The sequence below is a fragment of the Antechinus flavipes genome, chromosome 2, assembly GCF_016432865.1.
Source record: "Antechinus flavipes isolate AdamAnt ecotype Samford, QLD, Australia chromosome 2, AdamAnt_v2, whole genome shotgun sequence".
NCBI lineage: Eukaryota > Metazoa > Chordata > Mammalia > Dasyuromorphia > Dasyuridae > Antechinus > Antechinus flavipes.
The window spans coordinates 535,893,757-535,965,845 of NC_067399.1; the positions used below are offsets into that span (position 1 = coordinate 535,893,757).

General features: G+C 40.3%; 1 long non-coding RNA gene across 1 annotated transcript; it reads right to left on the reverse strand.

Moving 5' to 3' along the window:
* Window positions 1–26,246: 26,246 nt before the first annotated feature.
* Window positions 26,247–52,888, reverse strand: LOC127551214 (uncharacterized). Its single transcript, XR_007951031.1, has 5 exons — window positions 52,736–52,888; window positions 52,505–52,595; window positions 30,691–30,800; window positions 28,777–28,860; window positions 26,247–27,071 (listed from the first exon to the last, which is right to left on the reverse strand). It is a non-coding gene; the product is annotated as an uncharacterized LOC127551214 (long non-coding RNA).
* Window positions 52,889–72,089: the final 19,201 nt, after the last annotated feature.

A 72,089-nucleotide genomic window follows, 5' to 3' on the forward strand; every position in this document is an offset into this window, starting at 1 on the left:
TTCTCTTTATACCAGAGAAGAAGTCTGAATTATTTTAGTATTAAAAGATAAAATATGTTGATATTATATGACACTATGCATATATTTTATGTGTTTCTGAGTTTCCAAACGGTTTCTGTGTCATCTGCTGACACTGTCATCTTTGGCTTCCATAAACTGCTTTTAAAAATACACTTAATTTCTCATGTGGACCTGAGACATATTGAAACCACAATGGGGAAAGTTGCAATTTTGTGGAAGGAATAACTATATGTAGAAAGGCAGATGTAGTTATGGATATAGGTATAGATATAGATATGGTTATGGCTATAGATATGGAGAGAACATAATAACATGATATAGATAGAGCAGTGCTTCTTAAACTTTTTCCACTCATGACCCCTTTTCACCAGGGAAATTTTTGCATGACCCTGGGTATATGAGTACATAAAATAGGTATGCAAATCAAACATTTAGTTACAAGTCATAATTTTGTTTTTTTTAAGTCATAATTTTATAATCCCCACATTCATTTATAAGATCCCATATGGGGTCACGACTCATATAGTTTAAGAAGCTGGGGGTTAATTGAACTTTAGGATTCCTTCCTAGTCTAATATTTTAAGGCTTTCTTATTTTCAAATGGAAGTTCCACAGACAGAGGAGGCTGCCAGCAGACTGGAAAACTCCCTGGTGAAGAGGTCAGGGTAAAAACCCAGTTAACTCATATCCAATGGAAGAATATGAATGGAATGCTATATTCCTTTTCTTTGGATGGGCTGAGATGGAAGCGATACTCACTGTGACTACATCACAGATCTATCAAAGCCTCCAAAGATGAGTTGGAAAAAGGTACAGAATGAGAAGGCTAGGAGTGAAGATTTTGTCTGGGACACTAACCAAGAGAAAGAATGAGGAGCCTGAGATGGGAACTGAGACTTGTAGATTGGTGGATTTAGGGATGCAGGAATGTGTTGGTAAATGTTTAATAATTGGCTCTCAAAAAATGTATCCACAACTCACTTAATTTTAATCTGTATTACTAACATTTTCATCATCCCTTTTTAAAGTCTAAATAATCAATAAAACAATAAATCAAGCCTTGATTTGTTGCCTTTTTCCAAGGTGCAAATGTTCACACTGAAAATTTAACAATTGGGAGCTGGTTTTAGCACACTATTGGAGGATGAAGAGTATTACTGAAAAAGTAAGGGTTATTAAGTTAAACATGTCCTACTCTACAATTCAGCTCTGGAGGGGAGAGGGAGAGGAGAGGGAAGGGAAAGAAGAGAGAGAAGGAGCGAGGGAGGGAAGAAAAGGAGAGAAAGAAGGAAGAAAGGAAGGATAGGAGGAAGAAAAGGAGGGAGAGAATAACAAAAGAAAGGAAGGAGGGAAGAAGGGAAGGAGGAAGGGAGGAAAAATTTTTTATTAAGTATCTACCATGTGCCAAGTATTAGAATAAGAACTTTACAGACATTCTCCTTTAAATTTCACATTAACTCTGAGAGTTAAGTTCTATTATTATCCTCATTTTACAGTTGAGAAGACAGACTGGTAGAGGTTAATTGTCTAAGGCTGGATTTGAACTCAGAACTTCCCGACTCCAGGTTCAGTGCTCCATTCTCTGCACCTCTGATACCAAACTTCTAACCTCAGAACTCATGCAGATCTTGGACAACCATTCACTTATTCATTTAACAAAGCTCTTCACAGAATCTTAGAGATAACCAGAGTCTGGGTCTTATCTACTCCTTCCAGTTCCTGAGAGTGGCTCTCCAAACACTTTCACTCCTCGCACCTGCTTCAGACTAGGAAGCAGAGAATCCTCATTGATGGACTGAGTCCTACAATTTTAGATCCTGGGGACAAACCCAAGCTTACTCATAGACAGGGGTCTGTATATATGGCACGGTTCAGAAGGGCCACCACTGAATCCCGGACCTGGAAGGGACTCCAGGAGCCATGACTTCCTTTTATAGATAAGATCATAAGGGTAAATCAACCAGCTCCAGAGGGGAGCTCACACCAGTAATATCAGGGAACCAATTGAAACCAGGTCCTCTGACTCAAGACCAGTTCAATTTTCATTCTCTGGTGTTGTCTCCACCATTCCTAAAAACATCTGCATTATCACAAGAATCCTGCCATTGGAGTTGGCTCTCTTTGGTTATTGATTTGTCCTCTTTTTAAAAAATAAATCCTCCCTTTAGGAAGAGTTAGCAGCCATTAGCAGTCCATGGTGAATTAGCTTGTTACATTTACCAAAGTTCCTCAGGGAGATCCAAAAGAAAAGCAGACAGGGTAGGATGAGGACAAATGGTTGTCAGGGAAGCCATGTCCCAAGGTGGGGATGGGGGGACCTCACTAGAATGTGCAGGGCGGAGCAGAGAACCTGTGAGTGGGAGGGTGAGAGAGAAGAAGGCAGAGGGTCCTGAAGCCAAATTGACTCCATCCTTTGAGTTCCCTGAAGGTAAGTCTTCCCTACAGGAGCACTCCCCAATTACCTCCCAGCTCACCCATCATCTTGTCTGGCACCAAAAAAACATGTTCAAGAGCCATTCGGGGCTAATAAATAATATGAAAGCAAGACGAGGAAGAAAGTAACATTCATGTTCCGTCTTCGCCTGCCTCCTCGGGCTATTGAGTGAGAGAGGCTGATGAGAGAGTTGTGGACCGCTGGACTGAAATACTCGTCAGACAGCTGCCTATGCATGTTCAAAGACCACAGACAGAGCGCCCTGGCTCCAAACACAACAGTCATTGCTTTCAGCAGGTGGAAGGAGTGGGGGCTGGAGCAGGGGGGCAGGATGAGCCCCGGGCCGGGACAAGTGAACCACTATCTTCCCTCTTCTTCTCCCGGCTCTCTCCCCAGTCCCTGAGGAGTGAGGGCTTCAGTCAGTTGCATAATTTGAAAGGCATCCAGGCTCAGATCTGCTATAATGGAAAATACAAAGGTAGACAGAGCTCTCTCGATCAATCAATCAATCCATCCAGGAGGCTTGTGACAGGTCCCGTCCTGAGCTAGACACCACAGCGAGGATACAGAAGCCACAGTTTGTCTCTTTAGAGACCTTATAGTCTGCTTGGAATGAAGGCTAATATTCATGAAAAAGAGAGAGAGAGCATAGTAACTTACATATAGTTGTTAGAATTTGTGGAATGAATGAATAGATGGGTAGATTCGTGAATGGATGGATGACTGGGGAATGAATAAATGAAAGAATGATATGACAGTATATATGTCAAAGCTTGAAAAGATTGGTGAATTCATCAGTAAAGCTTCTCCCTTGACCAATATGGATGCCTTAGATACCTTAGATCACCATCTCAGGAAACCCCAACCTTTCCACTTTCTTCTCCTGGCTCCACTCCTGACTCTCTGAACCTTTGCGCTTTGTCATTCCTCATCCCTGAGCTTCTGGAGGTATCCTTCCTCCCCTCCCCTCTCAGCTCCTTTTTATTTGTTATCTTTCCCCATTATGGGAAAATATTGAGAAAAGGATACTGACACTCACACTGACTGACTTTTGAATTTGGATTGGTGTCCCCAGCACTTAACTCTTAGCCCATATTAAGTACTTAATAAATGTTTTACCTTTCTTTCATGCTCTAGTGGACAGTTTCATTAAAAATGGCAGCACTGGGTGACCAGCTTCTAGAGATGAACTTCTCTGAACTTGGACAAATTGCCTGTGGACAATGGGCACACAGTCTGCTACCGGGCCTGGACTTGAACCCTGGAATCCTTTCAAGTTTGGCAGGACGGACAGAACTCATTTTCTGCCAGCATGACCTTCAGGAGTCTGCATGAGATGAGCCATCACAGGAAAACTGCAAGTGATGGAGTTCCACAGTGCCTACGAGATGGAGTCTCAAATCCTTGGCCTGCTCACCTAAACTTTCCCCCTGTGTCCAATCTTACTGGCCTCTAAATGTTTCAGGTAAGCTGTCTGTTCCCTCTAGATTGGTCTCCTTGTGGTCCCCACCTGCTCCCTCCTGAAACTCTCACCTCTTTTGGGCCATTTATTCACTCATTCAACAAACATTTACATAAATACCCACCTACTCAGTGAAATGCGTTGTGCTGAGTGCTTAGGGAAATAGAAAGACAAATAATTTGTGATCCCTAGCTTCTAGTCCAGTAGGGAGGAGTAAGATGTATATATAGACAAACAGATTACAAATTAGAGAATGTGTGTTACAATAATATAATTCTATAGAATCAGAGGGAGAAGTCAGCTCCTACAGAGCTGAGGTAAGAACACCTAGTTTGGTATGAGGAAAGATCACTGGAATCATAGAGTGAGGAAGACTTGTCTTCCTGAGTTCAAATCCGGCCTCAGACACTTCCTAGCTGTTGTAACCCTGGGCAAGTCACTTAACCCTGCTTGCCTCAGTTTCCCCATCTATCAAATGAGCTGGTGAAGGAAATGGCAAACTAGTGCAGCATCTTTGCAAAGAAAAGCCCAAATGGGGTCATGAAGAATTGGAAGTGACTGAACAACAATTTCTTCCCTCCAGTTTCCCACTTTATCCACTTGCCACCCAGATGCCTGTATATGACATTGTCTATGTTCTATGTATTTTATTTATTTTGTTAAATATTTCCCAATCACATGTTCATCTGGTTTGGGCTGCTTGAGACCGCTGCTGACTGCCATGCAGACTCCCAGCTTCTGTTTGGTCTCCCGGGTCTAGCCTATCTCAGCTGACGCCCCCTGGTCCCCTGGTCCCTAAGCGGAGGTAGAAGTGAGGAGGCAGCAGATACACAAAGGGAAATGGCGGTTGTTTCTCTTATCTGAGAAATACAGCAAGAACATAACGATGCCCAGGCAATGGCGCAGTGGCAATCATGTCACGGCACAATACGAGTGGAGAGCTGGTGGGTGAGAGGGCCGTGACAGGATCCACTCCCAGGAGCCCAGTTACCCGCCCAATTCATGCAGTGCTTCTTTGGTGGAAAGAGTCCGAGGGCTGGCCAAGCCCCCCACATTCACTCTGGGGCAAAGCCTTAGTCGCCCCATCCTGGTTAAGGTCCTGGAGATAAAGGTGAAAGCAGAATATACACACAGAAGCATACCAGCAACAGCTGAAGACTTAAAGCAGATTATCAGCCCAGGCAGAGGAAGAGAGAATAAAGTAAACTCATGAGAGATGCAGGGAAAAGGCTGAAGCGGTGGAATTAATCAGGGAAGATTTTCTGAAGGAAGGCAGAGGCAAGTGAGAAGGGACCTGTGATGTTCCTGTGCACGTGAGCTGCTCGGAGACCAAGACTGGCAAATGATTAAGTCAGCAGCTGGTCTTCAGTGGATGTTGTGCCTTCCCTGCCCTCCTCTCATCTAAATCTGCTCTCAAGAAAGGATCTGATCAATTTGTTCACAATGAGGTGGAAATGATTGGGAGGCTTAAGGTATGATCCTTTCCTTGGGGTATGTGCATCTTAACAGCTGGAACAAAAAATCTTAAACCAAAGGAAGGAAGCTCAGAAAAGCAGAATTTCAAACATCTCTGGGGGAGTAAAAGGCAAATGCAATACTCAGAAATCACCCCATGTAGGTGACAGCCTACTCTGACTACCGGGAAGGTCAGCCAGGTCCTCTCTGCCAGAGACGTCCTCTGACGAGTGGGAGTGGGAGGCTCCGGAGCAACACAAGACTCAGAGGTCTGGGCTTCAGCCAACAATTCCCTAACGAGAGCCTTTTAAACATTTTAACAGGCTTTCTGTACTTGAGGCACTGGTTATTCACAAAGCCCCTTGGACTCAAGTGACTCGTGAACTCCTGATCAAAAAATCCCAGCATCCCCTAAATATTGCCAAATCCTACATTCTCACACCCCTGCTCAAATAACTTTTTTTAAAGAAGGAAAGCAAGCTTTCTCTTGCTTGCTTGCTTGCTTCATTAATTTTCTTGCCTGCCTTTCCTCCTTCTTCCTCTTGATTTTCTTCTTCTTCTCACCGATCTGTACTCTCCTTCTCTCCATCTCTCCAGCACAGGGCAAAGAATGCTGGATTGAAAACCAGAGGGCCTGGGTTCAAATCTTGATTCAGCCACTTTTAGCATCATGCACTTGCCTTCCTGCTCTGTCCCCATCACCTACCTTCCCATACCATTTTTCTGCATCTATAAAATGGAGAAAAGAAAGAAGGGGCTGAGCAGCCTTGATTAAGGCTTTACCTCTGAGGTCCTCCTGGCTCCAGATTTATGGCCTTTCAGATTTAGGTCTATGATCCCATGACTTGTGAGATCTCTGAGTCTCACTTACAAAGTTGTAAAATGAAGAGTTTGGACTAGATAATCTTTCCAATCCCTCTCCAAAACTTAATGTGTCATCCTCCCTTTCTGCTTGTCTTTCCCTCCTTTTTGCTTTTTCAGTCTACTTATTTGCTCTTTTTAATTTCATTCTCTTATCCTTTCTTCCTTCATTTTGTCTTCCTTCCTTTCCCTTTCTTTATCTATTTTCCTGCTTCCTTTTCTTTTCTTTTTTCTTCCTTCCCCTTTTTATTTGTTTCCTTTTTCTTCTTTCCCTTCCTCTCTCCCTCCTTTCCTTCATTCTTCCTTTTATTCTTATCTTTTTCCTTCCTTTTCCTCATCCTTCCTTCTTTCCCTCTCTCCTTCCCTCTATGCTTCCTTAACTTCATTCATCCCTTCTTTCTTTCCTCTTTTTCTTTTTCCTGCCTTTTCCTTTCTTTCTTCCTTCCCTCTTTCCTTCCTTCCTTCCTTCTTCTTTGCTTTCTTGCTTTCTTACTCTCTCCCTTCTTTCAGGAAACACATTTACCCCACTTCTCTCCCCTAGCTATGTAGCCATTTGTTAGCATCTGCCTAGAGCTGTAAGCCCATGCCCACAAAAAGAAAAGATTAGAGATTTAACAACCCAAAACTCCCATTGTACCTGGGTTGGGAAGAAAAATCTTTCAATTCAATGGGAACCTCGAGAGGAATTGGACAAAATGGATTATGTGAACAAAAGATCTTGGAATTGGAAAGAACTACCAGCTGCCCATCCATCTCTCTCTGTCTCGGTCTTTCTGTCTCTCCCTCCTCTTTCTCTCCCTGGATCTCTACTTTCTTCTTTCTCTCTGTCTCTGTCTCTGTCTGTCTGTCTCTCTCTCTCTCTGTCTCTGTATGTGTGTGTCTCTGTCTCTCTGTCTCTCTGTCTCTGTATGTGTGTGTCTCTGTCTCTGTCTCTCTGTCTCTCCTCCTCCTCCTTTTCCTCCTCCTCCTCTTTGTCTTTGTCTCTTCCCTCTATATTCATCTTCCTTTCTGTCTTCCTCTCTATTTATATGAGTAGGAAAACTAATTTCTAATAGTCCTAATAAGGCTTACCGGAAGAGAAAGTTGAAACTGGAGAAGGCCATCATGGGGCGCCAACTCTTTGAGTTCTTGTTTTGTATTAAAGTAAAATTTTTCAATAGAAATTGAGGCCAGAACTGCCAATGATATTATATTCTGGTTTATCAAGATAATCAACTAAATCATAAGGTCTTGAAGTAATCATAGGCACAGTCCCTTCCTACTCCCTAAAATATACCTTTGAGACAGCTAGTGACACAGCAGTTAGAACAGACAGAGCAGACAGAGCAGCAGCTCTGGAGTCAGGAGCTCCTGAATACACATCCAGCCTCAGACATTTACCAGCTGTGTGACCCTGGATAAGTCATTAACCCCAATTGCTTCAAAGAGAGAGACAGATAGAAAAACAGGGAGGGAGAGAGGGAGGGAGAGAGAGAGAGAGAATAAATAAGATATGCTCTAATGAGACAAGCATTCCCCACATGTGCATGCCTTATACAATCCTGCCCCTGGATATTTATCTTAAACTTTTTAACCCAACCTGCCCTCCTCTGTACTATCCATCTAAATCCGAGTCATCCCTAGGCTAGGATTTCATTCAAAGTCCAATTCAAATCCCACCTTCTCAGAGTAAAATACTCAAGTAATATTTGCTAAATGAATAAAAATAATAGCCATAGCAATGACTAATGTGACACTAAAAGGTTAGCAGAAGTTTATTCTCACAATCCTGAGAACAGTTATTGCTTATTTTATAGTCATCTTGCAGGATTTGCTAGAGAGCTGATCTTGGTCAGGAAGAGCTGAGTTCAAGGCTCCCTTCTGATCCAGACTGGCCATGTGACATCAGGAAGTCACTTCTTAGTGCTCTTGAGAATCAAGTAAATGCACTGCAGAGAATGTACAGCAGCAAAATCACAAGCCTAGTCCCTATCTCTGTTTTAGATGAGAAAACTAAATCTTAGAAAAGTTATGACTTGCTCAAGAGCACAGAGATAAATAGGTGTCAGAGGTGGGATTTGAAGCCAGGGGTCTTAACTCTAAAAACAGCTCTCTTTCCACCCCACCAGGCTGACTGCCAATAAACAATTGATTAATCTGTTGGTTTACTTCCAGGGTTTGATTCGGCAACCTCCAGCAATAGTCCTGGGTTTCTTTTTCACACTAGAATGGACACTTAGAAATGGCCAGAGACTGATTTTGTAGGACCAGTATAGGGATGGCTCTGCAACTGAGTGTGACGTCTGTTCTCTGTGTCTCCTTTATCCTGAGAAAGTCAGGGGGGAGTGGGAATGATGTCTAGTTATGGACTAGAAGTTTAGTATTCTAAACCCCCAGAGGTATTATTTTGATCAAGAGAAAAGCTTCAACACCCACCAGAGCCACACTCAGTTTTTCCCCCTTTGTAGCCCATTTTGAACTCTAGGAAATTGTGCCACATGCTATCTCCTAAAACTAGCTTTCTTATCTGTTTCTCCTAATTGTACCACTTCTTGCTCTTCCTGTTTCTATCTCTCCATTTCGGTCTCTTCTTGTATCTCTGTCTCTCTCTCAAAGATTTCATTGCACAGGAATATGGACATCTTTTAACCCTGATTCATACTGACTATGACTTCTTCACAACACTTTCTACCTCTTAAGGTGAGATTCCACCTTAAAAAGTCAGCCTGAGAACAGTTTCTTCAGTTCAGGGACTCGGCTGAATTCAGTCACGTAATTATGACAGTGGGAAAAGGATCTGATTTGGATCTGGCTTCAAAGGCCAGATCTGGGATTTACAACTCAGTGACTGAGGGAACCACTTATCCTTTCAACTTCAATTTCTTTCTGTGTACAAAGAGAACTAGATCATCCTTCTCGGACTAGATGGCTTCCGAGCTCGCTTCTAGCATTGAAGATATTATCCTATGGTTCCATTAATAGATTATTCCTAAGGTCCCTTTTAGGTCTCAATCTCTGTCAAAGATTTCAAATTCAGAGTGAATCCTGTATACAGCTTGTCACTGTCAACACTGAAATTTCCAAGTGAGAACTACACCTGTATTGCCATAAGACATATTAGCTATGTGATGCTGAGCAAATCCCATGGCATCTCTGAGCTCCAATGGCCACTCTATAGAATGAGGATGATATACATATAAAATAAGGATTACATGTGTGTGTATCTGTATATATCTATATGTATATGGTGATTATTATGAAAGTTATGAAAGATATACAAAAAAAATTGCATCACAAATCATAAAGAACAATAAATTTGTCAATTATTGTTCCCTGTCTCTTTTATCCTTCCAAGCACTAAGCACAAGGCTGAGTACACAGTAGATGTGGATGTAATTCAATTTCCCCATCTTTCCCTAACTACTGCTTCCACTGTGCCTGGTTCCAATTGAATGCTGAATTTTAACCAGCCATGCACACCATAGAATCATAGAGTACTGGAGAAGGAAGGAATTTTAATGTGCAGCCTTCCATTTGTAGAGAATAAAATCAAACCAAAGAATGGGTAACGGCTTGCCCAAAATCATGCAGCTAATTAGGGATAAAACCGGGGTGCAGCGAGGTCTACAGTAGTGTCATTGCCATGGTCACCCACAGGCCTTCAAGTCATAATCAAATCATAATCAATGGGGGCAGAAAGTTACCCAGACCTAGCAAAGAGCCCAACAAAAAAGTTGAGATCAAAGGGCCTCTGCCCTATAATCAGAGCTCTTCATCCTATTTGACGGTATCTCTGTGGCTACCCTTCCTGATTTTGCTGAGCTCCCTGAACCTTGGATCTCTCCCTGATCACACTCTCTGGGCTGAGGGTCTCCCTATGCTTCCATGGCCCAAGCCCTCCACCTGGAGCCCTGACCTTTTGCTTCTCAGGCTGCTGGATAGAAATCATGACCTTTACCTTGGCTGGCCTTGGGGTCCCTCCCTGCTCCTCCTAGTCATACATGAGCTTCCTGAATTTGGCCATCGGCAAGCTTAGCAATAACTGCCAGTCCCCTTTCTGCCTAGCTGGGTTCTCTAGTGATTCATCTACCATTTAGCAGGTTGTGACCCTGTATACGTCACACGTCACTCTGGCCATGAGTTTCCTCATTTGTAAAATGAAGGAGTTAGACTAAATGGCCCACCTCCCAGGTCCCTCTCAGTTCTGAATCTGTGATCCCATGAATGAGACATAAATACAGATAAAGTTAAATACAAAAGCTAAAGATTAATCCTACATAAAAATACAAGGGAGGGAGGGAAGGAAGCAGGGAAGAAGGGATTAGGGAAGGAGGAAAGCAGGGAGGGAGGGAGAGAAGGAGGGAGAGGGAGGAAGGAAGAAGGGAAGGGAGGAAAGGAAGAAAAGGGGGAGGGAGGGAGGGAAGGAAGCAGGGAAGAAGAGATTAGGGAAGGAGGAAAACAGGGAGGGAGAGAGAGAAGGAGGAGAAGGAGGAAGGGAAGGAAGGAAGGAAAGGAAGAGAAGGGGAGGGAGGGAAGAAAAAAAAAGGAAGGAGGGAGGGAAGGAAGGAGGGAATGAGGAAGAAAAGAAAAGAAAGCTAAAGTTTGCCCATAATATCTCACACACGCGCACACACACACACACACACACACACACACACACACACACACAGTTTGGACTAAGGAAGATTTTATGGAGAAGGAGGGGCGATAGTTGGATCTTGAAGAACAGGTAGGATTTATATTGGATTTATATTGGTGGAAAGCAGAGGGAGCATTCCAGGAGCTGGTTAGGGAAGCCATGTGAGCTTAAAGCACGAAGACAGCCCCAGACAAGTTCAGGGAGTCTGTGAGATGGAGGGAAGGATGGAGAGCATCCCAGTACTTTTCTAAAATGGGAAGGTGGGACTGGAGGAACAGCAAGAACCCTTCTAGCTCCCAATCCCAAAGTCTGAAAAGGGAAGCAAACAGGTTAAAAACACAGTTTGTGAGAGGCCTTGAATGCCAAACTACCACCATTCAAACAGCAGCCCTGAGCAAATGAAAGGAGCCGCTATCAGCTCCGACTCTGAGCATAATTACAGGAGGCAAAGGGGCACCTTCTTAAAGATAGGGAGCCAAGGTCTGGCTCCAGCGACATGACAGGAGGAGAAGTTTTTGCTTTGTCAGATAACCTCCTGAGCTACAATTAAGCCTCTAGCTCTGACAGTTAAGCAAAACCCTTAATGAAAACAGCCAGAGGAAAACAAATATAAGACTTGGCACTCCTGAAGAAATTTAAACCTAAACATACAAATTAAAAGCACCTAGAGAGGCAGGGTGGGATTTCATAACATAATGTCTTCCATTCACTTGAAAGTAATTCGCACACACACACACACACACACACACACTCTCACACTCACAATTCTGCAGCTCTTCTGACTGGGAAACTGTCCCGGTGGTTGTGTAAATTAAATCCTTTTCCTGTCAGATTGGGGGGGGGATGTGGGGGAGCTGGAGAATGTTGAGTTATATTGTTATTGCTTTTGCAATGACCCGACAGAAAAGGGCCCCAAAGAAAATGGCAGGCTCTGAGTAATGTTAACAGGCGAGCGCCCCAGCCAGGTGAACCCACGCAGAGAGTTGAGCAAGAGCAGCCTGTCTCAGAGCAAGAAGGAACACTCCCTGCTATGAAAATACTCAAAGGAGGAGAGGAAGGGGGGGGCCGGGCTAGTGCACTGGGAAAGGGGCTGAAGTTGGCACCCATGCCACCTTGAAACAACATTGGGATGCAGAAAGGCAAGGGCTTCGGCACAGAGATGGCAAAGAAATATTAGTATTTGCTGGAATGGGGCCCTCTGGCTGGAGAGTTATGTGAACCGGGCCTAAACTCACCTGGGGTAACAAGAAATTATGAAAAATGGGGACTCCAAAGCAGGTGGCTGCTCAGCTTGTTGGGAGAGGGCAGGGTTTGATGCTTTCCCCTCGGTTCCTTATCTCTGCAAGCAGGAGACTAGAAGAGGGCCTGCAGGGAGTGATTGATTGCAGGCACACTTTGTCCCAGCTAAAGCTATCTTTTACCCCGGTGCATTAGCCTGAACAGAGCTTCATCCTTCTAGGTAAATGCTTTGTCTCCTATTAAACTGCAACCATCCTTCTGTCCCCTCCTTCCCTCTCCCTTATCCCATCCCACCTACCACCACCAGAGCTGCGAGGATCAAACATTTTGCAGCTACGATCCTTACCTTAAAAGGCAGTTTGAGCCAGGAAAGAAATAAGGGCCATGAGAATCTGGAGGCCTATACAGAAGGACCACCTAGGATGGCAGCTCATGCTCTGTGATTACCTGAAAGTCCCTTGGAAACTCCTGAGGGTGAGGAGCCAAAGGTACCCAAGGTGGGGACGTCGGAGAGGAAGCCCAGAGGGCAGCCTGGAGAGGAACGCTAAATGGCAGACCACTGGAGACCTTCCAGGAAAGGCTTCTCAGCTAGGAAGTAAGGGATTCTTCTTCAGGTAGGGGCTGAACCAGATGGTTTCCAAGGTACCATTGAGAGTCTGTGATTCTGAGGGCACAGGAAAGAATGGCGAAGGGCCAAGTGGGAAGCCTAAGGTACTCAAGACAATATAAAAGTATGTGACTTCCCAAGGGCCTGCTTTACAGGCCAAGCCCAAGCTTTTCTCAGTGATTTTTCTCAGAGGTTTCCCGCTCCATCTGGGATTTCCCTCTCCATCCGGGATCGGACGAAACCAAATCTGGGCTCCAACAAGCTAAAGACAACAGGGATGTCCAGTGTCATCTGGGTAGCTGATAATCGAGAACATTTGCTAGGTGGTGAACCAAGCGGAGGCAGATTGGCAGCAGGGACCGGAGATTTCCTGTTGGTTCTGAGTTGTGTCTGACTTTTATGTCCCCATTTGGGGATTTCTTGGCAGAGGTAACTGAATAATTTGCATTTCCTTCTAGAACTCATCTGACAGATGAGAAACTGAGGCAAAAAGGGTTAAGTAATTTGCCCAGAGGCATACAGCTAATTAGTATCTGAGGCCAAATTTGAATTCACTAAAATGAGTCTTCCTGACTCTAGCCCAGGCACTAACACTCTATCCACTGCACTACCCAGACAGGTGGTAGAGGGAGATAAATCAGAATACTTTCCTAGAATGAGATCTAAGGAAAAGCTTGTTCTCCCACTTAAATCCAGATCTACTAGTGAAGAAAATTATGAGAATAATCAGTAAGTCCCCCTCCTTAACTGGACATCCAGATCATGATGCTCTCTTCAGGCCTGAAACTCATACAATTGTGAGTAGCTTCCTTCCCCCAGACAGGGAGGCAGTACAGTGGTTAGAGAGCCTGGCCCTGGAGTCAGAAAACACTGAATTCAGATACTTTCAGGAAGTTACGATCTCATGGTTGTAGGTATTCCTGGCAATGCTGTGGGTTGTAGCCCATCCGTGCTGTCTCACTATATGAGGCATGGCTTTTACCTATGTCTTCCCCTAAATTCTGCAAATGGAGTTCTCCTGATTTCCTAGAAGATTGCCTCTAAGTCACTGATCATGGGTGTACTGGTTGTACACCCCTCATTCCCACTTTTTCAGCCACATACCTCTTATAAGTGCCTATTTATTTACATGCTGTTTCCCCATTAGAATCTAAGCTCTTGGAGAGTAGGAACTATTTTTGCTTTTCTTTACATCCTTTGCATTAAGCACAGGGCCTAGGACCTTATAAGTTTTTAATAAATAATATTTATTGATAAGTCTATTGACACTGTATGCCTTTCCATTCACCCCCTTTTTTTCTGAAGCATTGGGGGTAAGTGACTTGCCCAGGGTCACACAGCCAGGAAGAGTTAAGTGTCTCAGGTCCTCCTGACTTCAGGCCCGTGCTCCATCCATTGCGCCACCTAGCTGCCCCCTTTCCATTCCCTTTTGAGTGATCTACAATTTTTATTCTTCAGAGATTATATTTCACGAGCTGCTAAACCCATTTTATGGATTTTCTCTTTTAATGAGACCTATGATTTTCATCCTTAGGCTATGAGCCTAGGGCCTATGAGGTGACACAGTGGATAGAATGCCAGATCTGGAGTCAGAAGACTCATTTCCATGAGTTCAAAATTAGCGTTAGACACTTACGAACTGTGTAACCCTGAACAAATTACTTACCCCTGTTTGCCTCAGTTCCCTCATTTATAAAATGGGCTGGAGGGAAAAAAAGAAAAACCACTCCAGGATCTCTGCCAAGAAAACCCCAAACGAGCTCACAATGAGTGAAATGCAACTGAAAAACAACTGAACCACGACATGATTTTCATCAGTATAGCAGAAATTCAAATCAAATCAAGTCAGAAACTGCAATTTCTAGGATTATCTGGGGCACCGAGAGGAGGAACGACTTGTTTCATAGTCAGTATTTGTCAGAGAAGGGACCTGAATCCAAGTCTCCATGACTCCATGACCAGCCCTCTCCCACCAGAGCATGCTGCTTCTCCTTATGACTAATAGCAATAGTCACTCACATTCACTGAGCGCCAAGATTAACAAAGTTCTTTCCTTGGAAAAACCTATAATGGAGATGGAGGGAGTGACATAGTATGGCAGGTTTTCAGCCACATGTGCATAACAAAGGCAGAAATCTGAAAGAAAGGACTTAAGTGTCTCCAGCGGCTCCATTGAGGGATTTCTGCTCTTCCTTTTTCTCCCACCTCCTCCTTTCCATAGAGAAGACCAAAAGAGAGTCCAGGATTTAAAAAACAAACTGGAGAACCTTAGACTTAGGTTTTAGATATTTGTTTAAAGCCTCCTAAAATGATTCTGAAGGGCTGCCCTTGGACAGTCACAAGTTAAGCAGACATAGCAAGGACTTTCTGACCCTAAGTTGGATGAAGGCCTGAAACAGAGACCTTGCATTTGATGAGCAGCACAGAAAGACTCTAAAGACAGGCTTAATGCTGCAGGTACTACTCAGTAATCAGTCCAGATTATGAGGAGAAAAGCATTAAGGAGTTCTTCCCTAAAAAGCCTAAATCTCCTTTGGATGATGTGTAAGCTAAAAGAAATGTGTTTGAACCAATTTATTCTGATGTGGGGAAAAGACAGCTCCTGATTTGAGGACTCCAGGTAAAGCTAGAAGGAGAGGTCAGAGGGGAGCTGCACGACCTCATGACCAGGGGAGAAAATGCTTGCTAGTAAAAAGCAGGAACAAATGACCAAGACCAAATGTGAAGTCCCCTTCACATATCCAATAGAGAGTGCATGTCACCGGAGACCAGAATAATCAGGCCCAGTGGGTATAACATCATCAGAAAATACCAAAGCTCTGCAGTACTGGAGGAATGAATTGCCTTTTTACTAGTGTCCCCAAACTTCATGAACCCCAATGTACATGTAGCCCTCCGTAAGCATCACTTAGCAGTATTCACTCTTCCCACTGATGGTATACTTCTTTGTGGGAAAGTATCTCTCAGTTTATAAGAGAAATGTTTAACTATTACTTTTCTCATTATGATATCTCATTAAATATCCTTGCTTTGAAAGAATTGTGTCCTCTGGCAGACTAGTGAAAGCAAATACAACTATATTTTTGAGTAGATGCAAACAACAGAGTAACTTGAACTTGAGGTATCTTTTTTGGACTGGAAAGTCCATGTGGAAGATAAGGGTGTCTTGTGTGCTAGAAAACACCACCAATCCTCATAATAAATAACAGTAGTCATAGCAGCTCACTTTTCTATAACATTTTAAAGTTCACAAAGCACTTTCCCTGTGATATTCCTATAAAGTAATGAAAATACTTTGTGGCTACAATAATAGTCACTGGTTTTTTTTGAGAAACCAGTGCTCAAAAAGAAATGGCTTGTGTAAGGTCTCCCAGTTGAGTTCCCATTCAACCGGGTCAGCTCCATCAACAAGCACAGATCTAGAGTTGGAAGAGATGGAGGCCATTTAATTATTTTACAAACAAAGAAACCCAGATCAGAGGAAGTCCTTGACTAAGAACATACAAGTAGTACTTAACAGAGACATGATTTGAACCTTGGCCCCTGTCTACAAAATCAATATTTTTTCCACTGTGTCAAATTGCCTCAGAGTTAGGTCCATTGAGATCTATTTGTCCAACACAGAACTGGGCTCTGTGGGAGATGCCAAAAAAAAAAAGGGGGAGGGTGGAAAATCGGGGGGCTGTAAACATCCCAGCTCTGAGCAAAGATTTTTAAGTTCTTTCCTAGCTCTAAATGTCTGTATTCTAAGTTCTCTTAATAACCCTTTGGGGATTTGATATTCAGGCATTTACCTGCACCCTTCTGAAATCTGTTTGTAGTTTGCCTGAAGCACCTCTTGGATTAATGAGTTCCATACATTTTCTTCCAGCTGGGAAGAATAGGACTGTTTTTTATTTGTCCTAAAACTATTGCCTGTGAGTTTCAAAAGGGCCTCTTGGTCTCTGAACAATCATCTCTATTATCTGCAGAGCCTCTTTATCCTTTTGGAGATTTCCCATCCATTATCTCATTTGATCCTCAAAACAACCTGATGAGGTAGTTGGGGAAGATGCTATCATGCTCATTTTACAGATAAGAAAACTGAGGCCCAGAGAGGAGAAGTGATTTTCCCAGGTCATTTCAGATAATTAACAACAGACCCAAAACTGGAACTTAGGTCTCCAGACTTTTAAGCCAGCACTCTTTTCCCCACTCATACTGCTAATCAGATTTCTGGAAACATAAAAGTGTCTACTGCTGCCGGTCAGACACCTTTCTCCCAGGGAACAAAAACATCACCCTCTCCAAGACCTTGTCACTTGGACTCATTCCTAGCTCTGTTCTGTTTGGCTTCAATACCAATCCATAGACTCAGGGAACAGCAAGATGTTAGCGCTGGAAGAGTAGGACTCATTGAGTCTAAATTTCCTCTGTAACAGATGAGAGCCCAAATTCAGAAGTTTCTTACTGTCTCCCAGCTGGCTGTGCCTTCTGACACCAAGTCCAGTCCCACCGTATCACATTTCCACTCTCGGTAATTCAGTAGTTCATTCCCTTCCCCAGTTAGTTTCCACAGCCCCCAGAAAATTTATAATACTTCTGGATCTAAAAACGCTATAAATACTCTGAGGATTATGACTTTAGAGCTGAAAAGGATCTTAGAAGCTGTAGCTTTTTAACAAACAGAGCTGACTCAGTTTCTCCCATTCTCTCCAGTTTACAAATGAGGCAGCTGAGTTTCAGAGAAATTACCTAGAACTTAGTACAGTGCCTAGCACATAATAGGTGCTTAATAAATGTTTATTGGATCATCTATACTGCTTCTGGATCTAAAATCCATCCTTTTAAGATTATAACTTTAGAATTGAAAAGGATCTCAGAATTCTTCTACAACTTACAGATGATGCAGCTAAGGTTCATAGAAATTAGCCAGAACTTAGTCCCATGCTTGGCACATAGAAAGTACTTAATAATGTTTGTTAGATTAAGTGATTAGTCCAAGGTCACACATTCTCCCTCAGCAGTAACGCTGCTTCTATATAACCTACCTAAAATCTGGTCTCTATTGCTTAGGAGTTAATACTATTAGACCTGACCAAAGCAGGCTCACTAAAATATTTAAGTTCATTTTTAGAAACCCTACCTCTTCTTTTTGACTTTTTTTCTTTACTATTTAGCATATTCTCTTTCTCCCAGTTACTCATTAATTTCAAGCTATCTAAGTCTCTGCATTTAACCAAAAAATGGCTGGTAAATTCATTCAATCTCTAATGATCGTTTTTCAGTCATTTTAGATACGTCCAACTCTTCATAACCCCATTTGGAGTTTTCTTGGCAAAGATACTGCAGTGATCTGCCATTTCCTTCTCCATTTCATTTTACAGATGAGAAAACAGATAAATGGAGTCAAGGGACTTGTCCAGGGTCACTCAGCTAGATAATATCTGAGACCAGATTTGAACTCAGGAAGATGAAGTTTCCTGACTCCATTGTACCACTTAGCTGCTAGAGACTTAATGTATCTTCCTATATTTTCATTTGAAAGGAATTAGTCATTAATGGAGAATATTCAGGTTTACGGCTGACCTACTGGGAAGATAGATGGGGAAGATGGGGAAGAGGGAAGAACTTCCCTCAAAGCAGATTATATAGATGACTTTTTCTTTCACTTTACTCAGTTTAGGAAACACTGTCAGCCTTGGTGTGGTGGAAGTTATCTTGTTGGGTCTGGAGACAGATGGTCTGCCACTTCTTATGTAACTTTGGACAAGACACTCGACACTTTTCACCAATTATAAGTGTGGGATTTGGACCAGATGCCCTCTAAATTCCCTTTTAGCTTTCATTCTATGATTCCCTGACAACATCAAAGACCCTGTTTCAGACTACAGGAAAAATCTGTCCCATGTGAATAAGAAGTACTGGTGATTTGGCTCAGGAGATGAGGAAAGGGATATTTGAAGGCAAGCAGTGGAGTTCAACTTCAGCTGTAGCTTTTTAACAAACACAGAGCTTACTCAGTTTCCCCCCAGGAAGCCCCAGACCTAATGAAAGGCATCCGACGGTGAAAATAAATTTATTTAGGGAGCTTCTACTACCGCAAATTGAATTGTAGACACAATACCAAATTCATAGGCCTTCCTGTCCCCAGCCATCAACCCTCCCTCTTCCCGCCACCCTGCACCAAACCCACCTCCTGTAATGAGATTTTCTCAAAATAATGTATTTCAAAAGGCAGGATGAGAGATGGGGAAATGTCTTTTATGGACAGCTCGACTAAAGTCATCCTCCCTTTTTCTTTCCTTTCTTTTGTGTTTCATCTTTCCCAGATTTGGAATGCTTTTATCCCCTGCTGCAGAGTCAGTAAGAGGCGTGAACCCTGGAGGTACACACTTCCAGCTAAGGCTCTTCAGCTAGTAATTTCCAGGGGCTGCTATGATTTATGGCACGGTCTCTCGTTGGCCATTTCTGATGGTAAATTGTACCCAGATCTCTGGAGATGGATGGATCCCTTGGCCAGAGGCCACAGCCCTCCTGCTTGGTTAGACCAGGTGTCCAGAATTAACTGAGAGAGAGCTAGGGGAAAGAGATGAGAAAGATGACTATAGAGGATAAGTTTCCCATCTGTGCAGGAGCAGGTAATAAACAATGACAATAGCAACCAAGATTTGTAAAGCGCCTTTAGACTTTCTCTTATTTGATAGGGGGTAGGGAGGAGAGGTAGGGAGATTGTGGATATAATGGTATTAATATCCCCATTTTATGGATTTAAAAATATAGATTTATAGAGACTACGAAGTTAATTGGCCCCAGATCATAGAATTAAGTGTCTGAGGCAGGTTTTGAACGTGGGTTTCTTCTGACTTGATTCTCTTATCCAGCACCCTTTTCATTCACAGACCTCCCTAGAAATTGCTAACTAGAGACTGTTGATCTGGAATCAGGTAACCCTTAGGCTTTGCTCCTTATGTTGACTATCTGGCAAGGGATAAAAGCCTTCTAAATCTTGGAAGAATGAAAAACCAAAGAAAGATACATAGCTGAGGTTCAGCAGCAGACTGATCGCTTCCTGGACTCGGCTGAAGCCAGCTGAGTCTCATTTGTATGTCCCTGGCATTCTAAACCCCTGATCCTACCAAGTTAAGACAGATATTTGGTTTCTAGGAGCAGTGAGGCTCCAACATAGATGTCTATCAACATGGGATTACTGAGCATCTACTAAGTTCCCTAAACTATACTAGGCCCCCTGGGGAAAACAAAACTATCAGCTACAATTACCGATCCTCAAGGGCCTGAGAGTCGAGGTGAGGAAATAAGACTAAACCCAAAAGAAACATTCAAAGGCTGAACTGTGCATTCCAAACATAAATGTTTGGGGAGTTTAGAGAAAGAAGAAATCAATCTGAATGAGAATGAGCACGGAAGGCTTCGTGGAGGATTTGATCTAGGACTTGAATAAGAGATAGCATCTGGAAAAGGGGGTAGAAAAAAAAGAGGGCATTCCAGGTTAGAGTCAGTATGGAAATGATCAGGAGACAATGAGAAGACCCGCCCGAGTGGAACATGTTATATATTGAGCAGGAATGAGATGCAGTTATATTTGTATCCATCTGATTAGAATCAATCCCACCCATCCCACTCCAGACATCCTCCCACCTCCACTTCACAAACCCTGAAAACCACATCAGGACAAGGTGAGGGATATGTCAGAGCTAATGTAAACACCAGCTCAATAATAACAGCTTTCATTTCTGGATAGTAGTGTGGTGGTGCTGTGTAAAGGGTGCTAGATGTGGAAATAGAAATATTGGGTTCAAATCCCAAGTCTGACAGTTACATAGGCAATATGATTTTCTTCCCTCAGACCTTGTATTTCAACTCTATAAAAGGAGGGCTTCAAAAGTCCCTTTCCCCTCAAAAACATAGCACTTTACAGGTTCTAGAGAGCTTTCTTCGGAATAACACTGTGCTGTAAGTAGGATAAATATTATTATCCCTATTTTAAAGATAAGAATACTGAGGTTCAGAGAGCTGAAGTGATTTGACCACACAATCCCCAGAGTTCTCCTATAAACGTGGCTGAAGTCTGATGAGCAGATTGTAGACCTTATAAATAAAATGCTCCCAACCCAACACAAGGGTACTTACCAAAGAGGGAAAATATTAAACTCCATGATCTAAACTTATCTAAACACATGCATCAGTAAGATAGTTGGGTTTTTTCCCCAAAAATCCAAGTATTTTGTCACTGCTAGTTCTAAGGAACATCATTTCTGGATTTTAAGACATTGTAACTTGATTGTCATAAATACTGTATGATTCAGATGATAGGCACTAAAGTTAAAAGAAAGGAGGGAGCAATGTGTTCCTGTTCAGTCGTGTCCAACTCTTTGTGACTCCATTTTGTGGCTTTCTTGGCAAAGATACTGGAGTGATCTCCATTTCCTTCTCTAGCTCATTTTACAGATAGGGATAACTGAGGTTATCTTATCCAGAGTCACACAGCTGGTAAGTGACTGAGATCACTTCTGAACTCAGGTCTTCTTGACTCCAAGTCTGGCACTCTATCCACTTTGCCAAAGATCAATGTGCCCTGGAATAATCAAGAAAGGTTCTGTGAAGGAGAACTTGAGTATCTACTTGACTCCAGTGAATTTGCTGTATAAAGTGAGGAAAGTCAGCTCAGGTCCATATTTGCAGATAAAAAATTTATTTACATATATATATATTTTTCCCCCCCAGTAAAAAGAAAGCTGAATCTGGAGTCAGGGGATCCAAGTTCCAAATTCTGGCTCTGCCATTTAATACTTGTGTGACTTTGTACAAATCACTTAAACTCCTAAGCTTCAGTTTCCTCATCTTGAAGAAAAGGGTGGGGGTGAACTTCATGGTCACTAAAGCTCCCTTCCTCCTCTAAATCTAAGATCCCATGGCAAATCTCTGACCTAACTCAGTATCTTCTCATTCCCTCCAAACCCACAAGAGACTCAGAGATTTGATACAGACTCACAGAATTGGAAGTCATCTTTGAGATCATGAATCCAGTCTTATTTTTCAGATGAAGAAAATGAAGACAGGAGAAGTAGCTTAGCAAATAATCTACGTGGCAAGTCAAGGCAACATGTGCTGAGCAGTTAAGGTCTACAGACATGAAGGAAGGATTTATGGAGGATGCGGGGCCTAAATTGGAACTTGAAAGTTGAGTAGGGTTTAAAAAGATAAAGGAGGTAGAAAATGTCACTCCTGAGGAAGGCAGGGAATGGGAATATGCAAACAATAATATTTTTACTAATCCCCCCACTATGCACACTGACCTCAAGGTGCTTCCTATCTAATTGGAGAAATATGACTTATGTGTAAGAAAGCAATAGCAGACCATTTTATTATCATCCTCCAATTATTCAAAGATCCCAGCCATCACTGGTGTGACTGCCCTGCCTAATTCTAATATTCCTTAATAGAATGTCTTCGCCATTGCAGAAGCCAGATAAAGTACTCCTCTCATGACCAGTTACTTGGGGCTGAGCCTCTCAAAATTTGGCAGGTCTCAGTAAGATCTACCCAAACTTGAACTTCCCTAATGTGACCTTCAAGAATGCAGAATCACACACAATCCTCCCTCATACCACCATAAGACATGTGAAGTTTAATAGAAAAGAAAAAAAATCTGTAATTCAAGCTAAAAGTTTTGGTCCTCTTACCATACTGGGAATATATGATCAATTCCTGCCCTAGATCAGGGCAGGAATTAGCATTTTTTGTGTCATGGGCCCCTTAGGCAGTCTGGTGAAGTCTGAGAACCCTTTCTCAGAATAATGTTTTTACATTCATAAAAAATATAGAGAGAATTACAAAGGAAATCAACTATATTGAAATAGTTATCAAAATTAGGGGGAAAAGCAAGTTTATGGATGCCAGTTAAGAACCCTTACCCCTAGGTGTTTTGAGAAGTAGTGCTGAACTATGTTCAGCTTTTAACTCTCTTTTCTCTTTCCTGTCTCTGTGTGTCTCTGTCTTTCTCTGGTATCTCTGTCTCTGTGTATTTTTGTCTCTATCTGTCGGCCTTTCTTTCTCATTCTTCATTCTCTTTTCTTTCTCTTTTTCTTCTTTCCCTCTCCCTCATTCTCTATTCTCTCCTTCTCTTCCCTGGATCCCTCTTCCCTCTTCCTTTATCCCTAAAATCAGATCTTCTCTCTCCCGAGGATTGGGAGCACTGCTCCTAGATGTTCCCCCTACACATGTGCTACCCTTGAGAGCTTTGACAGCCAGCCCCAGGGAAGCGGGAGCGAGCCCTTCAGTGCCCCACGGACAAATTCAGTGACTGTTTCTTTCTTGCATCCAGTGGGTTGTTTACAGATCATATATAAAAGTTTACAAGCAACACAAGTCACTGAGCAATTTTTCCCTTGAACCAATTAGATACTGACATCTGCTTACTGTTTAATTACGTTTTGACTGAGGAAATGGAAAAGTTGACAAACAGTTTAACCCATCAAGAGTCCGCCTTTTGCGAGCATGTTTATAAAATGCTTACATGCCAACATCTCTTAATCTCTCTGGGGCTCTGGCAAAGAAATAGACAAATATTTATATTCCTCGCACACAAGATGGTTCTCATATTGTTTTCATGTTTAACTGATTTCAACTGAACTAAGATGGCTCTTAATGTGGTTACAAGAATTTGCCATTAATTTTCACTTAAAATTGGATCCAGCTCACTACGCGTCTGCGACGTATTAAAGTTAATAACGATTTGTTTAAAGAATGTGGTGCTGACTGCCGGCTGATTGGCACACATTCACTTGGTGGGACATCAGACTCCTATTATATTTAAACGATAATTAAGCTCAGGATATTACTCCTATTTTGGAGTACTTCAAGCACACCATTCCAGCCCATCAGCCAGGAAAGAGTAGGCAGGCCCCCGAGCAGCAGCCGCTGGGGACTCCATCAGCCTTTTCCACTGGCTTGCCCCGGCCTTAGATATTATTTTAATGGGCTGAGCCAATGATAAAGTAGGCACAAGGCAGCCAGCCCTTCAAGGGTTTTAATCTTTCAGTATTTCCCAACTGCAGCATCCTGACTCTTTGATGTGTCGGGAAGATGTCGCGTGCCCTGCTGTGTTTTCTCAGTCATAGAATCCCATGGTCTCTTTGCCAGGCTGGGGAGAAAAAACACTGGATTTGGACTCGGGAATCTGGGGCTGAGTTTCAGACTTGTCACTAGCGTGGTGTGTCAACAAGAGCAATGTATTTAACATCCGAGGACTTGATCTGCCTGTGTCTGCTTAAATGAGCCATCTCTACTCCTCCCAGCCTCAGCTTCCTCAGGCTGTGTCAGACCACCTGAAGGGTCCTGTGACCTTAATTATGACACTCAAGTGGGGCTTAGCTTGTGATTCTGGAGAAATTTCCTTCCCCTTTCTAGGTCTCAAGGACAATTTTGGCCCATATTACCTCTAAGGTCCTTCTCACCTCTGATATTCTGGGATCCCATGTTGTTTTTTCTAATAAGCAGTGAATCCAGGATTCAAACCAAACCTACCGTGCCAAATTCAGTAAACTTTCTCCTACACTACAACTGCTTAGCCCACGAAATCTCTTTTGCCAGAGGAATAAAAAAAAAAATTTTAATGGAGAACTGGATCTAATATTCCTACCAAAGTCCTACACTTGCCCTTTCCTAAAATCCTTCCTCCACTAATGAATCAGCAGTTGTCAGCAGACATTTAAGGCAATAAAAATGACATGTGCATGTTATCACTTTAGCAAAGAAGTTTTTAACCCTTTTTTTGTTTATCATGATAGGATGGTGAAAAACATTTTCCAGATTGATATTTTAAATGTATAAAATACATAAAAGGAAACCAATTATAATGAAATACAATTACCAAAATATTATTTTCACACAAGTTCATGAATCTCAGGTTAAACATCCCCTTCTCTAGTGACTCAATTAGATTGCTTTCCAAGTGAGGACATTTAAGTACCTGTTATAAACAGAAATCTTCTCGTAGGGGACACATACCCAGTGATTTATCCTAGGTTTGGAATGGCTCACCTAATCCAAAATCTTCCTGCCCAAGGGCATCTGAATCCCACTGAGCAAAATCCTGAGGCTCCTCTTGTTTCTGGTCTCATTCCTTCTTATAAGGCAAGGCAGGTAAGTGTCACTTTAAGAAAATTCAATTTGCAAAGTCTGAATTTTCCAGACATATAAATTCAAGGTTGAAAGTCCATATTCTAGAGGGAATACTTTTGAAAATAGCCATAGGGCTTCTTTAAATAGCTGGCTCCCAAGAGGCCTTCCAATGCTTCTTTACAGATTAAGAGAAGCTAATATAAGGAAAGGGCTGGGAGGAAAGGATGGGTGGAGAAGCATAATGTTAGAAGTAGTTGGGAGCCACTCTCATTGAAAACCCATCAGCAGTGAAGAGAAAGCACTTTGGAGGATTATAAGGGAAGTCACCAGGAAAATCATATTCCATCTACCAAAGTTTAACCCACAGCTTTTTAGGAATCAAGAGGAAAAAAGAGTGCTCACTATTGTTGGAGAGAGAGATGACCCGAGTCTTTAAACTCATCATGTCCCAAGCTGAACTCATGATCTTTTCCCTCAGACCTTTCCCTTTTAATAGCTCTTTATTACTGCTGAAAGCAGCACCAGGACTCTTCCTGACTCCCAGGCTACCTGTCTATTATAGGTCACCCTGGACTCTTCACTCTCTCTCACCTCCATATTCAATCAAGTGCCAAGTCCTATCATTTCTACCTTTGTAATCCCTCTCATATATTCCCTTTTCTTCTCTGACACTGCTTCTATGCTGGTACTCATGCTCTTCACCTGATGTCTAGACTATGGCGATCGCCTGCTGTTTGGTCTCCCTGACATAAATCTCTCTCTTACTTTCAAGTTCATCCTTCACTCATCTGTCAAAGGGTCTTCCTAAAGCCCAGATCTGACCATGGTCTCCCCCCCCCAAAAAAAAAAAACTCTAGTGCCTTGTTGTCACCTCCAGGATCAAATATAAAACCCTCTGTTTCTTATACCTTTTATACACACACACACACACACACACACACACACACTCTCATTGATTCAGTGATATTGATCCCTTGCTCTTCTTCAAACTAGGCACTCCATCTCTCAGCTTCAAGCATTTCCACAGGTTGTCCCCCAGTTTCCTTGACTATCTTCAAGTCCCAGTTAAAATGCATCCTTCTACAGGAAGCCCTCCCTGATTCCTCCTGAATATTAATTAAGAATTTCCAATTTATCATATAGAGTTTGCTTATACATAATTGTTTACTTGTTGTCTTCCCCATTAGACTTACGGGTCCTCAAGATCAAGTACTGTTTTTGCCTTTCTTTTCTTTGCATCCCTAGTGTTTTATATCTTCCGTGTTTGCTTTTCTCTTCCACTATGCTGTAGCGAATAGTACCTGGCATATAATAGGCACTTAATAAATGTTTATTGACTGACAGAGTGGCTGAAATGATTGTTAGAATTCATTCTTTTAGTTCTAGAAGACCTTTCAGTTTTTAGGCATCTCTTAGAAACATTTCGTATGGCACCTTTTTTTGTAGTGGCAAGAGACTGGAAACTGAGTGGATGCCCATCAGTTGGAGAATGGCTGAATAAGTTATGGTGTATGAATGTTTATGGAATATTATTGTTCTGCAGCAGGATGATTTCAGAGAGACCTGGGGAGACTTACAGGAACTGATGCTGAGTGAAAGGAGCAGAACCCAGAGATCATTGTATATGGCAACAGCAAAATTATATGATGATCAATTCTGATGGTCTCAATAATGAGACGATTCAGGCCAGTTCTAATGATCTTTTGGTGAAGAGAGCCATCTACACCCAGAAAAAGGCCTGTGGGGACTGAGTGTAGATCACAACATAGCATTTTCACTCTTTTTGTTGTATGCTTTCATTTTATTTTGTTTCTCTTTTTTTTCTGGTTTGATTTGATTTTTCTTGTGCAATAAGATAATTGTATAAATATGTATGCATATTTCTTAACATATTTCTACCAAGTTTAACATATATTGGACTACTTGCCATCTAGGAGAAGGAGTGGGGAAAGAGGGAAAAATTGGAACACAAGGTTTTGTAAGGGCTAATGTTGAAGAATTGTTCATGCATATGTTTAGAAAAATAAAAAGCTTTAAATAAGGGGGAAAAAAAAGAAAGCTCAGAAGAAAAACCTGGATAATTTTGAGGGGGAAAAAAAAGAATAGAAACATTTCTAAGATGGATCTATAATGAAATGCTTTCTTGTACATTTGGATGGTGGAGTTATAGAATTTAGGGTTTGTTTGTTTTTTAAGCCCATGTTCAAACTTTTCCTGAAGAAAGAATTCCCTTTCTTCAACTGCCTCGGATCTGTAAAAATGAGTTGGAAAAGGAAATGGTAAGCCACTTCAGTGCCTTTGCCAAGAATAGGGGTCACAAAGAGTTGGACATGACTGAAACCATCCAACAATAACAACAATAACAACCCATATCCCTGAAAAGGGTCAGCTTCTGTTAAAATATTTCTATTGATAGGGAACTCACCATTTAACAATTCCACCTTCAGATAATGTACACATGTCATTTTTATTGCTTTGAATATGCCCATTGACAACTGCTGATTCATTAATGGAAGAAGAATTTAGAAAAGGGCAAGTGTGGTAACCATCAGTGGCTTTGCCAGCAAAGAATTATGCTAACACTAATGTTGGGGAGATTTGGCCAGTGGGTCCATGTAGAAGGAGACCTGGCAGGAATCCAAGAACAAGAGAGAGACAAGCTTGAAGCTCCTAGAGACCAGTTCTACTCCAGACAAAAATCAGAATGAGAAGAGTTTAATTTAGGGAAAAATTAGTTATTGGGGTGGTCAGATAACTGGCCTAATTTTCAATAATGTTTTTCATTTGGCAGTAAATGTTATCTTTTCCCTTATAATTAACAGTTCACTTGACAAATTCATTATTTCTTAAATCTGAGACAGGGAAAGGAATTGAATATACAAAAAGAAAGACATCCTAAAGCTATTTTGGGGTCATACACACCTTTGGTAATTTGGCAAAGCCTATGGTCTTCTTATCAGAATAATATTTGTAAACTCATAAAATAAAATTCAATTTTTTGGGTTATTTTAGCTGTGTCCAACTCTCTGTGACCCCATTTGTGTTTTGTTTTGGTTTTTGGCAAAGATACTTAAGTGGTCTGTCATTTCTTTCTCTAGCTCATTTGACAAATGAGGAAACTGAGGCAAAAGTGACTTGTCCAGGGTCACATAGCCAGTAAAGTTCTGGGGTCATATTGAACTCAGGGTCTTCCTGACTCCAGGCACAATATCCTACCCACTGAGCCATATAACTGCCTTAAGGAAGTTAATTATATAAGAATGTAATGTTCAAAAAAAATTGTTTTTTATCAAGTTCACAGATCCCAGGTTGAGAATCCTTTGCTAGAAATTGACACAGTCTAGGGATACAGAGAGGGAAAGGGGAAGAGTTTGGGGGGACTTGAAGCTACCAGAGTTGAATTTAGGATAAGCTACAGATTTTGGTTCCTAAGGGTTATCAAAAGATCATCAAAAACCACTGGGAGCTATGAATTTGGGAGTCGTTTGCTCCTGAACATGTTCCCACTTGTCATGGTCTCGAGCTACCAACATTTAAGGTCCCTTCAAGTTCTAAATCCAATAATCAAGGGAGTAACCTTTTACTGGGTAGGTAGGTGACACAGTAAATAGAATGAGGGATCTGGAGTCCCCAAAACTCTTCTTCCTAAGTTCAAATCCAAACTCAGACACTTACTATGTGATCCTGGGCAAATCACTTAACCCCATTTGCCTCCGTTTCCTCATCTGTCAAATGAGCTGGAGAAGGAAATGGCAGATCACTCCAGTATCTTTGCCAAAATACAAAAAAAAATTTTAAAAAAATGAATGAGGTCATGCATAGTTGGACACATCTGGGAAAAATGACTCAATGACAACAAAAACTCCATTGGGCACTTAGTATTTGCCACAGCGCTAGGCACTGGACACACACACACACACACACACACACACACACACACACACTCCATCTACTACCTGGGTAGGGTTATAGTAGTTAACAGCCAGCTGAAGTCCACAGTTGAAAACTAAAATGGACATGAGATATGCCCTTAAAGGAACCTGGGTAGAGGAAGAGGGAAAGTGGGACACGAGTAAAGGCAAATTATAACAATTTAAAATTTGTGTTGGACCAGCTTCCTGGTCTCTTCTACTCAATTACAATGTTCACCAATGCCCCATAACACTCCCCTGATCAGGGTCTCCATGTACGTTCAGCTTGAACCTGTTCCCTATGGTTCAAATATATTTTTTAACTAAAATATCCCTCCCTGAGTTGTTCAGGCTATTTTATGATTTTCATGAAGAAAAAGACTCTATTCAGAAAATAGGGACAAGAAATCATTTATTCATCAGTCGGCTTAGCTAGAAATATACCAAACCAGTGACAGCCTGTCCTTTAAGGAGCTGTCAAATAGTAGGAGTTTCAGTAATAGAGGCTTTCTCTAACTTACAAACATCTGTCTAATCAATCAATCAACAGCGATTTATGAAAAAATATAGCAATTTACTACATTCCAGGAATGTATTAATACTTGCTATTAAAAAAAAAGTAAAAATAATCCCTGCCCTCCAGAAGCTTTCATTCTAATGGGGAACATGTACATTTATGAGTGCATAATACGTATATGTTACATAGGAAGAGAGAAGATAACTCTAGAGGGGAAGGCATTTTATAGCTGCTTGGGGGGAGGATGGATTGGAGGGAGGATTAAAGATTCCTAGAAATGAGAGCATTTGAGTTGAGTCTTGAAGGAAGCTGAGAAATCTCAGAGACAGGGGAGAAGGGAGAATAAATCATCCAAGCATGGGAGACAGGCAACAGAAAGACATGGAGATAGGATGGAGCAATGAGTATAAAGAACGGCTAGTAGGCCAGTATGGCTAAACTCTAGAATTCATGGAAGAGAATATCATATAAGGAGACTGGCAAGGTAAGAAAAAGACAGGTTGTGAAGGATTACATGTCAAATAGAAGAGTTCATATTGATCCTAGAGGTTGATAGGAAGCTAGCTAGTGGTCTTTACTAAATTAGGAAGTGGATTTCCTAAATCAGAGGAAATCACTTTACCGGTTCTGGGGAGGATGAGTTAAAAAGAGACAATTAAGGCTGAAAGATCAGGGGATTCCTTTAGTCCAGGTGAGAAGTGATAATGGTCTAAACCAGGGTGGTGGGAGTAGAAAGAAAGCATAGTACATGAAAGATACCGTGGAGAGAGAAATGACAAAATTTAGAAACTGATTGGCAGCATAGAATGAGTGAGAATAAGCAGTGGAAGATGACATCAAGGTTGTAAATCTTAATTAAAAGAATGAGAGTGAGTTGGACAGTAATTTTAGGGAATTTTAAAAGAGATAAGTTTTGAGGAAAAGATACTAAGTTCTCTTTCGGAGATGCTGAGTTTGAGATACTGAATGGAGCTCTGAAATGTCCAATAGGTAGTTGGAACTGGTCAAGAATGAGATTAGAAATAGATAGACAGATCTGAGAATCATGGGGCTAAAAGGTTGAAGTGATCCCCATCAGTGCCCTTACTGGCTTGCCTCAGAGAGAAATTTTATCAGTAATTCAATACTTCTCTGCCAGCCCCACCTAGTGACCCAGGACCTCATCACTAAGACTTTGGGAGCAACCTATATTTATATTTATGCCCACAGTGTCTTGTTCGGGATAGAAAATTAAGAAAGGATGGTGAATTGATTGAGCGACTGATTGGTAGTTACACTGTTACTCTGAAGAAATACAAAACTTCCTTGGAAGGACCAAACTCTACACTGTTCAGAGTCTCCTAAGCCTTACTGGGAGTTTGGGGGTAGTTCTTAATATCACATTTTGATAGGGATGGCAAGAAGAAACTGAGCAATTAATGCAAAGTTAAGGGGACACAAACCTGAATGGGAGGGAAGCATCATCCTTCAGCAGAGTTCATAGTGTCCCGACTTCTCTCACACTCCAGGAAAGGCCGAAGGGTGGGTGACCTCGAAGTTCTTGGATCTCCTCCTAAAGAGATGCAATCTCCTCTAGTTATTCAGCTACAGTTTAGATTAAATCAGTTTTAGGGGTAAATCTGGGAAAGTAACTGATATTTGGGAGAATGTGCTGATATCGAGAGTACGAGTTATTTTATTATTTTGCCTTTTTATCTTCAGGGCCTGGCACAGGACCTGGTACATAGTAGGAAGTGGGGAAAGCAATAGAATAAGAGAACATACTGTGTGCCATGCATTGTGCTAAGTGTTTTTTTATAAATATTATCTCATTTGATCCTCACAATGATGTTTATTATCTCCATTTTGCTGTCAAAATGTTAAAATAAGTCAGTTGTCCAAAGATCACAACAAAAAATTGCCTGAAATTAGATTTGAACTCAGATCTTTCTGGCTACAGACCCTGTGCTCTAGTCAGTTCACTACCAGCTGCCTGTAAAGCATTTTGTAAATATTTATTGCCTGAGGGATTGATTAGAACCGAAGTGAATGATCTTGTACAACCCCCCTCATTTTACAGAAGAAACTAATGTTTAAATAAATGAAGTCATTCACCTAAGGTCACACAGATAACAGAAACCATGCTTTTTGACTGCAAACCCTGTGTATTTTCCACTACATTAAAGCTGCCTCAGCAACATGCCTTATTACTTTCTAGGATCCTGCCCCTCTTCCTCTATCAAGCTAAAAGCAGGAAAAGGAGATAAAAATGAAATTGGAAGCACACACTCAAAAATTCATTTAATAGATATTTATTGAACACTCACTATGCAACTGGCTCAGAGCTAAAAAAAAAAAAGAGGAGAAGAGAAAAGGGCATGTTTGGTTTGATGGTACAAAAAGACTGGGAAGGTCAGTTGGGGCCTAGTTGTGGGAAGCCTTAAATACTCTGCTAAGAATTTGAACCATAATGAACTTTATGGACTTATAGAGTCACTCTTTGAATGTATTTGAAGACAAACTGAACATGATCAGAGTTTGAGAGAGATGAATCAGGCATATATGTAGAAATTACGACTCCCATGATGGAATGGGAAAGAACAACAACAAAAAACACCAAACAACAATAAAAACCCCGACAGTTTATAAAGAAGGAGGAGGAGGAAAAGGAAGAGGAAGAAAGAAAGGAAGGCAGAAAGGCAGGAAGTAAAAAGAACTAGATACTAGGGAACTAGATACTAGGGAACTTTGTCATTTCCCTGACCTTAAAAAAGACAGTATAGACCTGTAGTTTCCTAAAAATATGAGGGAAAATGGATTTCTGGGAAACACCTAAACATATAATTGCCTACTGCTGATCTCTGGAGAGAAGGCAATCTGGGGAGTCCCAGAACAATTTAACTAGCTTGCCTTTCCTAAGGGAAGAAATGTTAAGACCTTTGTTTGGGAAAGCAGCTCTGCCTGAGGTTCTCTCTTAGAGTAAGTTTTATATGTTGGCAAAGTTACCTGTAAAAAGGCATCTGAGCCATGCAGTGGCTAGAAGGCTGGGTCTAGAGTAAGAAAGATACATCTTCAAAGTTTGAATCTCATCTCAAACACAATCTAGCTGCGTTTCCCAAGGCAAGTCACTTTACCTGATGGGAACTCTGGACCAGTTCATTCTCAGAAGTGCTAAAAAACAAGCTCATCTGATTCTATACATAATTCATCCATCCTGTCTCCAACCTTCAAGACAACATTCATGGCTTTCCTAGATTGTCTACAGAATCTTTAAAGACAGACACAACAACCTTTGAGACAAACTTGATGGGGGAAATTACTTTTCCCAGACTGTCTTTAAGACAATCTCAACATCTCAATACACATCTTATTGGTAATAAAAGTACCAGCAGTGGTAATATGGAATAGAAATATGGAATAGATTTGGGAGAGCATAATAGTTCAATTGACACAAAGAATTTTTATGTCATAGGCATTCATAGACATCTATCACAGGTAACAGAGATTTTGTCATTTTATTATGTGAAATCGCACATGAGCTCAAACAAATACAACTAGGCAGTGAAGAGTCATAGATGAATGAGCAATTTGCTTTTGGAGGAACACAATTTTTTATAGCTCAGGGGAAACAGAGGAGTGGGGTCAGGAGTGGGGAATAGGATCTAGGGAGTAAGAGGAGGGAATTTGATATCTCAGAGAGAAGAGGGGGGAAAAAAAGCAGGATCTAGGGAGTAACAAGGATGTGTATTGAGATGCTGAGACTATCTTAAAGTAAGTTCCCATCAAGTTAGTCTCAAAGGTTGTTGTAACCATCTTTAAAGATACTAAATAGACAGTCATAGAAAACCTGAGTTCCCTTCAAGATTGCCCCAAAGGTTGGAGAATGACTTAAGTATAGAACGGGATAGCTCGTTTTTATTTGTTTTTGCAATTCTTAAAAATAAGCTGTTCCAGAATTCTCTTCTCTCACCTATTATCCTTTATGGTATCTCTCCTTTCAACCCCACCCCATCCCTCATCTCTTTCTCCTTCCTAAAACTAACTTAAGGTGCTAAATCGCTTAGCTAGCCTGCCGCTAAGGGCATACTCTAATCTCAAGAAGTGTTCCCTTTCTCCTGGCTAATTGTGAATTCCACTAGGGAACTTGTCTTTTCCATCATTAATTGTTAAAACCCTTTCCTTGCTAATTACATGCTCTCCTAACTCTATTTCATACTTACCATTCCTGGTGTCTATTTTATCTCTTCATTTTGTCTGTAACCTCTTCTCCTAAATAAACCTCCCTTTTGCCAAAGAGGATGGCCATTGTGAATCCTTCACATGACCGAGCCCCAACATTTGGTGTCTACATCATTCTCAATATTTGGTGCTCTCCTAAATCACATCTGGGAAGAGCCGGGTTGTGAAATTAGCCATTGGGGTTTACTGAGAAGGGATGTTAACATGGTTGGACATGTGCTTTAGGAAGATCAGTTTGACCACAGATAAAAGGATGGACTAGAGTGGAGGCAACTTGAGGCAAGATTGGTGCAGTGATGAGAGCCCGTACCAAGATGGCAGAGGAGAGAAGGTAAAATGTTTGTGATAAAGTGGTGCAGTGATGGTGAAGTGATCAAGGTAATTAAGAAATAAATGCAGTCCCAAGAATGAAATCCGGAACAGCGGGGTGAACACTGGCCTCCTTGCCCCATGAAATTACTTGAACTTGCTCTGAATGTTGCCATCTCCTGGAGCCCAAAGAGTATCATGGACATAAACTGTACTCGCTACCCCTTATAATGCCTTCGACAAGATTAATAGGGATTTTAAAAGCCCACCAGTTTTTTGCAGTGACTCTTCATCCTTTTATTCAATGATAGTAGATATGACAATATGGTAGTGGGATAGGATGGTGGTTGAGAATCAGAAAAAAACAAAGAAATAGATGGAAGACCTAATGTTTCTAGGAGATGCTATAGAAACTTTTCTCTTAGAAATCTTTCTCCCATGAAAGAAAAATGGGTGTGGAATATTAGATGTATTGTTAGACAAGGTTGACATGTTAGTTTTGCTAAAAGGCAAAACCTTTTAAACTTTTGTTACAAGACAAGGCTCCCTGGGAATTAGGGCAGGGTATATATGAATATATCATATATAAATATACCATTCAAGAATGAATATGGTTTTAAAAATAAAAGGCATCAATACAAAAAGAAAAAGAAAATAACAAATAAAAAGACATCTCTCTCCTTTCTCAGTCAGCATTTGCTCTCGGGAAGTATGAGAAGGGAGCTGATGAAGCAAGCCTGGAGCCCTCAGGAACGTCAATTTAGAAGATTATGCTTGTCTAAGGATGCCAGAGATTCTCATTCTATACACAAAATAGTATTGTGAAAAATTTGAAGGTGGTTAAAAGAATAATCCTACTTGGGGGGAGGAGCAGAATGGGTTCTTCCTCTCCCTGACTGAGTGTGGCTTCCTACACCTATCTTATCACACTTTCCCATTCTTCCTTGTATTTTAGTTATCCAGGGTCATGTCCTATCTCCCATGTGAGGAATCCTAGATGATAAACAACTTGTTGTTAAGTTTTTTTTTCTAGGTTTTCTTCTACATCACCCTCATCCCAAAGAAAAAGAGAAATAGAAAGTAAGCAATTTCAAGGGATTCCTGTGAATGGAGATAAAAAAAAAAAAAGGTCATCATATTCTACTATAATGGGGCCTTTAAAAAACAAAAACAGTCAACTGGTTCACAGAAAAATACTTCAGAAAAGGCCTAGAGGACAAGAGACACAAAGTGGGCATTGAGACTGCAGTGTGATGCAAATGCTTGAGGGGTCCCGAGTCTGGGGTAGGGGCCACACAGCACAGGGTAATGTCACCCTCCAGTGACCACCAGATTCTAAGTATCAACTTACAATTGACCAGGAAGTAATAGATGGGTGACAGTGGATAGAAGCTGATCTAGAGTCAGAAAAACCTGAATTCAAATCTTACTAATTATGTGACCCTGCACAGACTCAGTTTCCTCATCTATAAAACCAGGATCACAATAACACCCAATTCCCAGGAGTATTGAGAGGATTGAATAAGGTAACACAGATAAATCAATTTGCAAACCTTAAAGCATCATATAGACATGAGCTATGATATGAGAGGAGTTGGATCAGGGATTACCATAAACCTTGCGATCAAAGTGTCCTCCTGCTGCTCTTTGAGTTTGGAAATGGGGAGATGGGAGTAGGGGACGCTTGCTAGGCTGCCTCTGCCAAGGATTTCTGAGTACAGCTATTCCCTTAACAAAGTGAAGCAGAGAATTTAGACATAAAACAGGAGCAACTCCCACTCCTGATGTTGCTGGGAAATAGAGATTTCAGGCCTCTCCTAGAGCCACTCAAGTATTCTAATATTATATCTTATTTTTACCCCTTCTGGTAAATGTAATCTAATCTGTAATATGAAGGGAAGAGAAAACAATAAACACATATTAAGTGCCTACTATGTGCAGGGCACTGTGCTAAGTACTTTGCAAATATCTCAATCATGCTTCACAACAACTTTGGGAGGTAGATGCCATTATTTCCCTTACTTTGCAGTGGAGGAACTTTTGAGGAAACTGAGATAAATTGAGGTTAGGTGACCTGCTCAGGGATAACAGCTGGTACATATCTGAAGCCAGTTTTGAATTCAGGTCTGTCTTCCTGACTCCAAGCCCAGCACTCTATCCACCAAGCCATCAAGCTGCCTGAAAACGGTTCCAATTTTATGCTGATTTGGTATTACTGTGAATATAGTCAAGACAGGGGAAGCTATGTGGTGCAGTAGATAGAGCACTGGTCCTAGAATCAGACTCATCTTCCTGAATTTAAATCTGACCTCGGAGACTTGCTAGCTATGCGATCCTAAGCAAATCACTTCACCCTGTTTGCCTCAATTTCCTCATCTGTAAAATAAGCTGAAAAAGGAAATGCAAAACATCCCAGTATCTTTGCCAAGCAGATCCTAAATGAGGTCACAAAGAGTTGGACAAGCCTAAAACAACTCAACAACAATAGTCAAGACAGATTACATCAAGCCAAAAAAGTTACTAAATTGATTATTCTATATTATATCCAAAAAGTCCATATGTATGCAGATATAGTATAATATAAAAATACAAATACACACATACATAATGAGATTGCAGTGTGGTCTATAAACACACACACAAGTATGAGTTCAAGTATAAAGCTCAAAATTCCCCCCTCTACTACTGCTTTTGTACTTATTGTTTAGTTATGTGCAACTCTTTGGGACCTTACGCGGGATTTTCTTGGCGGAGATACTGGAGGGGGTTGCCATTTCCTTCTCTAGCTCATTTTACAGGTGAGGAAACTGAGGCACTCAGGGTTAAGTGATTTGTCCAGGGTCACACAGTTAGTAACCGTCTGGGGCCACGTTTGAATTCATGAAGATGTCTCCCAACTCCGCTCCACCATCTAGCAATGACACACCTTATACTAGATCACTTCAAAATACTTGTGGATATTTCCTAAAATGCTACAACCTCCCAATTACTCAATCTGCTTATTTCTCATGACTTCACTCCTCCTACCTCACCTACATATATCTGCAGCTAGAGGTCCACAGCATCATACCCTTCCCTTATGGAGGTCATTCTCCATAAATTTACTACTTTCTGAACTCCGAAATCCCATCGTCCAGTCAAAATCTCTCTTTCCTTTCCTATGCTTTGCCCCTCCAAAACCTATTCTTTTTCTTAGCTGTGATCTCCAATCTTTCTCCCCCTCTGTATTTTCCCAGTATGTCAGGTCATCCTCCCTGCTCTGGCTAGACTCTCCTCCTCTATCCCTTAATAAATTGGGATCGTTCCATATCATTATCCTAGACTCTCCAATCTCTTACACCCTTGTCCTATCACTGCTCAATCACCCTTGCCAAACCCAACCTGGATGACTTCCACCATCTCCCTACTCCATTCTTAGTCCTGTACAATTGAATTGAGCCAGAGGAAATCATACAACTCTGCTACCTGGGTCCACTACCAATCTATATTATCTAACTTCATCCAGGCCTGCATTGCAGAAAGCAGTCAAGGCCATCCCGACTTTTATCCTGTCACTGCACTTCTATGATTGAAGGAAGGACAGAGACGAATGACTGCAGTTCTATCTTACTTAAATCCAACTCAAGCATAAATTAAGACATGACACTAATGATGGCATTGGTCCTTTTTGATAAGGAAGGATGGAAAAACTGCTACAATAACAACAACTGATTATCTATTTACTCTCCAAATCTTCCCTTCTCCAAAACCTTCATCAATTGTTTAGACCTTAATTGACTCAGAGTAAAAATAACTAGCAATTGTTTTGGTTTTGGCTAGAAATCCCAAGGGTCCCAGATTGGATTGTTTTAGGGGGTTTGTGGCTAGTTAAAAGGCCAAGGTCTCCCACTACATGCAGGCCCATCTCCAGTGATCCTGGTCCATATCTGATCCAGATGGCTCCAGAGGGTAAAGTAATCCAGGTGACCTTGCACATCCCTCCCTCACTTAAATCCTCGTCATGGCACCCCCTCCCTGATGTCATGGCCCTCTATGAGAATGAGGGGCAAACAATCACAATCTCATCCCTTCACACTGGACCAAGATAGCCTAGGACATTCATTCAAAGCAGCCTCCAGATTCTGGATCCACCTTGCTGACTTTACATCACCTTTCCCTAATCCCTCCTTCACTTCACTCTTGTAGGAAGAGTGAACCAACTCTACTACAAGCCCCTTCCACCTCGGCCTTTCCCTCTGCTCAGGATCATACCAGAGGAAAAGGGGCTGTCATCTTTCCAACTTAGACCCTCTGACTCCAGACTCAACTAACTTTTCATTGTACTCCCCTAACCTATCAAAATAGAAATCTCCCCTGTCAAGGCAACCTATTAAGTCATAATCATTTTAATGTGACTCAATAAATCAACAGGTGTTTACTCTGAGCCTACTCATTGCTTAGGGCTGTGGGGGTGATAAAGGACTAAGAACAGTTTCTTCAGGGGCATAAACCTATTTGGATGAATTTGTCAGACTATTTTCCTTTTTGGCCAGAGGGAATCATGTCAGAAAGATAGAGGGAAAGCACTGACTAAAATGGGGAAAAAGAGCATGGAAAAGGAGATTCATAAATTAAATTAAAGAATCCACCTTAGGGGTGATATTTAAAAATAACAGTTGACATTTAAACAATACTTTACATAGATTATCTCACCCAAGCCTCCCAACAAACCTGTGAGGTAGCTACCACAAGACATTCTTATCTCCATTTGTTTTTTATTGCTTTTTCCAAAGGCTCAGAGTAGTAGCTAAGTAGTATAATGGATAGATTCATGAACTTGGGTTTGGGAAGACCTGAATTTGACTCCTACTTCAGACACTTACTAGATATAAGAATCTGGGCAAATCAAACTCAGTCTCAGTTTTTCTCATCTTTACAATGGGATAGTACTTACCTCTCACAAGCTTATAAGAATCAGAAAACATGTGTTATCAGAATTTGAAGTTTAAAACCATTTTGATAATGATATTTTCTCTCTGTAATCCTATGTGTTTTGTTTTGTGTATTTAAAAACATTATTCTGAAAAAGGGGTTCATAGGGTTTTTCCAGAAGGGGTCACAACAATAACAGCAAAGATTAAAAAAAAAAGATTTCCAAATCTTGAAGTACCATATTAATATGAGTTCCTATAATTAAGTGATTTACCCAGGGTGGCACAGGTCACAGTGGCAGAGGAAGGATTTGAACTGAGGTTCTCCTGGCTTGATCCATTAGCTGTGATGCTGGTGGTGTTATTTGCCTCCCAGTTCAGACATTTCTCTTAATGAAAGAAATCAAATAGTTACATGAGCAGTGGATCAGACGAGGCACTGCTGCCAAGGCACAGGACCCTGGCTAAGGCCCTCTTTGGTGTGAGTGATGCCCTTTCCATTTAAACAGTGCAGTGAATTCAGGGTCAGCAGGGAGGAAGTCCAGGACCCAGGCAGATTGTTTATTCAAAGGGGTCCACCTACTGGGAAAATTTAGGTAACTCAAACAAGCCTGTTTATTCTTCTCCCATAGCAAACAAAAAACAGGCCTAATTTCCCTTCAAAGCCTCGGGCTGGGATTGGAGAGGAATGATTAAAGTAATGGGAAGACAAATATTTTCCCTGAGAAAATGATAAAACTTGAGGCAGCAAAAGCAAATAGTAACTTCCAAAGGGCGTTGGTGCCTGGAGCTAGACTGTGTCTGTGAGAACTTGCTTTATCCAGGATTGGAGGAGGAGGAGAAGGAAGAGAAGGAGAAAGAGGAGCAGAGACAGAAACAGAGAGAGAATGTGTGAGAGACAGAGAGAATGTATGTGCGTGAAAAAGAGAGAGGTGGGGGGAGGAGGGAGGAAGGAAGGGAGAAGGGGAGAGAAGAAGTGAGAGAGGGAGAGAAGAAGTGAGAGGAAAAAGAGAGAAGAAGGGAGGAAAGAAGGGAGGAAGGGAAAGAAGAAAAGAGGGAAGGAAAGAGAGGGGGGAAGAAGAGGAGAAGAGGAGGAAGAAAGAGAGAGAGAGAGAGAGAGAGAGAGAGAGAGAGAGAGAGAGAGAGAGAGAGAGAGAGAGAGAAAGCAGAGGCAGGGGGAGATGGAGACAGAGACAGAAAGAGATTCAGAGAGAGAAAGAGACAGAGAAACACAGAAAGAGAAAGAATGAGACAGAAAGAGAAAGAGATACAGAGAGAGAGAGAGAGAAGGAGGGAAAGAGGAAGAAAGAGAGAGAGAGAAGAGAGAGAGGAGAGAGACGGGGAGGGGGGAGGCGGCACAGAGCCAGAGACACACATACAAAGAATGAGAGAAAGAGAGTGAATGAGAGAAAAAGAGAGGGAGAAAATAGGGTACAATTGAAGATAGGGAAGGAAGTGGGATTGATACGGAGGTCATCAACAACCATATTGGAAGGCTGGAAGGGAGCCAGAAAAATGAGAACTTGTTTATGGAGACAGTGCCAAATATGACCCAGGGAATTGGGACATCTCATCTTCTCAATGCTATCATCTTTATTATTATGGTGAGCAGAGGAGATTGTCATTCTCTAGGTGTAATTACAAAACCTACCACCTAACCCCAATCTGCCTTTTATGTCCTATCTCCTGGTGCTCTCCATACAGGTACCATCTGGTTTACACAGACTACTTTCCTCCTATAGATCTTTGAGAATAGAAACTCCCTCCTCCCCTTATTTCTTCCTTCCTTTCTCTCCCCTTCTCCCTTTTCTCCCTCTCCTACTTTTCTTTCTCTCTTCCTCCTTTATCCTTCTCCATTCCTTCCTTCCTTCCTTCTTTCCTTCCTTCTACCTTTCTGTCCTTCCTTTTACAGTTCCTGTAGCTTAAAAAAAAAAAAAAAAACTGCTTTAGAATCAATAAAAGCAGAACTCATTCCCCGTCCCTGACATACATACACTGGCTGTGTGACTCCCAGGTAAGTCCCTTTATGTCTCAATACCAGAATAACCAAACATTCAGGTAACAGCCTGACAAGCCATATCACTCCCAAGTGTGGCCCAAACTAGATTTAGATGTAGTTCCTGTGTGGTTTTAATTTTTATGTGTTGATATATTAATTAAAAAAGAAATCTATGAACATGTGTGGATTTCTAAGGCAACATGTGGCCCACAGGGATCCTATGTATGATATAGTGACTTCCATTTCTGTTTGAGTTTGACACCGATACTCCAGGCAACTCTAAGCTAATAAGGAAGATAATGAATGACCTGAATGGGTAGCAGGAATTTCCCTTTTTGCAATTCCCTCCACCAATGAAATCAGGTCCACTCAGAATCCCTATGCCAGTGACATTTCTTAGTGTAACACATGGCAAGTGCTAGATAAATTTTTGATTGTTTACCTCACTCTTAATTGTTCTTTGTCCTTTATTCTCAAAGAGGATCAATGAAATCATGAAGGTGATGACTTGACTTGTCTGTGGATAGGATTTAAGTGAGAGAGAGAGATAGTCAAACTCATCCATCTCACACTCTCCTCCAAACATTGAAGACCTAACCCTCTCGCAGACATATTTCATTCCAACCCCTGTGCCCTTCTTTATACTTTTCTGTCCATTGCTCCAGCCTTAACTTAAATCCCACAGGCTTGATGAAGGCTTTCCTGACCATCCCAGCCTATAGTGAGTTCTCACTTGATCAGAATTCCTAAGATTCCTCCATGTCTGTTTTGCTGGAAGAATCTAAGCATCCCAGAGTCTTAGAACTGGGAGAAACCTTAGAGACTTCCTATTAAAGGCAGGATTCTTCTCTTCAGAATACCTCACAGGTTTCCTTCTCTTGAATACTCCCAATGGTGAGCAGCTGGCTGGTTGAGTTTTTAAGAAAGTCCAGTGGTTAGAAAGTACTTCCTACTTTCTGTAGGAACTGTAACTACTCCCCCCCTACACACACACCTTGTAATTTCAATCTATTAGGCCTAATTCTGCTTTCCAACACAATTGAAAATCATGCATATTCTTTAGCGTTCTGTCTCAGTCTTGACCTGCGGTTTTGAGCTTATTGGTCAATTAAAACCTTCAGTTGCTTTACATATGAATTACTGTGAGGTCAAATGTCCTCTGGTTTCTTACTTGCCTATTGATTTTTGAACCAAAATGTAGGCTTTTGCATGGTTTAGTTGGGCCCCTTACTTTTAAGAAGGAGAGATTTTATAGGGCCAGTTTCCTCATTTGGCAATTTACCTAATATTTTCTGACACTGTTCCCATCTATGTTTGTCTTCTCTTTCCAACTACTTTCTTCTTTGTATGTCTCTTCATCCAATATCCCTTCTCCAAGTCTTAGAAAAATGGCCTCACCTATAAAATGGTGGTATACTGGCACAGAATCAGAAAGATTGGGTTCCAACTGCATCTCCAACACTTACCAATCTGACAATAAGCAAATCACTTCATGTCTCTGAGTCGCAAAGTCTTCATTTGTAACATAAGACCACAAAAGAGTACTTTGGGTAGGTGATATATAACTTCTCTGTTCCACAAATTGGGGATCTCTAAAATAGGGATGACACTTACCCCAAAGGGCGACATTCTTACCTTTTCATGCGTGAGAAAGCTGCATTCTGAGAAGATGAGACACGAGAAACAGAAATTCTAACCAAAATTAAATGGCTATAATCTACAAAGTTCTGTACTAGGATCTAGTGACATAGATTGCTAGAGGTTTTGAGTGAATATTGCTCAAATATTGCTACTATATTTGTTACTATAAAGGAGCATGACAACATACTGTCCTTTGACTTCAGGGAGGCTGAGTTTTAAGTTTCCTAAGCCAAAGCTTCTTTCCTATATTTCTGCTCTTCAATGCCAATCCCTCCTGTAGCCTTAATTCCACTCTCCTTGACCCTTCCATAGTACCTTATGAGACCTCTGAACTATTGTTAATAAACTACCCTTGATCTTATTTATTTTATTTTTAATTTTTACATTTTAAAAAATTCTGATATTAACAAATAGCCCCTAAAGTAGGCAGGCGAACAGGAAAAGGGCGGTGGGGGGAGGAGGTGGAGGGAAGATGTGGGGGAAGATTCTCCATGATACTACCAAATTTCTAGTATGTACAGTTTGACTTTATTTTTAAAAATGTAATAAAATTCAAAATGAAATTTTTAAAGCTGACATGCTTATTTGTGAGTCTTCCTGGCCTATCATCTTTCCCTTATCTATACATTAAAAAAAAATACTTCAATAATCATCTTTCCTATTGTAACAGCAGGAGACAGGAGATATAACCTTAGCTCTAGCCCTCTTTTTTTTCCCCACTTCCTTTTTCCTTAAACCTGCATCCTTCTGAAAATTACTATATATATATATTCAATACAGCCAGATCCCTATTAGCCCAAATTGTGAATTTTGGAAAATGGTCCCATTATTTTCATTCATGCTGCATATTTCCTTTTGACTGGAACCAATTACCATATTTTACATATAATTATACTGTCAATAGTACAAACTCGTTGTGGTATTCATTATTTGTACTAATTGGAATCTAGCTGCATTTTGGATAATTCATATATCTTGTTTTCCTTAAAAGAATATAAACCATTGAAGGGTAAAGATTTGTTTCCTCTTCTCTTTTATTTATTTTTGGCTGAGCTAATTGGGGTTAAGTGACTTGCCCAGGGTCACACAGCTAGGTTTTAAGTGTGTGAGATCAGATTTGAACTCAGGTCCTTCTGACTTCAGGGCTGGTGCTCTATCTACTATACCATCCAGCTGCCCCTCCTCTTCTCTTTTTATGCCCATCTTAGCTCAGTACTTTTCAGGTAATAAGACTATAAATACTTGTTAACTTGAATTGGAAACAGCCCCTATTCATTTCTTAAACTTCTCTTGATTAAAAAAAAAAATTAGATTCTTTGTTTGGTAATATATTTATTTCATTTCTTAACCTCTCAATTAAAAAAAAAAAAAAAAGAATTAGATTCTTTGAAAACAGCCCCTATCTTCATGGTGCTTATATTTACCTCAAGACACGTTTTCATGGGTAAGAGAATGAGAAAATATTTACTGGCTAATGGGATGTTATTCAGGAAGTTTGTGCTTCCTGAGTGAACTACCACAGTGTGATTGATGAAGTGAGTCTTGGAAGAGCAGGAAAAGGGATTCTGATAATTAGAAGGAAGGATAACCAATGCTGTGACAGGGTCACCAAAAACTATCTCTAGTTGGGCCACCATTTCCGTGGAGGCCACCTGGCCAGAGTGCCTTTTTCTATCAGAAAAACAACATTCCAGCGTTAGATTGCCAGAGGAGCTGGATTCAAATCCCAGCACCTCTCCTGATCTCTGTGATCTGATAAATCAATTAACCTCTCCCAAAACTCCGTATAGATCAGCCTTAAAGAACTTTCCAGCAACAAACATATGTTCTCATGACCTTGACTTCATACAGCAAAGGGCATAGAGTTCCCTATCTATGAGAAATTTAAATTCAATCCAACATTAAATACAAAGCACTGTATTTGATGATACAGATTCCCAGAGATTTTGCAACAAATGAATATTACCATGAATTACCATTACCATATGTCATTATCCACCTTTTCAAAGCACTCTAAGGATTATAGATTAAAGATGGAAAAAACCTTACAGTTCTTCAAGTCCAACTCTCTTGTTTCACAGGAACAAAAATCAAGACAAAGTCAGTGTAGTGTCAAGGGAATCCATAAATGTTAGAGGGATGCAAAGACTAAGAACAGCCTCTGTTGGAGTCACTGAGGAAGACCTCTTAGAGTAGGTGATTTGGGGTTTTTCTGGACTCTGATGAGAACTCTACAGTCACAGAACATCTGTGCTCCAAAGTTCAAGCGATAATTTCACCTTTGGTAAAGCCAATGTTGACCTTCCCTACTTTGACCTAGAATAAGCTGATAGCTGCTCAGTAGCTAGAACACCCACTTGAATTTCATTGGTCCACTGCAAGTCTGTCTTCCCCATCTCTCCTACATTCTTCTGACTGAAGCCATGTCACATCCAAAGTTGTTCCCCAGACATGCCCTATGAAGTCTTGATGAATCTTAATAGTCATTATTTGGCTAAAATCCCTCCTCTCATTCATGCTATGGTCTCATTAACTTTCTGGGGTGTTTGGAATTTATGTTCCTGCCCACCCTGAAAATGAGGTATGACTGAACACTGACATGAGTCTTTTAGATCTCACATTAAAGGAATATGGGCAAGTCACCTCTTTGTAGCTCAGTTTCCTCATCTGTAAAATGAAAGGATTGAAGGAGATGTTCTCAAAGGTCCCTCTAGCTCTAATAGTCTAAGTCTTGAGGCCTCCAACAAATCAGCCATTCACTGGGTTTAAGCAGCAAAACAATTATTTTTTCCATTGCTAGTTCCTGTTAATCCACTCAAGATAAATAAAACTAATGTGAGTCCATTTGTCATGTGGACTTAATTATTCCAAATTGCATTTGTCTTGGCTGAGAGTGCTAACGTGCTTCACAATATTTGTGATTTACCAAGAAGGATTTAGTACCAAATGCCTCTCAGATGAGGGAAAAAAAGAAGAAAAGAAAAATATATGTTCCTCGACAAGTCACTATTCTTGATCCCTCCCACTCCATTTCCTGGCCAACAAGAGCCATCAAGAATAAGAAGGAGCAAGAACAAGGACAGGGGTGCTCCTGAAGGGGCTCTTGCTGTGAATAGGAAGTTGCTTGTCAACAAAGCATCACTGTTGGGCTCTTGAAGCCAGAGCTAGCCCCCTGCTTGCTCCAGAAAAAGATGATGATGTTCGTGGAAAATTGTGGTCAACAAGGACACAGTTTTCTGTTTAACTCCATTACTGAATAATAAACTTCAAGGCCCCATTCTGTTTTCATAAAAAAAAAAAAAAAGTCTGGTCCCTGAACCGTGAAAACCACATGTGAGACAAAAGGGAAGAAAAAGAAAAGAAATCAGATAAAGATCTCTTAAAACAACAACAATAATAATCTTCCCTTCTTCCCTCCCAATATTCTGTAGGATAGATGCAAAAATGAAGTTTTCTTTTTGGGGGTAGGAGACTCAGTAAAAGTTTTTCTTTTTCATTACATCTGCTCATTTTGATATCTGTAGGTCATTTGACTAGGACCTCGATTTGAGGCTCTACTGACCCAGTGTTCTTAAAGATATAGATAGATAGATAGAGAATAAATCTATTGTTCCATTATTATAGGGAACTCCTAAGTGAGGACAGTCCCTCTACTGAGGCAGACTGACATCATCTCTGCTACTTAGAATTCTAGAGAATTGTCTAAGACACTGAGAGATGAAATTATTTTCTCAGGTTCACGCATATCCCAGGACCTTGTGATTTTAAAGCAAGCTCTCTATTCATGAAGCCATGTAACCTTTCAGTTAGAGATGAAAGAATCTAAGAATTTTTGTTTGTTTGTTTTGATGAGGCAATCAGTAACTTGTCCAGAGTCACACAGCTAATAAGAATCAAGTGTTTGCATCTGGATTTGAACTCAGATCCTTCTGATTCCAGGGCTGGTGCTTTATCCAAAATCACAGAATCTTAGAGTAGAAAAGACCTAGGAGGTCCTCTAAGTCTTCTCCAACCTCCATTATATTACAAGCTCCCGAAGAGCAGATGTCTTTTGTTTCTTTTGGTATCCCCAACATTTAATACAATGCCTGACATAAAGTTGGAGCTTAATGAATGCTTATTGACTGACTGACTGCTTTCTCGCCCAAAGTAGAAATCACTATTATAGTGTCCCTACAATGTGCAGAGAGTAGAGTTAAACAAAACACAGAGTGGGTCTAAGATTGAGCTACCAAGCCACTGACTTCATTTCTCCCACCCTAGAAAAAGGAAATTAATTTCATCTCCTCAGATCATTTTGTGAATGTTTATTGGGAGGTATAGGGGACTGATGAGGTATAAATCACAAAAGAACAGAATCATCTGAAATGAACTCACAGGTTCAAAACGTTTTCAAGTCAAGGGGAGTAGCTTTACTGTGACGCTTAGCAAGCAGGCAAAGTTCCTAAGGAAGCTGCAATTAATAAGGAGGAAGATGGGACCCTTTGTGAGAAAAGATGCCAAACAAGATATATAACTATGTGAGTTGTGTGCGTTCGTAAGACTACAGATTATCACAGTATAGGTCGGGTTTATGCCAGATAACCCTTGAAATGGACAAGTATAGCTTTTCCTCCTGAACATATACAGTATGTGGTGTCCATACAAGGTTTGTACAAGATAATTTAGTCAAAATAAGAAATTTCACAGGGTCAATGTGTTCCGGTATCAAAAGGAGATAGAGGGAGATAGCATCCTTCACTGGGTCCCATTTAGATACTGGATTACAGCCAGGGACATAATATTTTGCAGTACTGAACCAAGTATTCTGGGATATACAAAGAGGACAAAAATTATCTCCCTGTCTTCAGACTTTACACTCAAGGAGGGGACACAAAATAAGCCCAAAACATACACAAAAAAAGACACAGCAATACAAGGTTGAATGAAAAGTATGGGCAGTATATGTTCTAAGATTTAGAGTAGACACAGATCATTGGGGACTGTGATATACTTGAAGCTTCAAGTAAAAAAAAAAAGTGGGAACTTGAGCTGGGTCTTCAACAGTGGGGAGGATTTAATCATCCAAAAAGAAAGGAGAAGGCATTTCTGTCAGAGGCAACAACCTCAGCAATGTTTCACGTGTACAGCTAGACTGAAACATAAACTCATTTTCTACCCTTATCCATAGAATCAGTCAGTAAGCATTTATTAATCACCTACTATATTCCTGGCACCCTGCTAAGTGCTGAAGATGAAAAGAAAAAAAAAGTCTGTTTTTGTGGGTATTGGCAGTTCCAGGAAACATTCTTAAATATGTTGGTGGGTAGATAGGTGATGTTATCTACCTTTCAGTCTCTGAACTTAGAGACTGTCTGTGCCAAAGAACCTTAAGCTTAATGAAATTGAGAGCAGGACTAATGGACCTCAAAAAAACTCCCATTGGTCTCCCATACTTTTTTTTGAGGTTTTTATGGGAAAGTGTACATGCCAGGAAAGGACATTTGCTAGATAAGATGCTTCTAAGTCCTAACCCCAGGCCACAGAGGGTGCCATGAGGAAATGGGGAAGTGGGGGGAGAGGGCAAGCAAGGTAAAGTTCGTGGGTAGATATAGTCAAATGAAAAATTGTGTGGGCTTTTTAAATGAAAACTTCCTTATTTCTGTAGCCCTTTCTTTTTTTACTTACCCAAGTTCTCCTGCCCATCAATTTTCCTTCTTTCCCTCCACATAATTCTTCACACTATGGGTTCATGAGTCTCCTCCACCCCCTTCCCTCAGCTCCCACCATCTGGAGCAACCCCAGGGATATGTAGGCCTCTGAGTCCCCCACTCATGGTAAATTGAGCCCTTCCTCCCTCCTCCCTCTGGCCTCATCAGTGATAAATGGAGCAGAGGCCTCAAGAGGCAAACTTTCTCACTGGGTTTAACAAATCATTGATTTTAAAAATTAATAAACCAACTCAGCCAGGGAGCTTGAGGGACCCAGTTCTGTGTACAAGACTCCAAGTGTTATAAAGAGGCACAGGGTTTTACCCTGTTCTATCTCTTGGGCATTCTTCCAGCCCCAGCAAACAGTCAGGGGAGGGAAAGATCACTGACTAGTGGTTAAGGCTCAGGAGGGTCATGAAGTATTCTGCCCCACCTCCATAAAACATATTCTCCCTTCCTCTCCAAAACAAGTACCAAAGTCGACACTTCAGATTTGTTCTCTGAGATGTAAGAAAAACTAAGCTCTCTGAGCCAGTCTCTTGAGAATTCAGCATCCTCCTCACCCACCTACCTCCCCCTACCTCCCTTCTTTCCACTTCCCACACAGCCAGACCTTGAGTTCATCCAGTATTCATAAAAGAACAGGCTATCAAATCCTGTTCCCCGGACAGCGGGGAGGGGCCCGAGCCAAGGACAGATTGTTATAAATAGGCATGTCTGCCTGGGAGAAGGTCACAGGGACCGGTGAAAACTGCCAGAATTTTAACAAGAGAGAAAGTAAAATGCAAATTAACTGAGGGCCCCACATGGCCCTCTTACAAGGCACTGTTTGCCGCAACTGGGGGATGTGAAGGGAGGGTCCCAGAGGAAGAAGAGAAGGAGAGAGGAAGAGGAAAAAAAAAAAAAAAGGAAGGTGGTGGAGGCTCAGGGGAGGAGAGAAAGGATGAGGAAGAAGTGGGCTGGGTGAACAAGGAAGAGGGTGAAAAGGATATGGAGAGGGAGGAAGACTAGTACAGAGAAAAAGAAGGGAAGATGGTAGAGAAGAGGAGGAGAGAAGTGGTGAAGGAGAAAGGGAGAAGAGAAAGGATGAGGAGTAAGGGGAGAAAGAAAAGGGTGGAGAGGGTGAAAATAAGAAGAGAGAAGACATCGAAATTAAGGAGAAAGGAGGAAAAGTGGAGGAAGAAGGGGGGGGTGGCTCAGTAGCATCTATTCTAAGGGAAGGAAAAGCAGTGAAAAAAGATCCACGCCAGAGCCAGAAGTGCTCTCCTGAAGGAAAAGGCACTTTTACATGGTATTTATTTATTTTTTAAAGTGGCCTGGCACCTTTCCGCCCCTGGGCACAGAGCAGATTCTCCTCCCGGGAGGAGGAGGTGGGGGAAGGGCCAGAGAAGAATAGGAAGGTCATTCCTCCCATCTCCCTCCGCCTAAGAGGGGAAAATCCAAAACAGGCCCATCCTTGTTCCAAACCCAACCAACTTCCCACAAACTGCCCCCACCACCTTCTTTTTCCCCTTCATTTCCAAGTGCCCTGTTGAAGCAGTCAGAGTACACAAATACTCATAGCTACGCAAATAGCAACTCTCTATTTGCTCTGTTTGCTCAGCCAATATTGACTTTCCAGCCTAACACTGCTGCTATTGAGCTGGGGTTATTCACAATAATGTTTGACTAGCGTTAGAACAGCACCCGGTGATAACAGCCGGCAGAACAGGAAGGACTCTCCCCCCACACACTTTGTGCCCCCCTCCCCCTTTGCCCAGGGCCGGCCCCCTCCCGCCTGCCCTCCGTGGGACCGGGCCATCCTGACAGAAGGCCATAATGACAGTGTGCTTATTTAGTCAAGTACGGGGAAGGCTCAGGCAAGGCGGCTCTCGGCTCTCCGCTGTCCAAACAAGCCGAGGTTAGAGTGTTATTGTGTACTCCTGTTAAGTCAACACTCCCGGGAGATGGAGCAACAAAGAAGAAAAAAAAGGTTACATTTAGACTTGTCATTTCGGGGGCGGAGCCAGGAAGGAGCGCTCCCGATGCAGGCGGGAGGTTTTACCTGGGGGCTTTTGCTCTATAATGGGCTCTACTTCCCATGCACAGACACCGGGACTGCCCCGAGCCCCTCCCGGCGCTAGGAGACTCAGAAGGCAGAGGATGAGTCCACCCCGAGGTGCTGAGGCTTCCAGTGTGAGGAGACTTGATGGAGCTCACTGGGGTAGCAGCTGGGGTCACTTCCCAGCTTCCTCTTCTATAACAAGGGTCCATGGGTCTAGATCAGGGCTCCTAATTTTTTTTTCCACTTGCGCCCCATTTTCGCCTGAGAAATTTTTCCTCGACCCGGGGTTTATAGGTATATAAAATCATAACTTCACAACCCCCACACTCAGTCACAAGATCCCATAAGGGGGGGGGGAGAATCACAGTTCGAGAAGCCAAAAGCAGAAGGAAGCTAAGAGACCACTCCAGGTAGGAGTAAGGCACAGAAGCAAAAATAATTGCATCGGAAGTTTGAGGGTCTGGATTTGGATTTGCTGCTGGGTGACTTCATATGGTTTGATAGACTGTGCTCTATTTGTGGAAAGGCAAATTATTTCTCTTCTCTGACTCAGTTTCTTTGTTTCTAATATAGGGGTTGAAAGAGTTTCTGGTCAATGAGGTCTCTACTAAGTCGTGTGAGAGGGAGAGAGGGAGAGGAAATATAGAGAGAGACAGAAAGAGAGACAGGGAGAGAGATCATTGTAGCTGATCTCTCAATCAGACCCAGGGCTCAATCTATTGAGCCGCCTAACTGCCTCCTTTCACCCTTTTATAATCTAATCCCCACCCCCTCCCCCAGTTTTGCTGGCCTGGGACTATACATGGGATTTTACTGCAGCTTCCAGTGTACCTGTAAACCAGGGGCTTCCCTCTTCTCTCCTGATGAAGATCAACACCTAACATAACACAATAACACTGCAGAGCCTTGAAAAGTGATTTCTTCTGGATCACCCAGCTAATATACCAGTGGGTACTTGAACCCATGTCTTTTGGGTTCCACTGTTTGGGGTCTTTGGGGTCCATTGTTACCCTCTGTTGGTTTTACAGATGCATAGAATAAAATATTATCAGTTCCAGAGGCAGTCTTCCACATATACAACCATCATAGAATCAGAGAGCAAAGAATTCTCTCTTTTAACAAAATGTGTGTGTGTGTGTGTGTGTGTGTGTGTGTGTGTGTGTGTGTGTGTGTATCCTCCCCACCTACTTCATTAAAACAAGGAATGCTAGAGGATGTAAATCCCCTGTACAGGCCCTAGTTTCCTCATCTGTCAACAGAATTAAGAAGGAGCAGATGCCAGTCCCTTCCCTAGACCTCAGTTTCCTTTTTGGTATAAAACCTCTCAAATCAGAGGGTTTTAAATTAAAAATACTCCTACAAGAAAAAGCAGTGAATAAAATTCATACTTCAGTTTAAATGACTAACATTCTGAACACAGGAAGAAATCAGGGAAAGGAGCATCGCACACACTTGGCAGGTGGAGATGCAGGACAATGGAGGAGTTTCTGTCCATCCCTATGCTGGGCTCTTTGGGGTTTAAAAACCCCATGGTCTTGTGACATCGATTCATTATGCAAAGGAGTGTCAGTTTGGGAGGGTTAGGTCTGAATGCTGGCTTTATTCATTCCCTACAACATTTCGAGTAAGTTACTCCTGCTCTCCAACCCGCTATTTCTTCATCCAAACACAGAATAAGCTGGACCATATAAAACCAGAGGTTCCTTCCAGCTCTTATCCCTATGATCTCTCCTTTCCGGGCCTTAGTTTCTTTTTCTTCCTGTGCAAAATGAGAAGTTGGACTCAATGACTGGCAGAGAATTCTTGTACCCCTCAATCTATGATCAAATCATCTTGTAGGGACCACCAGACCTGCACATATGAAACCGTTAAAATGAAATCCAGGGCAGCCCAGATCCCAGGGTTAAGCAATGTGGTCTTTAATCACAAGAGCAATGGGGATTCCTAGAAAGGCAAGATCAACAGGGGCTGGAGTAATGGGGATGGAGAGGTGGGGAAAGGCTTTCCCTCAGCCAAAAGCAGAGCAAAGCTACTCAAAGAACACACTTTGATCAGCTGTGCTGTGTTTATGGATATGGGCCCATGGCTTATCCCCAGGTCAATATTAACCAAATTATCATAATTACCCAGGGGCTGTTCTAAAAATTAGTCATAGCCAGCCCTGGTATATTGGGAACACCAAAACAGTGATTTTCTCAAATTGGCCATTCACATTCCCCACTAACTGTTCTCCCTAAAGGCTTTAGAAGTGAGCAGGAAACTCTCCAGAAACATTTCAGACTGTATCCAGGCCATTACATTGAGCCTGGCCATCAGGCTTTTGGAACTGAGGGAAGTTTTCTATGGGGTGATATTCAAGAAATAAAAATATATCTTGGAATATTCATCCAGCAACAAAGTCATCTCCTTTCCCCAGTGAGAAGGCAATAATTTTTCAAAACCTACCTCAATGTGGTCTGTCCTCTTCTGCAGAGTATTCTGCTTGCTCTTTCTTCTTTCCACCTTTTATCTCTCTTTCAGATTTGGTGACTCCTTCCTATGAGTAGACTTTTTATTATTTCCTTTTCCTTAATTTTTTAAACCCAGTCTCACATAATATTTATAACAAGGCCAAAGATCCTCAAAGATCAACATTTAGTAGGTTATACTAGCCCCTAACATTTCTGATCTACTTACTAATGGTTAGTTCCTCAATTTTTCTTAGTAGGGCCTGTTAGCACTTCAATGAAACACCCATGATTCTGCAAAATTTTCTCTCTCCAGCATAAGGAGGTTAAAGGGGGGAAGGAGCACCCAACCAATGTATTTTGGGAGTTGGTGGGAATCAGAGAACAAATACCAGCTCACAATCCTTTTATCAAGTTTAACAGTGCATCATTTTCATGTGCTAACAGTCCCTAATGAATGCAGCAGCCAGCAGTTGGGAAAATAAACCAGCTGGTTTGCTAACCAGAATGGAGATGCTAACACAGGTGTGATATAATAGTTGACTATTGTTGGGTTTCAACTGATAGGCATTAGATAAAGCATTCATCAAATTGAATTCAAAAACATTTATAAAGGCATATTGTGAAGCTAGGGATAATAAGAGAGTACATTTCCTCTTCTAAAAGAATTTATAATCTAGTAAGGAATATAAGACAATATATCCCCAAAACACAAATAAGTCTATTACAAGTTTTTAAAAAAAGATTCAAAATAATATAAGATTCAGTGATAGAAAGAATACTTCTAATATAGTTCAGGGAAAGCTTCATGTGAAATCTGGCCCTTTTAAAAAGGATAGACATGATAGACAATAACCCCCAAAGTTCACATTTTTATAGAACTTTGTGTTTTGCAAACACTATTCTTCATACCAACCCTTATGAGATAAATAATGGAATTATTAAAATCCTTAGTTTATGAATGAGTCAACTAAAGTTCCCCATCATTCCATGGAGCACTAAAGGGCCTCCTCAGTGAGATGTCCAGTTCTTATAAGAACTCTACCTAATAATCGCCAATGGAAGGGGAAAGCATATTTTGGCCCTTATTGTGGCATTATGTCAGAAGATTAGCTCACTGAGGTAACTAATGAGTACATTTGCATTGATTTTAAATCTGGTTAAAGAAAATGAGGAGGCTAAGAAATGGATAAGGGATCAGACTGAATTTGAGGAAATTATGTGTTTCTTTCAATGACTACGTGTTATTCATTGTTGCAAAATAATTATCTTTTCAAATACCAATATTCACTTATATAACTAGGAATCATGGAATCTCCATGATTTCTGAAAAATCAAAATTGTGATTTGAAAAATTGAAAGGTCACTGAAAATAAATAGGGTGATTGTAAGCAGTTTCCAGTAGGTTTATCAACAAATCACAGCTCAAATATGAGAAGTGATATAAACAATTATTGAAGACATGGATAACTGTAAAAGAGGCAAGCTATGATGGATTCAGAGCTGATCTCGGAACCAGGAAAGCCTGGTTTTGATCTTCTGACACATCCTGGCTAAGTACCTTTGGTCAAGACTTTTAATTTCTCAGAGCAATAAGCAGTTCTCTACGACTATAAGTTTTATCGAAGGTACATACTTGTATTAGTAAAGAGAATTTCCTCACCAGACAGTTCCCTGTGCTGATGAAATCATAATTCTAATACCTATCTCTAATTCTATGACTGAAAAAGTGGCGGATTATTCATGCAGTCAGCCAATAAGCATTAAGTACCTACTATGTGTTAGACACTATGTTAACTGTTGAACGTAGCAAGAATAAAGCATGATAAATGAGTTCTGCATAGATATGCACAAAATAATAATAGACATAGAGGAAAGTTTCTAGCTGTAACCAAACTTATCCAAATCATTTTTTAAAATGTTAAAGATGATGAGAGATGTGAAATTTTTTTTTGCATTTTTCTTATTGCAAACAAAACTCGCTGTGACACCTAAATTCATTAAATGGAGTGCATTGTTAATTTTCATTTCTTTATGATGAAGAAACCCCTAACTTGTATAACCTCCAATCTGAACCTTCCTTGGACAAGTCTAAAGTATCATGTATACAGTGGGATTCAACAGGCCTGGCCTTGAAAGAAACAATTAAGTCAATCAAATTGGTCTTTTGCAACCTTCATCTCTGCTTTCCATATTTATTTCTTGTCCTGTTTTCTCAGGGCTCTCTGACAACCTTGCAATGTGTTTGCTTTTTTACATTTTTACAAACCTAGAACAGTCTTCAGAAACTCATATCCTGAGCATCCTGAAACAGGTGGGTTTTTTGAAGTCTCCTGCCTTTACTGCCTGGCCATTGCACATAACAAAGAGGGGACAAAGGGGGAAAAAAGCCAAATGTGTGATTTTAGATAGTGTTCAGGTTTCATTACCTTGATCCTGATAAGTGGGGAAAGTCCTTAGTTTTCCCATAGAAAAACTGAAAATATTCACCAGATATACAAGGGCATCAGACACACCTCCAGCAAAAATCCCAAACATGTCTAGATTGCAAGGAATATATTCTTAGTAATATCCCGAAAGTGGAAAAAGCCAATCTTTCATTAAATATTTCAGTGTATTTGTAATCCCATGCATGTGAGTATCATTTCCAAATGGGCAAATGGCAGCCTGGCCACTCCTGTGGAATTCTTGTCCATAAATCCTTGATAATGAGGATCTGCCTAGCAATTGGAGCTACAAAGGAGGGAAAGGGGAAAGGAAGGGAAGGGAATCAATAGATTTATAGATAGCTAACTGCTAAGTATCTATATTATATAAATGTAACTGGTTTTCTTTGTAATTCTGTGTATTTTATTTTGTGTATTTAAACACATTATTCCAAAAAGGAGTCCTTCGGCTTTACCAAACTGGCAAAGGGGTACATGACACAAAGAAACTTAAGGACTCCTGCTCTGGGTTTTTCAGCTTTCTATGGAAACCAGCATAACACTCAATAGATTCATCTGTCATAAAGAGACCTGAGTTTCAATTGATAAATGACGAACAGAAGCAGCTACACCCAAAGAAAGAACACTGGGAAACAAATGTGAACTATCTGCATTTTTGTTTTTCTTTCCGAGTTGTTTTTACCTTCTGAATCCAATTCTCCCTGTGCAACAAGAGAACTGTTCGGTTCTGCAAACATATATTGTATCTAGCATATACTGCAACATATCCAACATATATAGGACTGCTTGCCATCTAGGGGAGGGGGTGGAGGGAGGGAGGGGAAAAATCGGAACAGAAATGAGTGCAAGGGATAATGTTGTAAAAAAATTACCCTGTCATGGATTCTGTCAATATAAAGTAATTATTAAATAAAAATTTAAAAAATTTTAAAAAAAGATTCATCTGTCATGCTTGCTATGCCTCCCCTCTGCCAATTAATTTCTCTGACTTCCTTCAAGAGTTAGCTCAAATATCATCTACTCCAGGAGATCTTTCCCAACCCCACTCACAGTGACTAAGCCCTTCCTCTCCCAGGGTATCTTCTGTCTTCTTATACACCTTAGTACTTACTTATTTACATGTTGTCTCTACCATTTGAATTTAAGCTCCTAGAGAAAAAGAACTGATTTTGCCTTTCTTTGTATTTCCAGAACTTGACAATGTCTGCCACACAGTAAGCACTTAATAAATGTGTATTGACTTGGCTTGATGATGACAAGAATTCCACATTCCTTTTTTAGTCATAACATTGATGAGAACTTTTATGTCATTTCCTGCATATGAGTCTTTTTAATATGCCATGGCACAGTCATACAACTAGACATCACTTTCAATTTGGATTTTTCAGAGATCGTGTGTTCATAGACATATACCATCACTTGGAGACTGTTAGAGTTGAAAAATAGACAATTGCTTAAAGGAACTGCTTGAGATCATTCTAAGTCCCACAGAATCCCCCGTATGCTTCCTTGTAGCCAAAATCTCTTTTTCCTATTAAATTCTGGGCCCAATTTATTGTCAGCTTGCTGTATCTATTTAGGATTTGTGAATTGAGGGATTGTCCATCCAACTGCCTATCATAATCTGCATTCCTTACCCATATGGCTTTTCTTTTGTATATTGCTTGGCCAATCTCCTTTAAGTGGCCATGGAGCTCATTGAAAGATTTCTGTAATATTCTAGGATTTGAATTATTATTCCTATGTCTTAGGGCAGCGAGGTGGTTCACTGGATAGACCATCAGACCTGAATTCAGGAAGACTTATATTCTTGAGTTTAAATCCAGCCTCAGATATTCTTGAGTTTAAATCCAACCTCAGAACACTTACTCACTGTGTGTCTCCAGGCAGGTCAATTAACCCTGTTTGCCTTTTTTTCCTCGTCTGTGAAATGAGCTCCAATATCTTTGCCAAGGAAACCCCAAACAGGATCACAAAAAATAACAAAAACGTGACTAAAAACATCTGAAAATATTCTCTATTCTAAATATCTCAAGGGAATTGTTATCAATTAAATGCAGTAAGTATTTAATAAGCTCCTACTATATACCAGGAAGTATAAGGGCTAGAAATACAAAGACATAAAATATAATTCAGCCCCTGCCATCAAAAAGTTTATATTATACCAGGGAAGACAATAACTCTTCCATTCGGACCCTGTGCAGAACCTCTTCTATAAACACTTTAGATGAACATAGTTCTTTCTGTTTTATGATCCATTTGATTAAGGTAATCAGAAAGTCATTGAAGAAATCTAACTCCGTGGTTCCATCTATTCATGAATTTCTATAATCTTAACTTATAAATGGCAAGACTTATTATTAACCTCCTTTAATTGTGTGTTTTGCTTTTACAGAACCAAATGCCATTGTACCATTAACAATGAACACATTTAAATTTTGTATGGCTATGAAGAAATAGTCTATTGTATAAAATCAGCCTCAAAAGGCTGCCTTTTCCCTTCTCATCTTTTCATCAAGAATAATCTTAATATGTACCAGGACCATTCTTATATAGATCTTATAAAGATGAAAAGTATTAGTATGGATTGGAAGTTACTCATTTTATCTGGTATGTAAACAGATTTTTGCATGTTGCTTCCTCATTAGACTGTGAGCTTCATTAAATCAAGTGCTATTCCCCCCCCCCCTTTTTTTTTCCTCAGCTTTTAGCACAGTGCCAGGTATCTATTAAGTGCTTAATAAATACTTGTTGGCTTATTGATTTAATTGTGCTAGTCATTGGAAAAGATATATAAATTGCTTATTTGAATCATCTATTTCCCAAGGTTGTTGTGGAGCTCAAATGAGATTCTTGTAAAAATTTTGCTTTTCAATGTAAGATATTTTATTAAATGTTGCGTTATTGATATGTTCATTTTGCATCTGCTCCCCACCCCCAGGAGCCTTTCTGGGTGCTCTAAATGTAGGAGGTACTTAATAAATGTTTGTTGAATGAACAATGAATGCACATTTTAATTTGTGTTGTTAATAACTTGACTGTGACTTCAAGACCTCTTGGGAAGATATAACTAGACAATAGTGTGTCTAAAATTGACCTGGGGGTATTTAAAGGTTGGCAAATTCAATAGGAGTCAACTGAAGTCAGCCAAGAAAATTAATTCGGTCTTACAGTATAGAGGCATTGCTTCTAGGAATAAGTCATCGTTCTGGTGTCAGACCAAACCTAAAGTACTGTGTTCAGTTCTAAGCATCATGTCTTAAGAAGAACTTTAGAAATCTACAAAGCATTCAGTGGAGAAGAACCAGGATGTTAAAAAACCTAGAATTCCAGCTATATGAGGATTCTCTGAAAGAACGTTTGCCTTTTTTTTCAGCCTTAGAGAAGAAAAGATTTAGAAATAATGTGACAGATATTATCAAGAATTTGAATGATTATCACACAGAAAGGGGATGGGAATAAAAGTTTATTAAGCATCTGCTATTCACCAGGGACTGATAAGTGCGGAATGGAGTGCTAGACCTACAGTCAGGAAGACTTATCTTCCTGCTTTCAAATCTGGCCTCAGATATCAACTAGCTATGTGACCTTGGGCAAGTCATTTTAACCTGTTTGCATTAGTTTCCTCATCTGTAAAATGAGCTAGAGAAGGAAAAAAGCAAACCAGCCCTTACTTTTTAAAAATTAATTTTAATTAATTTTTATTTTATTTTATTTATTTATATTTATGTAGTTATTTTGTATATTTATTTTTATTTTTAATTTAGCCTTTTATTTTTTATCTAGTAGAAATCTGCCAGATGCCTTCCCAGCATTTAGTAACACCGCCTACTCCCCAAGAATTAAGAAATGCTCCTTTTTCTCTCTAACTTTCATGCAGCTTCTCTTTTATCGTGGTAGAATTTTTTTAAAAAAGGAAAGGAAAATTACATAAGGTCATAATACCATTGATCGGTGTGTGAAATATAAGATTACTTTTTCCCAGTTTAACCCAACAAACAATCTCTAAAAGAAGATATGTATATGTGACAAGAGAACTCATTAAAAGCAGATTGTGATTAAAAAGTCAATGAGCATCTGAGTGGAGGTCACTGGAAAGAGATCTTTGAGAGAGCGATGGCACCAAAATTATTTATGTGCCTAAAGAGAACATGAGAATTGGAGAAGAATATACTTCTATTTCTACCAGAAAGACAGCATTGAATAACTCCAAGCACTCAAAAAAGGGATGACCAGTGGGCCATCCTAGCCAGTCTCTTCTTCCCACAGTAACTAATTTTTTTTGAGGGATGAGGAATTCTCTCAGTCAAAACTTTACCTACAATCACAGTATCTAAGTGCTGGAAGAGACCTCAGGTGATCTAACCCAAATTATGCCTTATAAGAACTAGTTTTCTAACTCCCCTTCCCTCTTCTTAGCTCTTGGGAGCAAACATTCCAAGTAATTTCTTCCAGATCCAAGGCAACTTTAATATATGCTAGATCCAACTGATACTTTTAATGAGACCTTAGAACCCAAGACTGAAACTCTCATTTCCTTTCCCAATTTTTCTTCGATCTCTCTTACTTGATTTTTAAAATTCTTTTTGAAATCTTCCAAGAAAATCTTTTGAGCAGTCATGTTCCCCTTTAAGGCTTTACATGTAGACAGTTTACCATTGCTATCTACTTCTGGATGTGTGTTCTGATCTTCCCTGTCTCCATAGTAGTTTTCTATGGTTAGGGCTCTCTTTACTCTTTTGCTCACTTTTAAAAGTTGAACTCTGTTCCTAAAGGACAGGGGACGCTGTCCCAAGCTTTTTTTAAGCAGAAGGGCAGGGGCCTCTCACTAACTTTCTGTGATGGATCCATTGGTGCTGCTGCGTTTTCTATTGAGAGGGATTGGATTGGCCTAGTCCCTCCTGTTATGTCAGGGTTTGGGGGCTCACAATTTACCTTCTGTGTTTAGATTGGAGGTCTCACAGTGGGCTGCTAAGCCAACCGGCCTCTGAGCCAGGACAGAGGGGCTAGCACTGCTGGTCTAGCTTTGGCTGCTAGATTCCCATGCCTTGGGCCAAAATTCCCCCCTGCCCAAGGGAGACAGACCTTTCCTGAGGTCCTTCCAAGATATCTTAAGCTGGAAAATGGTTTCACTCTGAATGTTTTTGGGTTCTGTTGATTCAAAATTCATTCAAAATCTTAATTTAGTGTTGATTCTGGGAGATACTGGAGAAAGCTCAGACAAAGTACTTGATTGTCTCCATTATCTTGGTTCCACTCCCCAAAAACTCTTCTTATAGTCAAAAGTTAAAGAAAAATCCTGAAGATATTTTTGACCTAGTGCATTTGTCGTCATAGATTATTATTTTCATTGTTGTTATACTGTTTAGATTTATAAAAACTGAGAGGCAGAATCACATAGTAGATGAAGAGCTAATTTGAAACCAGAAGACTTGGGTTTCAAAGCCCACTGTGACACATTAATAGCTTTGTGACCCTAGAAAGATAGATTAGCCTCCCAGAGCTCAGGGGAGGGTTTTCTTAAACTTTTTCCACTTGCGACACGTTTTGCCCCAGAAATTTTTATGTGACCCCAGATGTATAGGTATATAAAATAAATATACAAATCAAAGATTTACTGATTATAAATCATAATTTTGCAATCTTCACATTCAATTACGAGACTTTAAATGGGGTCAAGTTCACAGTTTAAGGAAATGTTCTCTTCAATTTGGAACTATGTCCAAAAGGTTATAAAACTATGCATACCCTTTGATCCAGCAGTGTCAGTGTCACTGTTGAGTCTGTATCCCAAAGAGATTAAAAAAAAAAGGGAAAGACAAAATTTTATCAATTATAGCAAGTAAATGATTGACAAAAAGGGCTCATTATCCTCTAAATGATAAAAGAGGAAGCAGCCTTTTCCAGAGGTTTGTATGCCCTTGGATAAGAGGTAGTCTGGCAGAGAGCAGTCATCTCTGATTTGATAACAATTAATGAGAGCTGAACTTTACAATGAGAAGTGAGCTCAATCCAATAAGGGGCTGCGAGGATAATTAGTTCACTCTTGGACAGAGAACCCTCTGCTCATACTTGGACATTCATTCTAGACCAAAGGATCTATCTCTACACAGTCTACACAAGCCTGATGGAGTGGAATTCACCTTAGATTAGAGATTATTTATAAAATTGAGTGGGGTCTTGACCAAGATTAAGGAGAATTAATTCAATGTCCTTTAAGAGACTAAACTTTGAAATGAGGATTATAGAACTCTGGATCTCCCCAAAGCATTAGTTATTAATAATCATTTTTCTCATTCTTCACAAAGGCCCTGAGAAGTTATTATTATCATTCCCATTTTATAGGTGGGGAAACTGAGACAGACAAAGGATTTGCACAGAGTTGGTTTCGAATTCAAATTCAAGTATTCCTGACTTCAGCCTGGCTCTACTGACATAATTATTATATTGAATTATATCCATGTACCACAATGTATTCAGCCATTCTCCAAAAAGATGGATATCCATTTTTTTTCCAGTAGGGGGAATCTTCCCTGTTTTGGGCCTTTTTTTATACTTTAGTACTGGCATTATCTAGTCCACAAGTATGTGCAGTTCAATGACTTTTTTTTGTTTGGGATGAGATTTAAAGACCAGGAGAGAGGGAATGTGGCTGGTCACAGAAAAAAACACTGAATCCTATGATTCTATAAAAAAGATAAAGGATTCAGTCTAGAAAAAGGCGAGGCACAGTTGCCTCCAGATCTGCTCTGTGGGGTTTATGTCATAGGCTGTCCACTCCCAACCTAAGAAGTACAGATTGATTAGAGCTTCTTCAGGGAGGAGTAGGGAGTCAGTCATTTGATATTTCAAAGTAGGAACCTGCTCGTGGGGATTTGCATTTTAGCAAGGATCAAAGTCTTCTGCAAAAAAGATAGAGCTCTGAAGTTAGAGGTACTTTAAATTATAGCATGTAGTAATGACTACAGTAATGCAAATGAGAAGAACAAAAAATTCTGGCACCAAATGCTTTGTAATTACAGTGACCGAGATCTTGATTCTACAGAAATGATGAGGAAATCCACCTCCCGCCTTCATTAGAGAGGTGGGAATCTATGGCCTTGGAATATTGTATACCACATTAGATATTGTCACTAAGTCAGTTGGTTTTGACTAATTTTTTTTTGTCACAAGGGAGAACTGATTAATAGAGCAAGGTATATAGAGAAATTTCTATGATGTAAAAACAAAAGACAATAAGATTTTTTTTTAAGGAGCAATTAGGTGACACAATAGACACCAGCTCTGGAGTCAGGAGGATCTGAGTTCAAATGTGGCCTCAGACACTTGATACTAACTATCTATGTGATGCTGGGCAAGACATTTAACTCCTATTGTCTCATTTTTTTAAAAAAAAAAAAGGGTTTTTTGAGGGGATTGCAAAGCAGTTGGGGTTAAGCCATTTGCCTAGGATCATACAGCTCAAGTGGCTGAAGCTACATTTGAACTCAGATCTTCCTGACCCCAGGGCTGATACCTCCCCTCAAAAAAAAAAAAAAGACTTAAAAATACTATATAAGAAGTAAATGATATGTTTGGAGCTCGGCACCAAATGGTAACACTGAGGAGAGCAATTGGCCCCAAATGTTAGGGTTTTGTCATGTGAAAAATTCGTAAGGGTCATTTTCTTCAGCTAAAGGTAGATTTATTGATGAGAAGATCTTACAGGCAAAATGAAGAGGTAAAATAAGCACTAGTAGTGACAAATGTGAAATAGATTTGAGAGAGAATATAGTTAGCAAGGAAAGTGGTTTTCAATAATTAACAATGGAAAGGACAAATTTCTTTGTGGAAGTCACAATTAACCAGGACATGGGGAATACACCATGAGGTGGCAGTACTCCATAGACTGGCAGGCTAAATCCATAGAAGAGGTTAGCATCCTAAAAGAGTTAGCTATAAGAAGGAGAAAGGCACCATGAGACTTGGGGAAGAAGGAGAGGAGAAAGACACCAGGAGGCAGAATGTAGCGGCAACAAACAGATTCAGCAAATTGGCATGAGCTTTGGACAGATTTATAGGGGAAATTTAACCTCAGGGTCTGAATCCACTGTACTACCTAGCTGCCCCCCCAAAAAAAAGAGACTTAAAATATTTTATAAGACATAATTGATGTGTTTGGGGTTCAGCACCAAATGATGATATTATAAGGATACATATAAACACATTATATATTTTATGTGAGAGGTAGAACCATTCTTCATGTTCAATTTATTTTGTTTTTTCTGAAATATAGTTAATTTTTATATTATTAGGTGTGGTGAGTGTATGTAAATCATCATAATTGTGTTTTAATCATTATAATTGAAAAAGCTTGAAGTGAGAAAAACAATATAGGTCAAGAAAGATCATTCATTGACCAGAACATTCACATCTTAAGAGGTGAGAAAGTAGAGGAGACTATTTCTTATAGCCTCAATAAAATGTGTAATTTCTTTAAGAAGAAGGGAAAAAAAGAGGGAGTTTGAGGATTTAATTGATCTACTTCACAAAATTGTTGCTGTTCAGTAATGTCCAGCTCTTCATGACCTGAATTGAGGTTTTCTTGGCAAAGCTGCTAGAGTAGTTTGCCATTTCTTTCTCCAGCTCAATTAATAGCTGAGGAATCTGAGGCAGACAGGGCTAAGGGACTTGCCCAGGGAAACACAACTAGTAAGTGTCTTGAGTCCAGATTTGGACCCAGGAAGAAGAGACTTCCAGACTACAGTCCTGGCATTCTATCTGCTGTGTCACTTAGCTGCTCTAGTTGTTGTAGGTCAACTCTGGGGAAATAGTGGGAGTGTAATAGAAAGTCTACTGGATATAGAGTAAGTTAAGTAGAACTTGTGAAATCTTATTAAACACTAAGCAATTATAAACATACAGATATGTTGTAGTAGAAAGAGGACTGAAATTTGAGATTACACTGTACAATGGGGGGATTTGGACTTGACAACCTTCCAACTTTAGATCTAGGATTCTATGACAAAATAATTAAGACGAACACTAGGTGTACGTAATGACCAATCTTGGCTTAGAGGAGGGAAGGAGGCTGTACACTGCCTCCTTTGTTTGAAGAGGTAGGGGTCTAGAGGTGTGGAATGTAGCTATCTTAGTGCTAACTGATTTTTCTTAGTTATATTTCTTTTCTTTGTTGTAATAGAAGACTGGGTGGAGGGGTAGATCCATATTCAGAAAGGATTGTGATATAAAAACAAAAGTAATTAATAAAACAAACAAATGGATAGATAATTGATGAAGTACATAAAACCGCTAAATAGAGGAATGAATGAAGAGATAAATAAAAAGTGAATAAATAATTGGGAAAATAAACAGCTAAGTAAATAAACAAATGAATGAATAAACAAATAAGTGAATAAATAAATGCATTGAATTAGCAGTCCAATCAACTTTCAGATTCCCATTAACTTGTTTTGTGATTCTGAGTTTTTCCACAAGTAAAATGAGGGAATTCAGAAGGCTTCTAATGTATCTTTCAATTCTTGCTTTGAAGGACTCCATGATTCTATGAAAGGGTTGCTTTGAGTACAGAATCAATAGCTGTCTCCAGGACTACTCAGAGGCAACATAACATAGAGGAAAGAGCCTTGGTTTTAGACTAATGATTTCTGAGTTCCAAGCCCCATTCTGTTCTCAATCTGTGAATTTTGGATAAGTTCCTTTACCTCTCTGTGTCTCATGGCCTACATGATTTTCAAGTCTTTTTGAGCTTTAAATCTATGCCTATATGTTGTATACTCCCAACTGAGGGATTAAAGATGAATGAGAGCTGCTGAAAGGAGTTAGAACCAGTAAGTTATTTGAGAGCTTACATATTGAAGGATCTGGGACTAGGTAATTGAAGTATAGAATAAGAAAGCTAAGCTCTAGTTTTCAGAGAATTGAGGACTGTTCAATTGAGGACTGAGGTTGGAGAATGGGTAAGATGAGAATTACAGGTGCCTCCCAAGAGAATTTGGAAGGGAGTTTGTAAAGTAGCTAAGGTATATAAAAGGCTTTGCAAACTTTATAATGCCATATAAATGTCAGTTATTGTTATTATTATGCTAGAAGCAAAAGGAAGCCAAGGTGTTTGAGGAAGAAAATGGCAAGGTCAATTGGATCTGCACCTTAAAAGATTGTTTTGGCAGCTTTGTGGAGGCAGGGTGGAAACGAGAAAAACTGGAATTAAAGGATTTGATTAAAGGATCCATGAGAGGGGTAGCTGGGTTGCAAAATGGATAGAGCACTGGCCCTGAAGTCAGGAGGACCCAACTGAGTAATCCTGAACAAATCACTTAACCACAGTTGCCCAAAAAAAAAAAAAAAAAAACAGCAACAACAACAACAAAAACCTTCACGAATAATCTCTATGAAAGACTGAACCAAGTGACGGTTATATGAGTGGAGAAAATAGGATAGGAGTGAAAGATTGTTAAAGTAAAAATTAAGAAGACAGAGCAACTGATTAAATGTATGGAAGAAGAGAAAAGGGAAAGGCAAGGATGATTCTAAGGTGAGAATCTGCTTGTTTCAGATATATATGTGTGTATATAGGAATATATAGGTATATATATATATATATATGTGTGTGTCTGATGACCAAGTTGATCATCACATAATCTTACTGTTGCCATGTACAATGATCTCCTGGCTCTAGTCACTTCACTCAGCATCAGTTCATATAAGTCTCTCCAGGCCTTCCTGAAGTCATCCTGATGATTGTTTTTTAGAGAACAATAATATTCCATAATATTCATATACCATAATTTATTCAGTTTCCAGTTCCTTGCCACTGCAAAAAGGGCTGCCACACATATTTTTGTACATATGGGACCCTTTTCCCTTTTTTATAATCTCTTTGGGATACAAGTTCAGTAAAGACACTGTTGGATCAAAGGCTATGCACAGTCTGTAGCCCTTTGGGTATAGTTCAGTATTGCTCTCCAGAATGATTGGATCAATTCACAACTCCATCAACAATTTAGTAGTGTCCCAGTTTCTCACATCCCCTTCAACATAAATCATTATCTTTTCCTATCATCTTAGCCAATCTGAGAATTATGAAGTGGTACCTAAGAGTTGTCTTAATTTGCATTTCTCTGATCAATAGTGATTTAGAGTATTTTTCATATGACTACAAATGGTTGTAATTTCTTCATCTGAAAATTGTCTGTTCATATCCTTTGACCATTTATCAATTGGAGAATGGCTTGTATTCCTATAAATTTGCGTCAATTTTCTATATATTTTAGAAATGAGACCTTTATCAGAATCCTAGGATGTAAAAATTATTTTTCCCATTTTATTACTTCCTTTTAATTTTGTCTGTATTGGTTTTGTTTGTACAAAAACTTTTTAACTTAATGTATTCAAAATTATCCATTTTACATTCCATAATATACGCTAGTTCTTCTTTGGCCACGATTTCTTCCTTCTCCATAGATCTCAAAGGTATTATTTCACTCATGATCTTATTGGGAAAAATTCTAGTTTATCCCCATTACATATGATGCTTGCTGATGGTTTTGAACAGATGCTACTGATGATTTTAAGGAAAGCTTAATTTATTCCTATACACTCTGGCATTTTTTAATAGGAATGGATGTTGCATCATGTCAAATGCTTTTTCTGCATCTATTGAGATAATCATATGATTTTTGTTAGTTTGGTTACTGATATAGTCAATTATGCTAATAGTTTTCCTAATGTTGAACCAGCTCTGCATTCCTAGTATAAATTTTACTAATACACATAATTTGTGTATTATCCTGGGGATAACTTGCGGTAATCTCTTTGCTACTATTTTATTCAACATTTTTTGCATCAATATTATTAGGGAAAGTGGTCTTTAATTTTCTTTCTCTGTTTTGACCCTACCTGGTTTGGGTACCAGCATCATATCTATGTCATAAAAGGAATTTGGTAGGACTCCTTCTTTATTTTTCCAAATAGTATTAGAATTAATTATTCTTTAAATGTTTGATAGAATTCACATGTAAATCCATCTGGCCTTGGAGATTTTTTCTTAGGAATTGATTAATAGCTTGTTCTATTTCTTTTTTTCTAAAATGAGACTATTTAAGTAATTTATTTCCTCCTCTGTTAATCTGGGCAATCTATATTTTTGTAAGTATTCCTTCATTTCAGATTTATTGGCATAAAGTTGTACAAAATAGCTCTTGATTATTGCTCCAATTTCCTCTTCATTCATGAAATGTTTACCCTTTTCATTTTTGATACTAACAATTTGATTTTCTTCTTTCCTTTTTCTAATCAAATTAGCTAAGGATTTATCTGTGTTGTTGTTTTTTTTTTTTTTTCCATAAATCAGTTCTTAGTTTTGTGGTTCAATTTATCTAGTTCTGAGAGAGCAAAGTTGGGATCCCCCGTTAGTATAATTTTGCTAATAATTTTAGTCTAATTCGTTTTGCAGCTCTCTTAACATCTCTAGAAATTTGGATGCTATCCACTTGATGCATATGTATTTGATATTGATGTTACTTCATTATTATATATATTTTCTTGAAATTAAAATTTATTGTTACATATTTTGAATCCCTTATGTTCTGCTAGGTACATGACAATGTTTCTTTTTCTATTTTGTTTTATTTTTTCTTATTATGCATTTAAGTTTTAAATACATAAATGCATTTTTTTGAAAAAGTAAAGATTGGGGGGATTGACATGATAGCTGTTTTACAAATATTTGCAGGATTGCACTATGGGTAAAATAAATGTGTTTTTCCTGGCTTCCATTGCTTTACGTTGCTAAACGAAGTCATGGGTACTGGAGCAGTAAGGGATCAACAGTCTGGATTGGGGCAAGATACAGGTTTATTCAACTTTGCTCCAAACAGTGACTTTTCTACATCCCCACCAAGAGTTAGAGGAGGGGCTAATATAGTTGATAAAGCTTGGGGACTTTTATTTTTTCAGTTTTTAGGAATGAGAGCAAAGGGTAGAAATTGGAAAGACACAAATTTAGACTGGAGATCAAGAAAATCTTCCTAACAATTGTTGTTCAGTTCTATTCGACTCTTTGTGACCCCATTTGGGCTTTTCTTGGCAAAGATACTGGAGTGCTTTACCATGTCCTTCTCTAACTCATTTTGCAGATAAGGAAACTGAGGCAATCAGAGTGAGCTGATTTGCTCAGGGTTACACAGCTAGTAAAAATGTAAGATTTGAATTCAGGAAGATGAGTTTTCTTCTTAACTCCGGGCTGGTGCTCTATCCACTGTGCCACCTAGCACAGAATCAGCTGTTTTGGGAAGCCAGGTTTTCTGGCACTAGAAGCCTTCAGATTAATTGTTCCACTGATTATCAGAGTTTAAAAAGGGATGTTTACTGAAGTCTAGGTTAGACTAGAGGGACCTAGAGATCCATTATAACTTGAGATTCTGTGATTCTTAAGTGTGATTCAAATCTAATTCTCTTTCCATAAAGATTCCCACTCTTCGAGTTTCATTCCCTTATCTTAAGACTGATCCCTCTTCAAATACAAATTTCTCCAAGAGGATAAACTCTCTGAATTATTATCAGTCAGACCCACCTTAGTGTGAAATAAGGATCTGAGACAGCTTTAATAAAGGAATAAAATTGGTTTGGGGCTACTAGATGCCTAGGAGCAGGGAGAGGAGCCACAGGAGGTAAGGGAGTGGTACCTGCCTATTTAGGAAAAATACACCACCTAGCTTTGCCCTGTATGACAGTCAAGGGCTCCCCAACAGATGGGAGGGAGGACTTTGCTCAGGCCTGAGGCTTGGGGAAAAAAAAAGAATTTGGAAGGCTTCCCAGATTATCCATCTGACCTCCTAATTTATCCCTCAGAGGATAGAACTGAGCAGAAAACACAGAGATGAAGGAGGAGATTTGGAGTAGGAGGTGGTGTGTGTGTGTGTGTGTGTGGTGTGTGTGTGTGTGTGTGTGTAAAGGAGATGGGGGTGGATGGATTTTTTAATTGCCCTGTTCATCTGTTCTCTCTGGATGGTATATATAGAGTGCTGTTCTTCCATCCTACCCTTGCCCCCGCCCCCCCTTACACATAAGCACCAAGATTCTGTTGTGATTTATTTTCATGTTAGTTTTCCCAAAACAAAAAAGCAAATGTGTCAACCAGTTAGGGTCTTGTCCCTTTCTTTACTCTGATTGACTGTTGTCCTTCATCTCAGAGTACCAAAATCACATCACTCTGTTACAGTTGAGTTACAGGGTGTCCAACTGTGGCTAATCAGACCCATACAGCATGCTCTACCACAGGTCATAGTCCCATGAACATTTGGGATGGACCCTCTAACAGAGCATCTCATGTTTCTTCTGGCATAATTCAATTCTGCTTTGCTCATAAAGCACAGCCCCTTCTCTGATGAGGGCACGCCATGCTGGGCACTCCTGTACCAATGTCTCCCATGTCAAAAATCTTCTCTAAAGTTCTGAGACTTTGAAAGTGTCCTTGTATCGCTTCTTCTGACCATCATGAGAGTGCTTACCTGTGTAAGTTCTCCATAAAGTTCTCCAGTCTTTAAGGCAAGTCTATGTTTGGCATTTGAACAACACAGCCAACCCAACAGAGCTGCTCCCTTTGCAGTCCAGTTTGAATGCTTGGCAGTTAGGTGCAAGAAAGGAACTCAGTGTCTTCACTTTTTCCCAAATGTCTTCCCTTTCTACTATGAGGGTTCCCATTCCTCTTCTGGCACACTTACTATCTCTGTGACTGAGCAAGTCATTTAATTACTTGGAGCTTCCAGTTTTTCATCTGTAAAATGGGAATAATAATAACTTGTATTTGTATAGCACTTTACAGTTTACAAAGTGCTTTCTTCATACCAGCCCCAAAACAAGCAGTATATCATCCCCATTTTACAGATAAAGAAACAGGCTGGGGAAAAGGTTGAACAATTTACAAAGGATTCAAACTCAGGAAGTCAGAGTGTTTCAGGTCTCCTTCAAGTTCCTTCCTCAACCCTGCCCACTTCTCCATTCTCCCCACTGGCCATACTTTAAAAGAGTTTTCCCTTTAGACTTTAAAGAATCAAAATAATGGTTTTCAAATAGACATCCTGACAGGGCCTTCATTTCCTTCATAACCAAGAAAGTTCTTAGGAAGAGGATGCTCCAATTTTATAAGAACATTAGAGCTAGAAAGTACATTCTAAGGTATCAAATAGTCTCGCCCTTTTATTTTTTTAAGCAGCCAAAAAACTTTTGTTCTTATATCCTAGTGTTTATCACACTGCCTGGTATTTAATAGGTGTTTAATATTTTTTTTCTTAACTGACTGAGTGGTTATTTCAGGGTTCTTCAGCAAAGACTAAACTAAGAGACAGACACACACAGAGAGCGACACTGGCATAAACCCAGACAGATAAGCAGGCAGAAAGTGACCAGCCCATGGCTGGGCAACACTTTAAGGTATGGGTTGGGATAGGGTACTTGCTCAGACTACTAAGGTCTCATTCCCTTCCCCACTCTATCTCTATCCAACCCATTTCTTTGAAATTTGAAACTCAAGACAGATGAATACATATGCCCCAGATCACACAGCAAATCAATTACAACTGGAACTACAACCAGATCTCCTGGCTAATTGGCCAGTGTTCTTCACACCACTCCAAATCACTTCTCCTTTGCTGGTTTAAGACTACTGGGTTTCAACTTTTCTCCAAAAAACTCATTAGCATTTCTAATACGACTCTCCAAATTCAATAGGTTAAGCAATTAATTATAGCAGGTATACGCCCTCATGTTCCAAGACCTGGGAGGTAATGGATTCTCTCTCCCTGTAGGTCTTCCAGCAGAGACCAGATGAGGCGGTGCATTGTAGAAGGGCAGTGTTGTAGAGTCAGCACCAATTGTTCCAAATGCTTTCCTCATTGTCCCCCTTTTTTGCCTTCTCTGTGGAAATTTTCCTTTGTTTTTACATAGCCCACCCAACCATTCACCACTGAGCTGCTTTCACCCTTGAAGATATCTATCATGCTCAGAATACACCGCCAGAAAAATTGTGAAGGTTGGCAAAATTCATCTTTGGCTTCCCCATTCTGAGAACTGTAGCCTTACCCGGAAACCTCTTTTTTATTCCCTTCCCCAGTGGAGAAAAACAATCTCAGTTTCAGATCATTATATGGATTTGCAATCACATCACACCATACTTTACAAGCCCCTATCAATGTGTTTGCTTAAACTGGTTGGCCAACAAATATAATTAATTTGAAATGGAGGAATTTGAAAAAAAATTGCACAGAAAAAAAGTCTTTTAACAACAGTTCCCACTTAAATCTGGAGCCCACTCTAGCCCAAATATTCCCCATTCAATGGGGAAAGTGGACATATTTAAAGAACAAGTTTGAAGGGACATACATGGAGGAAAGATATATGACCAGGATACATAGTGGAAGGACAGCTGTACAAGGGTGACATATGTCCAGGATTCACATGTAGAGGAGCAACTCATGCTTTCACCACCATAGGCCACCAGCAGTTCTGGTGATGTCTTTGGGCACTCCCAGCAGGAGTCCTCTCAAAGGACAGCACATTGTCTCTGATAGACTTAGCTCCTATAATAGATTGCGTCTGACTAGGCTGGTTCTCCAGTAGGTTAGGTCCTCTATTGGGATGAAATGAGACATTCAAGTGTCATTCAACAGTCAACAAAAGGAACCATAGTTTAGATACAGCCCTCACTCAAATAGATGAGGTCTTCCACTCCCATCCCTTCCTTCCATACAGAAACACCTCTCCTCATTTCCCTCTCAAATGACCCCATTTGGGGCTTCTTAGACTTCGCTGGTAGAACACACTTTAGGAAGTTTTTTTGGTATCTCCATTACATCCTACACATAGTTCCTGGAGAACAGTAGAAACATAATAAATGTTTATTGACTATTAACTTACAGTTAGCTCTAGGTTGGCAAGGAAAAGCATGTTGACTCATGCAGGCTCAGATCCTCTATCAAATTTTAAGGGCCCTCTCTACTTAGGCAGCCCCCTGGAGGCTGGAAGCCCCAAAAGATGGTCAGAAGCCATTGCATCAAGTACTTGTGGGCTGGGCCAATAAAGTCTTGGTGACAACTTCTTTGCTTTTAGGAAACCCTGACTATTATAACTCCTCCTCAT